At 40.1% G+C, this 56,746-nt stretch overlaps 5 protein-coding genes across 6 annotated transcripts in view; 2 read left to right on the top strand and 3 right to left on the bottom strand.

The window, feature by feature from the left end:
* tat (tyrosine aminotransferase) overlaps positions 1–5,013 on the bottom strand; it is a 10,809-nt gene extending 5,796 nt beyond the window's left edge. The window contains exons 1-7 of the mRNA XM_038294007.1: positions 4,888–5,013; positions 3,495–3,766; positions 3,126–3,230; positions 2,756–2,823; positions 2,498–2,656; positions 1,763–1,901; positions 1,625–1,677 (exon numbers count right to left, since the gene is read on the bottom strand). Of these exons, the coding sequence (XP_038149935.1) occupies positions 1,625–1,677; positions 1,763–1,901; positions 2,498–2,656; positions 2,756–2,823; positions 3,126–3,230; positions 3,495–3,766; positions 4,888–4,892 (801 nt within the window). The 5' untranslated portion in view covers positions 4,893–5,013. The remainder of the gene's footprint in view (positions 1–1,624; positions 1,678–1,762; positions 1,902–2,497; positions 2,657–2,755; positions 2,824–3,125; positions 3,231–3,494; positions 3,767–4,887) is intronic.
* A 7,904-nt stretch (positions 5,014–12,917) lies between these two features.
* Positions 12,918–19,711, bottom strand: LOC119789139. Its single transcript, XM_038293924.1, has 7 exons — positions 19,503–19,711; positions 19,083–19,306; positions 18,893–18,994; positions 17,461–17,562; positions 15,871–15,984; positions 14,616–14,712; positions 12,918–14,431 (listed from the first exon to the last, which is right to left on the bottom strand). The coding sequence occupies exons 1-7, from the start codon at positions 19,642–19,644 to the stop codon at positions 13,065–13,067; spliced, it is 2,148 nt and encodes a 715-aa protein (XP_038149852.1). The 5' UTR covers positions 19,645–19,711; the 3' UTR covers positions 12,918–13,064.
* Positions 19,712–20,253: 542 nt separating this feature from the next.
* pdf (peptide deformylase, mitochondrial) lies at positions 20,254–24,533 on the top strand. The gene is made up of 3 exons (XM_038293960.1): positions 20,254–20,350; positions 23,396–24,021; positions 24,272–24,533. The coding sequence occupies exons 2-3, from the start codon at positions 23,421–23,423 to the stop codon at positions 24,427–24,429; spliced, it is 759 nt and encodes a 252-aa protein (XP_038149888.1). The 5' UTR covers positions 20,254–20,350; positions 23,396–23,420; the 3' UTR covers positions 24,430–24,533.
* A 1,016-nt stretch (positions 24,534–25,549) lies between these two features.
* spata2l (spermatogenesis associated 2-like) lies at positions 25,550–33,682 on the bottom strand. Of its 2 annotated transcripts, none has more exons than XM_038294016.1 (4): positions 33,603–33,682; positions 29,148–29,509; positions 28,780–29,067; positions 25,550–26,659 (listed from the first exon to the last, which is right to left on the bottom strand). In XM_038294016.1, exons 2-4 carry the CDS (start codon positions 29,505–29,507, stop codon positions 25,808–25,810), a joined length of 1,500 nt encoding a protein of 499 aa, XP_038149944.1. In that variant the 5' UTR covers positions 29,508–29,509; positions 33,603–33,682; the 3' UTR covers positions 25,550–25,807. The 2 variants fall into 2 exon arrangements, with proteins under 2 accessions (XP_038149944.1, XP_038149945.1); XM_038294017.1 differs by lacking the exon at positions 33,603–33,682 and adding an exon at positions 31,791–31,898.
* Positions 33,683–39,095: 5,413 nt separating this feature from the next.
* Positions 39,096–49,869, top strand: si:dkey-238o13.4 (uncharacterized protein LOC560780 homolog). The gene is made up of 6 exons (XM_038293920.1): positions 39,096–39,250; positions 43,153–43,260; positions 45,445–45,584; positions 45,710–45,806; positions 48,935–49,059; positions 49,481–49,869. Exons 1-6 carry the CDS (start codon positions 39,109–39,111, stop codon positions 49,655–49,657), a joined length of 789 nt encoding a protein of 262 aa, XP_038149848.1. The 5' UTR covers positions 39,096–39,108; the 3' UTR covers positions 49,658–49,869.
* The last annotated feature ends 6,877 nt before the right edge of the window (positions 49,870–56,746 follow it).

The raw sequence follows: 56,746 nt of genomic DNA, 5'->3' as shown, positions 1-56,746 counted from the left end.
ATAGTGAGCGTGAGAAGGTCCACTTATCACATCAAGCTTCACCTCCAAACAACAAGCTGTTTCTCATTAAAGCCCTGCGCCGCACTCAGAGTGATGCAAAGCGAGATGCCGCCCCGCGCCTCATTGGCCAGAATCGGGCCAATGATGTAACGGCAAATCTAAAACCCGTTTACATCCTTCTGAAAAGAAGCTATGAAACAGAGACTCTCTGGACAGCTGGATGCAGATGTTGACATCTGTGAGACATCTGAGGCACCACAGAGGGCAGTTAAGTCCAGACTCCACAACCCTCCTCACAGTCTGGGGGCCCTTACCCCGCACACGCCCCCTTCGCTCCCCAATATACTCTGCCCCCCCCCAAAAAAACCATAGTCAAACAGATGCAGCTGAAAACTGCAAAGTCATCCTGGTCTGAAAAAAACAACAAATTGCTGGAAGATTCTAGAAACACGGATCGTCTTAGAGACTGGCGGAATTCTTCTTCTTCTTCTTCTTCTTCTTCTTCTTCTTCTTCTTCTTCTTCTTCTTCTTCTTCTTCTTCTTCTTCTTCTTCTTCTTCTTCTTCTTCTTCTTCTTCTTCTTCTTCTTCTTCTTCTTCTTCTTCTTCTTCTTCTTCTTCTTCTTCTTCTTCTTCTTCTTCTTCTTCTTCTTCTTCACAGAACCACCCCTGATGGGTCAGTCTGCAAAGCATAAAGGAACATGAACCAATTCAAAAGCTTTTTTTCTTCTGGTCTTCAGGGCCAGAGGATTCATAAACCCAAATTAGGTCAGTCCTACAGTGAGCATCACAGGTGGGCCTGAAGCACAGCTCAGAACCAGCAGACTGAGACCAAAACAACAGACATTGACCCTGAGACAGAATGACAAGGATGAGACAGGACTAGCAGATTTAGACAGCACCATCACACTGAGACAGAACCAGAACCCTCCTTACACCTTTGTAATGTGTTCAGAACCTCTATGTTTCATTATAGCATGGATGGGTTCTGGATTTTGGCTGCAGTTCAGAGCCAGGTCTTTCCCCATGAGGTTGACCCCTATAGGATCATCCTTAAAGTTTAGGAAATTGTTTCTGCCTCAAATAATTATTGGTTCCAACATCAAGGATATCATACCAAAACATTTTTTCTGAAAAATTCAGCTAAAAGCACCAAAAGCTCCAAGAACCATTGAACAGAACCGTTTTTAAAGGATAGCACATTCACTGATTTTACCAGAAGCTTTGCAGGATTTTTAATGTCATTCAGAACTTTTTGTTGCATCGATCAGTGGAAAACTACAGACCAACACATGCTGATTTCCACATCCTTATCTTCTGATTGTAATGACCCCAGATCATCCGACCCTCATAATGTCAGCGTCTGTCTCCACATGTTTGAACAACCTTCAGCTATTACATAATGAGAGAGGGTGACATTTATGCCAAAAATCAGACCATTTTCACAAGAACTTCATCTGCTAAAGAAAGTTAGATGAAAGGATGACATGTTCTGAATCTGCTGGCCCAGGCCTCTGATCCCCATTTCCATGTTATGGACTCACAATCCAGAAAAAAGGACTAAATCCAGAACTGCTACCAGTATGCACAGCTTGAAAACAGAAGGCAATTCTGAGACACACTCACCATGTCGCTGTAGATCTCATCAGCCAGGATGGGGACACACAGTTTGGAAGCCACTAGAAAACAGGATCAATCAAAGGGGTTTTGAGATGCAATGCAAGCTATTCTACCAGATCAAAGTAGCTGAGAAGCACAGCTAACCTTTGAGGATCTTCTGCAGATGATCCTTGCTGAACACAGACCCACAGGGGTTGGATGGGTTGGTAACGATCAGACAGGAAGTCCTCTCATCTATTAGGCTCTCCATGTGTTGCAGGTCGATCTCCCACGACTTCTCTGGCTGAAAGACCAAAACGTTTCCCTGGATTAGGCCTCAGAGATAAAATACCTCCACCTGATAGTTGGTTGAGAGACACCGGGTCTATCTACAGCTTCGGTTCTGAAGATGTTCAGCACACCTGATGATCAAATAACCTGCTCAGACAAAACAAGTCAGTCTGCTGGATCTATTCTGCATTAGAGAATAAGAAAACAACAGAAACATTCTTCCAGTAAAACTTGCAAAGCTTCTAGGATCAGGAGAAGTTGGCCCTAATATTTCATTACTATTATTGTTTGAATTAAAACCTGTGTGACTGAGATATATTGGACCCTGTCTCAAATCTTTGGACCTTCAGCGTTGTTAATAATCTGAGAAGCTCTTTGAAAATCATAAAGCTTTAAAGAAATTTATAAATCTTCCCTTTAATGTACTTTCCAAATGATCCTGGAGGGAAGCACCTTCTCCCGCAGCATCTGACAGCTCTAGCTCTAGAAACCTGGCTAACGCATCAACCCAAACACAACTTGCTTATCTTTCAGAACGCCAACAAAAGCAGCTAAAAGCAGCCTCAACTGGACTGAAAATAAAGTTTCTGACCCAGATATTCTTCTTACCAACAAGTTATAGAGTTTGACCTCAATGCCCATTGAGACAGCCAGAGTTTTATACAAGGAGAAGCCTGGACGAGGGACCAGGATGTTGTCCCCTGGGTTGCAGAGGACGTTGATGGCCAGCTCAATGGCCTGACTGCAGCCGCTGGTCAAAACCACATCCTGGAAGGACAACACTTTATTCTTAAGAGCATCTAACCTGGAGAATATGAAGCGTTTATGGATAAAACCAATTAAAATCAGAAGTAAAAGAGAAAGCACCTCTGCCTCTAGTGGAGCCTCAGGGCAGCTGTAAAAGTTGGCCACTGCCTGTCGACTCTTTAAGTAACCTGCAGACAAATGAAAGGCGGAAGGGAGAAACCCATCAATGCATCTCCAGCAAAAACTCATCTACCTGCATATCTGATACTATGAGGCAAGAGCTGGTAAAGATTCTCAGTCATCCAGGTCATAGTCATTCCAAAAAAGTAAAAAAAAAACAAAAACAATCTAATGAACTTAATTTCCAAGTTTGAAGATGCTCTGCTTCCTGGATGGGAAGCGAAACGTCTACAAACTTGGAAAGGTAGAACGAAAGACCTTCTCCCATATTCTGTCTGAGGTGGATCTGCTCCACTATTCAGTGACTCACCCACAGACGGGGCATAGCCGTTATATTTATGGGAGTCGATGGCGTCTTTCATGGCCTGAAGGACAGTAGCGTCTGTTGGCAGGTTTCCAAACACGGTGGGATCTCCTGCAGAAACAGGTTTAATACAAAAACATTACTTCAAATCAGAGGAAAGCAGCCTTAGGTTATTTACACTCAACATTTAAAGGTGTCAGATGTTTTCATTTTATGGAAATCCATTGAGGACCTAGTGTTAAAAACAAGACCAGTTATACCTATAAAGTAGGATTGTCCATAGTTCATAGTTATAATTGTTTAAAAGTTTTAAAAGCAACCTATTACAGTGTTTTTAAAAGTATGTTTTAAGAATTAAACAACATCCCAGCCCACCTATAGAAAGCGAGATCATTGGCTTCTCTGGGTTTGGGACGAGCTTCATCCCATCCACGATGGCTCTGATGGGGTTCAGCGTGTTCTTTGACATCTCTGAAGGCTTCACCTCCCATCTCTGCCTGTGGCTCTTGGTTTTGGTCGTGCACAGGCTGCCGTTCACACTCATGTAATGGATGTCATTGCCGGGAAGTCCCTTCGCATTCAGGGTTCTGGTCCGGCTGTGGACTCCGTTGCTTTTCATCTGAACCAGGTAAGCCTTGTTGTCCATTCTGGAAGTCATGAAGCATCAACAGTGAGTCTGAGGAAGCCCCTCACCACCGTAACCAGTAAACAGGTTCTCTGCTTCCATGGAGGTAATTAAATCACTCAAAACTTTGTTTTGATCTTAGCTTCAAAAATCTGACATTTATTTTAATATTCTCTTTTTTTAAATGTCCAGTTTAATATTTATGAGGATTATCAGTATAAAATTATATCCATTTATTTGCTGAAATTTGTAACAAAAAGATATACAAGCAAAATTAGATTTATATTACTAACAGAGTGATGGCAGGTGGAAGAAACACAAACTTAATTTAAAACAATAGTTTTTTAATCCAAAACAATACATTTATTTATCATAAAATCAAGTCTCAGAGAAAATGATCACAAATCCCCTTTTATCTATTATTAAAGTCTGTTTTAGATCATTTTTACAGCTTTATTCTGTAGCGTAAACCACTTTATCCATGTTTTTTGTTCCAAAGTATTAGTCAAGCTTTAGGAGGGTCACATTCCTGTACTTTTGTTTTATTAACAATTATGTTTTAAGGACATTTCAGTTTTTACATTTTTCAGACGGATTCTGTCTGTCTTGAGAAATATCTACCACCTTAGTTGTTTCACAATGTCTAATTTTGCATTTTTTTTTTCAAATAATAGGATCTTTTTTATTTTGCAATTTAATCTTAATCCATTGATGTTTGGTTATTTTGATCGTTGTAATTCTTATTGATAGGCTGTTCTTAATATTACTAATAATATGTTGTATCATCAGCAAATTGTTCCAATTATAATTTTTTATAAAATGGTAAAAGTTTAGGACCTTCAACGCAAGCAGTGACTGTATATAATTGTTTAATGTAGCTCTTACTATCAGTTAATATTTCTATAATTTTCACTGGCAGTCAGGCTAAAGACTTTAGATTTATATGATATTATCAAACCTTTGTATATTTTTTCTGTTTTTGGAAAAATGTTGAATAAAACTCCCTAAAAACTGAATAAATAATAAAAAAAAAATAAGAATGAAATAAACATAAAAAATAATATAAATTGAACACCATCAGGTAATTCCTTCCAAACAGTTTTGTAGTATAATATAAACATACAGAAAAAAGAAAGATTTTACCTCATAAAATATTCAGCTCTCCGAAATTGTAGTGCAGGTTATTATCAGTGTTGAACAGAAAGACACAGAAGCTGCTGCAGTTGCATTTATAGAGAAATTAAATAGGAAAATCCCCAAAACTGGGTGTTGAGCCCTGCCTAGGTTCCTATTGGTGGAGGTTGGGGGTTGTGCTATGTACACCCCTCTTACATCACTAACCAGAACCATTCCATCTTAAACGCACAACTGACCGCAGCAATGGGAGGTAGAGAGTGGAGGGTCAGATGGGTCCATGTAAACCAAAAAGAGTTATGAACGTCACAACAGTGTGTGAGATGCAAATACACAGAGTGACGTCTGTCCCCCAGAGATGAGAGCAACATGCTTCAAACGCAACAACAATGAGTTCAAATGATCATTAGTCATTAAATCTGCTCCAGAGCTACAGAGACGTCCACCTAAACCTGCACAACAAGGAGAGCCTCGAACAAAGAGACAGCCGAGATGGTCAGGGAGCTCTGGGGGAGCTGCATGCATCCACACCTCAGGTGGTCCATGGTCCATAAAACAGCAGCAAGAAAGCTGTATTTAAAAGAAGGCAATAATATCTCCTGTTTGCTACAGGTGATGCAGGTGATGTGGAAGGAGATGGTCTGCTTTGAATATAAGGCTTATAGCATGGTGGTAGCAGCACCATGCTGTGGGTCTGTGTAGTTGGAAGGACCAAGTTCAAGACCAAGTGAAAAAAAAAAAAACTATAAGAAGCTACAGAAGAACTGAAACCAGGTTGGAGGTCTGTGAACATCCACAACAGATCAAACGGATGGTTTAGATCAGAGCAGATTCACGTTAGAATTATCTAGGCAAAGCCTAGTCTTATAATGGGTGGTTAAATTGCAGTAAATTCACATTCTCCCAATAAAAACACATGTAATAATTTCTCTATTTATATTTACATATAGAGTGAAGATATTAGATTTTAAATAAATGTGTTTTTTTAAATGACCTTCAATTAATCACTTTAAATCTAATTTCATCCACTTAATATTGCATTGTATAATTAATTTAATGGCATATTTCACATTTAATAGCTCCTGGCCAAGAGTTTTTTTTTTTTCTAACAGGGGAATCTTCTCCCTGGATTTAGATTAGATTAGATTGAACTTTATTGTCATCACACAGGTACAGGTACAAGGCAACGAAATGCAGTTTAGGTCTAACCAGAAGTGCAATAGCAGCAAGTGCAGGATAAATAATGGTTCCATAAATACTTAACATGGGTTTCTACTGAATGAGTATAGAGATGAATACCATTATAAGTAATGAATATAATATATAGATCACTAGTGTTAGGAACTAAATTTACAGCTGGATATGTACCGAATATAATATGCAGGTGGATATTACTATAAAAAGGGTTTTTACAGTTATGTACAATGAGCCCCTCATCTCCCATCAATGTTAGACAGTAACAATACAGCAAAACACAACCACACATAATACATCACAACAAAAGTACCACACCAGACACAACATGTGAGAATGTGGTATCCTCAGCATGACCTGCTGTTTAGGACAGCTCACCAGAGCAAGCCAGTAGTCTCCTATATCTGCATCCTGAGAGAAAATACAACAGCTGTTCTTCAAATGGATGAGGGGAGTCTTGAGGTTGCAATGTGTGTGATGACCTTATTACTGAGTTTGGAAAAGTTGGAGGTACCGATTATTCTTTGACACTAAGCACATTATAGAAACATGAGGAGCAGTACCATAAGATGGACTGGATGATGCTTAGGCTTCAAAAGGAGAAGTGATGCAACATGAAATCTAAGTTTACAGATGAAACCGTTTTTGAAATCTGCGATACGCTAACTGAAGGTAACTTTAGTCCCCAAGACAATTGAAGTTGTCATAATTTTTACAGTCTGGTTGTTGGTGACAACGGGAAGAGCAGTTTGTCAATGCCTCTTAGTTACATGGAGATGAAGGTGATTGCTACAAGAGTGAGTCAAGCTACTGGGGTTGTCATCTTCCAGAACAGGAAGCTCATGTGTGAGGAGAGCAAGGATGGCTGTGTCATCAGAGCATGTGGAGCTAGTGGTTCTGTGAGGACGGCCTTGGTGTTATAGCACAGTAAAGGGGAACACAGCTTAGTGATGTGCTTGAGTCTATCAGAGCCTACCAGTTACCATAGTTATGAATAAGATGGTTCAACTAAGGATTATTGTTAAGATAATGTTGTGTCTGGATCATCAGGTGCCCAAAAGTGTTGAAAATCCATGTGTATTTTGGATCCGCTCCACAGAAACGTCCTACTTTGGGTTTAAAGGCAGAAAAACAGTTGGAGATGCAGATCAGAAGAGGTAAACATGGGTCAAAGAAGTCCTTATGTAACAAGAGTAAATAAGGACTGACGAATGATTGCACAGCTTTGGTCTGCATCCAGGTCTCACATCAGAACCACTCACGTTCTCAGGAAGGAAGGGATCAGGGATGAAGGAGCAGACACTATCATCCTGACTAAGGCTGACTTTAACGGTCAGAGCCTAATGCAAGCAGAACCTTTGCTATCTCAGTAATTAAAGGTTAGAATTGGACCATCTTGCTGAATGTGGAGCCATACCGGCCCCCCGGTGTTGTGAAATGTGTGACGCTGCTAGAGATGATTCTAGAACCAAAACAAACACCTCAATGTTTGAGGAGGGAAACCAAAACAAGAGGACAAGGTTTCAGGATGACAATTCTGTTCGACAGATAGGAGTGGGTTTGTTTCTTTGGAGTACGAATTTCTTTTCTTCCTCATATCAACATTTTGGGTCAGAATAATGATCAGAACCTGGTTCTGTATTGATCAGCTAATTCACGCATTTTAAAGGATTCTAATGTTTCTGGATATAAACCAAACAGCAGATTGTCAGGTGAATAGACTCCCTCTACCCGGTCCATCCACCAGAACTGCCAGTAGGAAATGAAGCAAATGATCCAGGTCTAATTCAGAAACGGGATCAAGTTTCCCTCACAAACCTTCACAGTCAAATCTGTGATGAATGCATGGAGTGAGTTTGGAAATGGAAATTGGGAGAAAAAAATGCAATATAGAAATGAAACTGAATAACTTCTAAATCAAAAAAAGGTTTTGAGTAACTTTACTGATTGCATTTAAAAGATCCAATTTTCTAAATTTCAAGCCCAGTACACACAATCACTCTTGACCAATAAAAATGTTGTTCCTAACATCCAGCAGACCGATAACAATGCGTCTTCTCTCCTCATTCCAGAGATTATCCCACCCCCAGAAGAAAAGAGACTGTGATCTGCAAAACGCCATGTGAAAAAAAAATTAAAAATAAAAAAAAAATTGTAAATGTAATTATCATCATAATTGCTTTATAATCCTTTTAAGAAATAACAATTCCAGGAAGAAGAAACACTTTTCCTAACATAAAACCAGTACCTCCAGTGAAAATATTTACCTTTTACTGCATCTCAGCTCAACATAAAAAAGAAACAATAAAAAATAGAAAGAGTGGGGACGATGTGGACATGCTGCACCTCTGATCCCAATGACAAAAATCTTTAAAATCCAAAGATTTCAGCAAAACCTGCAGAACCACTTGCTGTCTGTTACAAGTCTCCTTTATGAGTCGGATCTTCTCAGCCAATAAAGCCAATAAAGACCTCATGGTGTCAGGATGAGTTACTGGGCCGAGTTCTTGAAGAACATCAAAGCTGTTCCCTTCAGGATAGGTTTAGGATAAACCTCTGAGGCTTTTGGGGTCTCCAGCATAATGGTTCTTGGTGGAACAAACATTTAGTAAGAAAAATGTTCATTTGGTGCAAAGAGGGTGAATTCAAAGATGATCTGTTGGTGAGCAGATGCCTGCTGGATTCCTCATATGGCTACTCCAACATGTTTGGTGTGCAGAGTGCTGGGTGAATACATTTGATCCCATGACCTGCTTCACTGAAGGATTTAGGAAGTTTCAGAAAGCTCCAGGGATCAATCAACCACAATTTCAATGACTGTCTCATCCTACTGTCACCAATCAACTAAGCTGGTTGAAGCCAGTTTAGGGAGTTCTGTCCAGAATCTATAACTAGACCAGATTGTGAAGCAGCAGCCCTTAATGGCACCTTCTCTGTTATTTAGACAATAAGTGGTTTTCAGATGAATAATTGTCCTCCAACGCCATTTTATACATCAGGAACACACTAAGTTCATGTAAAATGGCAGCGTCCAAACTTAATGTGAGAACTCTGTTCCAGGAAAAAAGTTCTGTTGGATTTTTATTCCGTTTTTCCTTTTGAATCAGAATGTTTTCATTGTCTGAAGGCTGATTAAATGATGCAACAGTTTACTCAGAAAAACTTTGATCCCTTATGCTCACAGTTCAGGTTGACTTTTACAACAAGTAGGTCAACAAACACATTCAGAAAGTTCTGGTGGTTTCAGCAGAACCATAGGTGACCCCAAACTACTCAAAGTAAAGATAAGAGAAAGGTTTACTTAATTCTTTATTAGGCTGTTGTTTCCCTGTCAAGTCTTTCTCCATGTTTATAAATATATAAATTATACATTAATCCAAGGAACTGCAGGATCAAAAGTAATGAACTTGAGAATCAATTTAGAGCCTAAAGTTCTAGTATAAGAGGTATGAATATTTTAGTATCGATCCACACATGACCATATGTAAGGTTCTAAAGAACCATCCCTTAAGAGCAGGGGTCTCAAACTGTATTTACCCAGTGGCCTCTGGAGGTAGAGTCTGGGTGAGGCTGGGCCGCATCGGGTTTCCAACAAGAAAAGCTCTTAAAAAAACCTTCCAATGTTATCAAATGTCATGTTTATTTTAAAATGGTTTTGTAGACGAAAAGATCGTTCTCCTTTTGTATATTTTTTGGCCGAATTGAAGATATGTCCTCCAAGTATTAAATAAGCCCTTTGATTTTTATTAATTTTTCGTTTAAGGATACTTTTAGTTTCTTTTCATTGATTTTGTGAATGGCCAATAAAACTCTGGAATTGGTTAATTCCGTTGGAGTTGCACAACAAAATGAGAAACCAATTCAATGTTTCTTGAAACAGTATTTAAGTCAATTAAGTTTAATTGACTTTAAATTTTCAATTAAACTTGGATAGAACTTAAAAGTGCACTTTACTTTGATATCTGACTTTACTGAATCTGTAACTTTACTTGATCTGTAATATTAATGTGATTAACTTGAGTAATTCCTGAGAAATACTATATGGTGTCAGGATTCTGTTGGCAATGCTGTGCAGTTTTCTGCCTGCTCTCTTCTCTCCCCCTCTCACAGGTGATTGCAGTTTGACAGGTGGGCGTGGTGCGCTCCGTGCTGAGGCATTAATAAACGCCTCTGTCAGCTGGAGCGGACCGTTCTCTGAGCTAACTGATCTTCCTCTAATCAGCTCTTTATCCGCAGTGCGATCGGTCCCGCTCCTGTTTTTCTGTCAGCCTGTCCTCCATTCATTCCTAAATAAACATCTTAAGCTGTTTTCTCCCTCCTGAATGTGATCTGCATGTGGGTCAAACATTTGAAAGCCATGACATATGGAATATAGATATTCTTATTATGTTTAGTTGTTTTGAATAGCAGTTTAATCCTGTTTAAATGCTCGTTTCTGTTTTGATGTATGACATTATTTGGGTCAGGTTTTTTTCCCCCATGGCACAGGACTTAAAGGGGAGCTGCCATTTTTTTTTTTTACATTGGGCCCTTGATTTTACATTATTACATCATGTTCTACTAACCCATATGAGTTTTGTGTCATTTGGAGCTGTTCGGAAGATATTCCAAGTAACATCTTCCTATGGGCAACGACTTCAAGGCACAAACTAAACTGTTCATAATGTATTTTTTATGGTACGCCAGCATTCATAACATTTACGCAAATTGCTGTCCCCCAGACAACCGCGGTTATATCTTTTATATTTATATATTTTAAAAACGAAGCAGAGTTTGTATGACGTCATGAACTGCTGCTAGTTTTACTCATGCCTGGAAGATGTCTACTGCTACTACCACAGATGATCTCGCTCTCGAAATGGAATTGAATGATTCAGACTGACTATCCAAATAAATATAAGGGGTAGAGCGTAGCCGCCTGTGGCCCTGGCTGCCTGTCACAACTCCAGTCCGGTGATGTCATACACGCGCCGCTTTGTTTTTAAAAGATATAAATATAAAAAATATAACTGCAGATGTCTGGGGGACAGTGATTCGCCTACATGTTATGAAAGCTGGCGTACCATAAAGAATAAATTATGAACAGTTTAGTTTGTGCCTTCAAGTCGTTGCCCATAGGAAGACGTTACTTGGATACAACCTAACGCAATATCTTCAGAACAGCTCCAAATGACACAAAAATCATATGGGTGAGTAGAACATGATGTAATAACGTAAAATCAAGGGGCCACTGTATAAAAAATGGCGTTTCCCTTTAAGTGAACCAAACTTCTTGATTGATGAAACATTAATCACTCTGCGAAGATAAACAACGGACTTGAAGAAGAGAACAAAAATCTTGGGCGTTATCAGAGTTTATTTTTGTCTTCTTCCTGTTGTGTTTATTGTTTATAATTATAGAAAAATATAAATATTGAGTACCTTTCTAAATATATGCAAAAATATACGTTTGAATACAATAACTTAAACTTACTACCTGTCGGTGTTTTATTCACACACACGCGGGCTCCTCAGACGAAGCTTTCTGATTGCCTATTACCATATTTGGCTCTAGTCAGGCGTAGCCTTAACTACGTCACACTGAGCTGTAACTTCCGGGTCTATGCTGGACGGTGAAGCGCGAGCGGCCGCGGGAAATGAGAACATGCCGCATGCTAATAATGAGAAATAGATGTCCCGCCCCCGAGAGCAATATACTCCACCGTAATTGGTTACCGTAGTTCCTCACTGAAAAATGCCAATTATATCAAACTCGCGTGCCGCACTAACATTAAACTTCAAAATGCTACATAGGCACTGAAAAACCTTTTTGACAGGCAATGGAAAAGCCGTTTATGTCCTCCACCAGCCTAAGTCTAAAGCAGCATAATTATAGACAGGTGAGGATCAAATGAACCACTCAAACTATAACCTTCATTAATAAACAAAACTTTAAAAACTAGCTCTCCTTTATTCTCCCAGATTACAAAGAATTGTAATAGAATCTTTATTCTTAATGTACTAATACATTTAAGTCTTGCTCACCCTGCTTTACACACAAGCAGAACTTCCCCTCTGATTTGTCTACTGGGTTCCTTGACATTTATGATGTTGGTTGTTCTCCAGAAGCAGATCGTTTTCAGATTTTATCACCAAGATGGACTTTGATGAGATCTCTTGTTCTCTGAACTGAGTTATATTCATGGGAATTAGTTAAATGGGTAAAGGAAGTGTAAACCATTTAGATCTTTTTGTAAAAATGATTAAGCCTTATTGTTCCACTTTACAAATATAATCTACATTGATTTGTATAACCACGGAGGTATGTGTGTTTAACATAGTGCCCTGATAAAGCTTTATCTAAGTTCAAACTCCCGGATCCATATGGGTTAAAGAACCTCTGCCTGGTGTCCTGACTGGCCCTGCAGCTCAGAGGTCAGACCCATTTCCTGGTCCCTGTAGCAGCAGGTGCAGATAAGGAGGTCTAGGGGTCCTGTGGGGATATCATGGTGGATCTTCTTCTTCTTCTTCTCTCGATTAGTCCTCCAAATGTCACAGGTTCTCTGGCTGAGGTCAGATGAAGGCAAACCCTTGAATAATGTGTTACAGATGTGACCTGATTCATGCCTTAGCTGTTAGAACCTTTTGACCTGTAAATGTACACTGTAGATCCATAAACAAAGACCATCTGGTGCCACAGAACACGTGAGCTAAACCTTAGCCAAGTTTCATATGCTGTACTATTCTACCAACATCACTGCGATAAACTGGGTTTTATGATCCAAACAAACACAAAATAAAGAAGGATCAAGGAGAGGAAGGTGAACAATTTAGATCTGAAAAGTTGTCGATTTTTTTTTTTTTTTATAAATAAAACCCAACTGTATTTGTAGCTGGAACTGGACAGAATAAATTCTTACAATGCATTAGATTAGATTACGGGTTTGAACACATCAAGCAAGCTTAGCATCAAGGAGCAACTTGTTTAACTGGTCTGATGATGGTTCAGTTTCTCATTTTCTTAATGAATAAACCGCCTGGTTCTCTGAGAGGAACCTCCTCCTGTTAACGTGAGGTCGGTAGGTCGGGTCGCAGGTGCCCGAATCTTCACACTCGCTGCTCGAAGAGTCGCTGGAATAGAGAGCATTCACGTCGAAGAAGCAGTCTCCATCTTGGAGCACCTCCTTCGCCCTCTCCTCAGCAGCGCTGTGCTGCAGGCTGGGCTTGGCCCGCCTGGCTGAGGCTCTTCCCTCAGTCGCCTGCAGGATCTCCTTTGCACTCAGCCTAGTCAGGCCCACATATGTCTGCAGAAGTTCCAGTTGGGTTTGAGATGGAGGCCTTTGCTGGTGTTCCTGAAGGTAGGAGGTTCTGAACGATGAACCTGAGGGGAGTTTGGACTGAAAAGTTCTGCTATTTAAGGTTTGTGGATCAAGTTTGGAGTTCTGAATTTGCTGAGAGGATGGTGGAAAAGGACAGCGGTCCTCCCCAAACGGCTGTGATTGAGCCTTTCTCCGGGACTTCAATGAGAGTCTAGAGGCGGTGTGTTGACCTGGAATGCTGCAGGATCGCATAGATATGTGCTGGTTCCCTGGAGCTATTTGCAGGTCATGGGAAGAGTTCTGGTTTCCTGATGTCTGGAGAACCGAAGAAGTCCGAGGCCTGGAGCTACATGACGCTACTTCAAGCAATGTGGAGAAGTGGTCAGCTGATAACTGCTTTGACTCGGGTGTGACGTGGTTCCTGCAGAAAGAAGCAATGTCCACCAGCCGGACGACCGGAAACTGCATGGTAGGCAGAACAGAACCTTCTGATGCTTCAGATCCTAGCCTCTGTTTACCTGCAGTGTTTGCAGCTTCTGATATCTGGAGATGGGTAGAAGTGTGTGATGGAGGAGGGGGATCAGAGGAAGAGAAGACAAGGTGAGACGGTGTCAGGTCCTGTGAAGACGAAGGCGTTGATGAGGAAGACTGGAACAGCACTGGAGACGAGGAAGCGTTGAGCTGCTGCTGTAGCAGCTCCTCTGAGCAGTCATCAGGACAACCTCGGAGGATGCTCTTCACCCATCGCTGATGTTTGGAGCAGAACTGAGGAGAGGAGCTGCCATCTTCAGGACGTTCATTGGTTTCCTCCACACACTGCTCCTCATCCCCACCATCTCTTTTTCCGTCTTTCTGAGCTGCTTCCTCTCTCTCTGGATGCAGACGTTCTGAACGATCTGAGCTACTTACGCTCTTCAACAACTGAAGGTCCTCTGGACACAGACAGGGACCAACCTGCAGGTCTCCTCCATTGACATCAAGCAGAGGTTCTCCTTCAGACTGGACCTGGCTCTTTATGGGACATCCCAGCAGGGCGGTTGGAGAGCAGGAAGTAGAAGCACCTGATGAGCAAAATGGGACATTATACACACCTCTGGATGACCAGCTGACTGACTGAGATAAAACAATAAAAGCTTAGTATTTAAAATGATGCCGTGATGGTACCAGATACAGGTACTGTTGGGTACCGACAACAAATCCCATCCCTATTGATGGACAGATGTTTGCCTCGGTAGCGTTTCTTACCACAGCTCAGCAGCGTCCTCACAGCTGATGGATCTGAGCCCTTTCCTTCCAGAAGAACCTCATTGTCTCTGTTCTCAGCGCTCTGGTTGTTCATTATCTGAGTCAGGTTGGTCAAACAGGCAGTAATCAGAGGTGGTTCTACTCCATTTCACCAACCTAAAGGTAGCATTTTTTATCTAAAGCAGTAAATACACCAGATGCGTAACAGCGCGTAAGAGCATTAAAGTGGCATACGTGTGTATGTTTGAAAACAGAAATTTACACCAGACACTGAAGAGAAGGCTCCACAGCAATGGGTTCAGCATCGGGTCTATAAGAAAAGACTTTTGACCTGTTAAATAAACTAAACATTACTATGTATGACATTTATAAACTTTTAAGTAATAAATGATCACCTAAAAATCAGCATCTTGACCAATCTGATGAGAAACCAAATATGTATTGTGTTAGCATTTCAAAACTACTAACATCTGCTGATTGGGCGGTAATAACTGTAACCTCTCAAAACCCACCGGGTCGCAGGCGACCCGTTTTAAAGCGTTTACAATTAACTCAGAATGCATGAAAATTACACTGGTAAAATGTTTACCAATATAGACATGTTAGACATCGTTAGAAAGCTTAGATTCTTCATATTTCAACTACCTAGTTCATTATATGGACATAGTGAGCACCAAAGCATAATTATAGCAGCATGTCAAAATGTAGCATGACAAAGCAGCCACAACAAGTAAGCATGTCTTAATTACTGCTGTTCAAAAAAGACTTATTTATGAGAAAAATATATACAACTTTGAATCATGTTTGAATTGATGCAGCTTGGGTGTTTCACCCAATTTTCTTGTATATATTCAGAAACTAGAAGGAGTTCGCTTTCAAATAACGTATCACACATGTAATTGGGGCTTAAAGTTCCTAAGTTATTTGCTTTTCCATTTGGGTATGCAAAATGGGCAAACTTCCCAGAAATGAGGTGGATATTAACATGTTAAGCAGTTTCTCTTTTCTTCCTGGCCCAAATTGGAGCGTACACATGTCTGAAATTAGAAACTTATCCTAAATTAGGAACAGCGCCACATATCTAGAGGCCTATTACACATCCAGTGTAAATCATTTAACTGTTTAAATTGATAAACTGTCAGGCACATAACTTATGAAAACATGCATAAATGCTACTCTGCTGCGCTTATGCGCCGTAACGCACCCGGTGTATGCCCCCCTTAAAACTGAGTGAAACCCTGAGCAAAACCAGCACCTTGCAGATTAAGGACTCTTGAGGGGAAACCTTCTGCAGCTTCTGCAGGTAATCCAGAAGTCTCTCTTCCACCTTCTTGGCATAACGTTCTCCATACTGTTGCTCCAACTCATTCTAGGCGACAATAGGGGTCAATCAACAGCAGGTTAGACACTTATTTTACTTTATGTTCATTTAATTCCCTTTAACTTTGAGGGATCTAGAAATACATCCGATTGCAAAAATATTAAGAGCTTTGTGTTAAGTTAAACTTAAGAAAGAAATGGGTGATGTTTTGATGCATAGATTGAGATAATCAATTAATTTCTTCCTTTTCTGTTGGACTAAGTCCCAAATTAGTACAAATGAACTGTATCACATAACAAGATGGTCCTCAAAAAAACAAACAAAAAAAAGTCCTCAATACCTGATCCATTTAAAATGGCTGTTGGTCTAGAATCAGAACCTTTTCTGATTCTCCTTCAATTATTGAAAAAGAACAGATCAATTACTCCAGCAGCAGCACAAAAATCAGGAGTCTTTTAGAAGAATTACTTTCACACACAGTGATGCAGCCAGATAATTTTAGTGAGAGTGGCCTGACAGGGTCTGGTGTTCACTTAGGGGTGTCTGAAAACAAATAGGCACCAGAACCATTCAAGGTTGTTCTAAACCAAATCATACTTTACTGACAGGAAAATGAATGAGAAAAACATCTGTATTCTTCACGTGAGGACAGGCAGTACAGATGTATGAATATGTGCATATTAATATTATTCTAGGCTTTAGGATGATTCACCCTGAGTTAAATGTAAAGTGGACAATCCTCTTTAAGCCTTAAGTTCCAGGAGGATCATTTTATCTGCCGGCAGTGCTAACCTAACGCCAATGTGCGTCCTCTTCCTTAACATCTGTATTTCCAATGGTTAGCTTTGGTTTCAGCTCTTCATTGAGTTGAAAAAGCTAATGGTTTTGGAAGTTTATAAGAAGAAAAAGAAGAAGGCGGCCTCAGAAGAATGAAATAAGATCAGAATTGAGGGATTCTTTTCCACAACACAGGAAGAGCAGCTAGGATGGACATTCATAATTACATTTCCAGAAATATTCTCCACTTTAATAATCTTAATATTTAACCAAATAAGATTCTCATAGTTATTACACACAGTTGTTATTTATCTCTAAATACATAATGGAGTCCTATATAATATGCAAGCAACTTCTCCCCCATAAAACCCAAAAACAAGTTCTGAAAAGAAAAAAGCAGGAATCCTATATTTGCCAACTTCATTGTTAGTATATTAATGTAAAAGATTAACTCCTGTACCGTGATTGTCGGTTAATGGTTAAGATACCAACAATATTTACTTAGCTAAAATATTCCTTTTGTGAGAATCACTGCTGCCCCCCTGTGGTTTACAGATGAACTGCTTGTTAGAGAAGAGGTTAAACTGGTCCAGCTCTCATAATGGTGGCCAAGTTTAAGCAAGTAAACCAAAGATTAAACAGGTTTAACTCAGGTTTACACAGGACAGGTTTGAGAAGTTATAAGTAGAATAATCTAAATTTGAACAAATTAATGCAGATTTTAGAGGTTTTCCCATGCAGACTAACCTTGATATAATCTTTAAGCCTCTCCTTGTCTATGGCGAGGCTCTGTGCCAGACTCTTGAAGTCTGCGTGGTTCTTCCGCATGAGGAACATTTCACGCTGGCTCTGAGGAACAAAGACAACCAGTTAATATTGGACCATCTGGGATTTGCTTCAGCCATGAACCATGACAACAGCGACCAACTTCCATTTGGATGCTGCCTTTTAGTAGAAACATTTCTCCTGGCACTTTGTCTAGACGCCTTCACCTGATCACAGACTACCTCACACACATCCAGTGGACTCAGAAGAGGTCAGACAGAGATAATAAACCATGTCAAACTAATATGCCTCAAACTCTGCTAAATGTAGTTTATACAGCAAAGTGTTTACTGATTTTGCTGCCCCTTATTAACCCACGTATACACTTCATCGCTCATTTGGGTTTTTAGTACAAATACACCGATCAGAGATTCTGTGGCTCATTTACAACCTTTCTGCTCCAAAAAAGTTATATATGCAATCATAGTGTCTAAATTGTGGAGGAGCGGACAGATTGAACTGTCCAACAATAAAATGTTCACTTCTTTATTTCCATGAAAACAGAGAAACTCTCTGTTTTGGTCGTGGTGGGTTTTGATGGATCAGTAACAATATAGCTCTACTAAAACATATCCTTTAAGCCAGAGGTCTTCAGCAGGGGGTCCATGACCCCTAGGGGGTCCACGCAGGTACAGCATGGGGGTCGCAAAAGTTTTTAATTGATTAGACTTTTTTTTTTATATTCCCCCTGCAATTTTTTTCCCCTGAGACGTCTTTAAATACACATTAACATGAATTCAACACACTGTAGTAAGCAGATAAATGGAGGCAGAAGATGTCTTTCAGTCATCAATGCACACATTCAGCGACACACAGGAGCTCTTTTAAGCTGGGCGCCGTTTCATTCACAACACCTGTCCCATCTACGGAATATCAGGATAAGAAATACTTTAATAATCCCAGGGTGAAATTACTTTCATTACATGACACCATCTGTAATAGAGTGACTATAGGACCATTTTCATATAACACTATTTCATACAAGATATATATAATTAGGGGGTCCCCGCTCCATCTCGCCATCAGTTTGGGGGTCCTTGGCCTGGAAAACGTTGAAGACCCCTGATTTAAGCGATAATGAAAATGGTATCCTAAACAGTGCTTTCAGAATATATAGCAAACTTGTCCAGCTTAATATAAATGTTTGGCAGCAGTTCAGTAGTCCGAAAGAATTAACAGATATTGAAGGACTGGATCCGATTGGATCAGCTCAGAGAGAGAACTGGCAGTTCTAGTTCTAGTCGGTGTAACCCAAGAATCTTCCCCAGGAAAGTGTCTGCTATCATAATGTCATTAAGCTGAAGGCTAGCTGACCTAAATGGGTCCCTCTGGGTTTAGTGGCTCAGATACCTACACACTGATCTTCATACTGGGGCAGCTTGCTCGGGAAGAACTGGATGATTTTGGACATGATGTGGACCATCCCTCTGCCCTCTTTCAGCATCCACATGATTATCTGTAAAACAAAGACAGCAGAATCAGGAGGGCATCCATCTTCAGCCACAGTTTGGGTCTGAGTATGTGAGCTCCATCTGTTCTCCTACCATGGTCTTCAGACCAAACAGGATCTTCATATGTTTGATAGCAGGAACCAGTCTGGGTAGAAGTCTGTGTGTGGTGTCCAGGAACTGCACCACGCTTTCGAATTTCTCCATTTCTCTGTTCTTCACGATGAAGCAGATCTTAGCAGAGAGGATCCGCAGCCTGCAGGGATCCTCTGGGCTCAGAGGCTGGAGATCCAGGTCAGACCAGCTGGAGACATAAAGATCTGCAGAGACACAAAGCTCTTCCTGCTTAATGAACTCAAGCTCCAGGACACATCCCTGCAGGTTTATAGCATTCTATGGCTGCCTGACGTCATCTAGGATTGCAGAAATATTAAGGAATAAGAGAAACTTCTGGAGATGGTTTAGTTGGGACCTTGAGTCAACACAGTAAACCCAAAGACAGGTCCTGAAGCTCACCCTGTTGGACATCCATGGCTTTGTGCAGTCTGGGTGAGCTTGGATGGAGCCAGCTGGTAGTTCTCCTCTGTCCATCAGATGCTTTATGCCGGCAGCAGGTCTCCCTGCAGTCCGGCTGCCCCCTCTGCCTCCGCTCGGACATGTGGAGACATGCTGCAGTTCCTCTTCAAACTAAATTCAAAACCTTGCGAATTACTTCCGCTTCAAATACACCGCTCAATTTCAAAATAAAAGCTCGTTAATTTAAACCTACTTCTTTTTATTATTTGCAGCTCTTATTTGCAAACCGCCATCTACTGGACAAGTGTGTTAAATCATTAACATCTAAATTCGGATGGGTTTTTCTAAGATACACACTGTAACAATACATATAAACACTACAGTAAACATATATACGTCTGTGAAAAGGCAAAACATGTCACCAAATTTTAAAATTGTGCTTCTTGTTAACTGGTTTAATTATTTTAACCCTGCATGGTTCAGTTGGTGCTTCACTTTGCTGCAGGGACAGATGAATCGACAGTAATGTTATTTCTATTTAATTATATTCTATTCAGCATATATCCTTGCGTTAGGACCATTCATGTTTATGTCTGTTAGTATATTGCTTCCATGTTCCTAATGTTTTTTTTCTCTCTAAATAACTTGTAAATGCAGTTAGGTGACATTTCCTTGGACTAAAGGACAGTACCAGGGTCTTGTCCAATTCGGGCTTTTATTGTGAAGTTCAACTTTCTCCTCGTGTGTGGAGGACCCGGAAGTGATGGTTGGGAGCTTGCCCTAGCGGTCCCAGCTTCTCGAGTTATTCTTAATCAGTCCAGCTTGTCCCTGCATCTTTGGACCTAAAGGTACCATGAACATTATCGTCTGACCGGAAATACTTAATTTCTTTAAAGCTTATGCGGTTCGGTGACTGAATGTAGGGCCCGTTTTTTATTGTAGCTGACAGCCATAAGTACGGTGGCCCTGGACCTATTTAAGGGTGGCTTCAGTCACCCTTTCTTTGGCATTAGCCACCCTATAATTATTTTGCGATTTAAAAAAATTTTTTTTTTTTTTCTGTATTTATTTTTTCCTCATATTTTCCCAAAACAAATGCAGTAAAGCACCGAATAAAAGCCATAAAGAAGACAAGTTAATCTGAACAATCATAGGCGTAACTTCCTTAAGGACTGGTAGGGGGACTGTCCCCACCAATATTTTGTACACGTATTTTGCTTTCGGTGCTGTGTATATCTGATTAAAACCCCATTCATGCCGCTCCTCAGAAAGAAAATAAAAAAGTTCTCCCCGCTGCTCACCGTCCACAAACCCCGACAAAAAACTCAGAAAAAAGAATCTGTTGCCTCTCGCTTTCTCCCCATCACCCCCCTCCAACCTCTCCCCATATGAGTTGAAGATATCCGCGGGTGACGGGTCGGGTTCGGTCGTCATCCTAACGGGTTCGGGCGGGTGCGGGTTGGTAAAACTCGACCCATGCAGGTCTCTAAGCTACACTACATTCAGTATCGTTGCCATAGAAACAGACAACAGCGCCAATATATCAGAATTATACTAAAACACACGCAAATAATTTCCCACATAAAAAACAGGAATTTCAGTCCATTACAGTTTTCCGTTTTTAGAGGGTTGTTTATTTTGCGTTTATTAAGTGATGGCTGTGGTATATTAGCTTTCACTGCTATAAGCTTTCGCAGCAGTGATTGATTAATTTAAACACCTGCTCTACTGATGGTCTATCGGAGTTGGTGTTTAGGTCGAACATAAAGAACACCTTTTATTTGAAGCTTCTTGTAGCTACTGTTTTAATCCCGGCTTTACTTAAAACTTTTTCCTGACTTTGATAGTGTTGCCATTCAGTAGCAAGCACTGCGCCCCTTTTTCTTTTATATGTACACGTACATTTAAGATTTAGCGTGTTATGTTGACAACTCATGAGCAAGCTGCTTTTTGCAATCTAGCAGGAAGGTAAGGATAGGATCTTGCAGGTGTGACGTCACTCTGCAGGGGGTCCAAAGATAAAAGATTTAAACAATTTTGGCATTGGGATTTCAGATTTAAGGGAGTTAGAAAGTTCACTTAGTAAAAGTGCAAATAATAAATCTGATTACCGATTACTTTTAAGCTGGTTGAACATACTGCGACAGACTGGTGACCTGTCCAGGGTGATCCAACCTCTCACCCAGAACGTGCATGGCTAGAGATATGCACCAGCACCTATTGATCCCACTGAGGGATAAGGTTAAAGAAAATGGATGGTTGAACATAGTCCGCTCTCCCAGATTCTATCAAATCAGTATTGATATCCTCAGGGGCGGATTTAGGAAATTTGGGGCCCTAGGCAAAGACAGGCAGGGGGCCCCCTGAGAAGAAAACCTATAAAACAGACCCATTCTACGGATAGAGAAATGTTAATAGAATAGACATCCATTATTTGTTCTAGGTTTTGTCCCTCTCTTCTTGTCCCTTTTTCCTCTCTATTTATCAGCGTTCTGATGGCATTTTAGCCAAAGGATTTTTATCAAAAACATAATTAATGTGCACAAATAAGGAATAGTTGTATTAACCATACATGGAAACAGAGTTTTATGGGGCCCCCAGAACTTGGGGCCCTGGGCAACTGCCTAGTATTGCCTAATGGTAAATCCCCCCCTGGATACCCTGCTGGTGGATGTTCTTGACAGAAAGACGGAGTTGCTTAATCATATTCTTCTTAAGGCCCCATAAGATCTTGTCCGAGTCCTGGTTTAAAAGTAAATTAATTTTAAAATAAATCAATAAATGTCAATAAATGTTCTACAAAATTGATATATTTATTTGATTTCTTTGATTTGTACTATCTGTTTAGATTTATGTGATATTTTTTGCACAAAATATATAACTGAATATTGTAACAGTTATGTTTTCAACTGTAAGCATTAAATTGATAAATGTTATTCGCATTTTTTTGGCTTTATCCTTTCCAACAACAAAAAAAAAGGCGTCGCGCAGGTAGCTCCCTTTCCTTATGAGCCGTCCCCACCAACTTTCAACACAAAGTTACACCCTTGTCTTAGACAACGCCTTAGCAGGTGCACTGATCTTCTAGGGGCTGAGCCACCCTTGTCTCTTAAACCTAGAGACGCCCCTGCTGACAGCCCCGGTGAGCGGGGTTGGATGTTGAGTTGTAGTTGGCTAAAGTGGCGTTTAATGAATAATAATCTGAAATAAATACATCTATCGGACATAGTATTATGAACACTGGCAGGTGAAGTGAACAGCACTGATTATCTCTTAATTTGCTCCTCTTAGCAGGTCTGATGCAGCTGAAAAGACCAACAGAATTCATAGAACACATTAAAGGTCGATGTCTAGACAAGCAATTAGAATATGGATGTGCTCTCTTCATCCCCTGACATGGGAGTTGGCTCAGAGCTCGGCTCCTTTTTACAGTTGCTTTTTGTATTTCTGCTTCTGTCTCCTTGAACCCCAGTCTGAGCCTGGTTCTGCCGGAGTTTTCTTCCTGCTAAAAGGGAGTTTTTCCTCTCCACTGTTGCTACAAGCATGCTTAGTGTGAGGAATTGCATCCGAGTTAATGACTTGATGCAATCAACTGGTTTTCCTTAGATAGAAAACTGAATCAATTTGACTGCATTATCTGGTGAAATGTAAAGTGCCTTGAGATGACATGTGTTGTGAATGGGCGCTCTATAAATAAACTGAATTGAATACGTGCTCTCTTGGTATAAAGCCAATTATATAAAAGTGTATAAACTATACTCCTAAACAATGAACTCTGTACATTAAACCTCTATCAAATATGAAGAGATGGAAAGCCTGATTCTGGTTCTGCAGAACATCCTAAAAGGAGAGTGTGAATCATTTCTTCTCCTCTCCCTTTCCCCCCCCTACAGCCTCACTGCCTGCTTCGGCTGCAACATGACCACCAAGCCATGTGTGTCCCTGCTCCTGCTCCCCTGGACCAGAATCAGGTTCTGTGCATCCAGAGCCCCCTGCTGCACATCCAGAACATTGCTCCAAACAACTGCTGCCCCTCACCTCTCAGTTTTCAAACGCTCTTTGTCTACCAACATCAAAGTGCGCTCCTACCTTCAGTACGTCAAACGTAAGATCAAGTCCCCCCCAACCCCCCCTTACAACCATGTGTGCCAAGTAGGAGACCCCGTCCTGCGCTCTCATGCCGCTGCAGTCGACCCTGCAACCATAACGGGCCCAGAGATCCAGAAGGTGATTGGAACCATGGTAAAAGTGATGAGGAAGCTAGAGTGCGTGGGGCTGAGCGCCCCTCAGATTGGGGTACCACTCCGTATCCTGATGATGGAGTATTCATGGAAGCTGTTTGAGGAGGTTTCTCCTGCAGCCAGGGAGGCCCGCGGACTGTCTGTGCAGCCCCTCAGGATCTTTGTGAACCCTGAGCTCCGGGTTCTGGACAGTCGAACAGTGCTGTTTCAGGAGGCCTGTGAGAGCATCTCTGGTTTTTCTGCCACGGTGCCCCGATACCGATCGGTGGAGGTGTCTGGTAAGTTGGTTTATTAAAACACATCCTGGTCAAATTTGGCTTTATCAGTACAGATGCTTTCATTGAAGTTCCTTCTGATTTTTAATTGTTTCTTCAGGACAGTTAGTCTAAGAAATGAGCTCTTCATGGGTCGAGTAGCAGAGTTGTTTGCATTGCTCTCGTTAAAAAGCTGCTAAATCCTTTCAACCTTTCTGTTTTCTCAGGTCTTCTGTTGTTAGACTGTAATCTGCTGTAAATCTGTCCATCTCAGGTCTCAATGAACGTGGTGAGGCGGTCACATGGCAGGCCAGTGGCTGGTCGGCTCGGGTCCTTCAGCACGAGATGGACCACCTGGACGGGGTCCTTTACATAGACCGCATGGACACCAAGACCTTCATCAACATCAGCTGGCAGGAGCTTAATGAATGACAGACTTTAATCCTTTAATGAGAGACTTTAATCCCTGTATGATGGACCAAACAGGTCATATGTGAATATATAATAAAATGAGTTTGATGAATCTTACGTCTAAATGAGGCCAGAACGTGTTTTGGATCCGTTAGGCTCAACCCAGTGAAAAAGTTGATTTTTATTAATTCCGCTGGTGAAGAGGAGTGAAAACCATAAAGTAAATTCACCTTCTTTTACCAAATTCATTGAATTCTAGAAAATATCCGACATTAAAATGTGAATTATATAATTTTTTTTTTTTAATAAAGCACTTTAAATGCCGCGATAATCACATTTAAAGAATTTTAATGCCAATTAAGGCCTTAATTTAAAAAATAATAATTTAATGATTTTTAATGACCTGCGGAAACCCTGTAACAGGTGTGTTGGAAAAGAAGATGCACTTCTGGTTGGTTTAGAGTCTTTTCCTTAAATAAAATAATTGATAAAACATTTTTCCTCAGATTCTTACATTTTTAAAGCAGTTCTACAGAACTTTCAGTTTGGTAGATTTTGTCTCCCTTCAGTGGATAAAAGCTGTATTGTTTTGTGAGAATTAGCATTCCTGAGGCTCAACATGGTGAAGACCATAGCGTGGTGAAATCCTGATCCCGTTAACCTGCAGGTGGATTGAACTACATTTCTGTTTCCTGTGGCTGTGGAATAGAAGTTGAGGTTATGAATCTTGTGGCGAAACAACGTGATATGACGATGTTAAAAATAAGAAATATTTATGATTTTTACATTGTTTCTTTTACAGTATTCCTGTCCCCTAACACCCACCTCACCTGACCCATCAGATTCTGAATATCAGCCCTGCACAATTTGTGCAAATATACAATCTAAGGGAAATTTAGTTGCATGGACTTTAGTCTTTAAAACGAACGGCAAAGGGGGAAGTGATGTATGCCATAAAACAGTCTGAAGTTCTTTTGCGTGGCAGAGATACTGCCACCCTCAAAGTTATAAGTCGACATATATTCACAAAAGTCATGAAAATATTTTATGAAGGTTGTAAGTCACTAAGTGAGGGTTTAACAATTGTTTTAGGATTAGAAGCATCTAATAGTTGTGAAACAGAAAGATAAAACACGCCCCAAACAGTGAGAGCACCCTTTTTACTCCACACGATGTGCAAACAACAAACAGAAGCACAGACGGTTGTGCCTTAAGCTACAGTGGAGTGACCCAGGAGTCTGCTGCTGCCCCCGACATCCCCCATCCTTCCAAAAAGAGGAATTACGATTAGTACATGGCAACATCTAGGTAACAGTGAAACAAAAAGAGGCAACATTCACATTTAAGGCACTGATTCAGTTGAATGTGTCTCATTAGTGCAAAACTTCTCAGAAAGTAATCAAACAGATGTGGATAGGTCGAAGGTTTGGCCGCAGCTGCATGTAACAGGATTTTTGTACCAACACTGGCTGCAGTACTCATTTCCACAGTAATGGCACAGAACCAAGGGCTTCCTGTTGCAGAACTTCCCACAGGAGCAAGTCCCCAGCGGGATGGTATTATGCGATGTTCGGCAGAGTTTCCCTTGGACGCACTGGCTGCCGTGGAAAACCTTACAGGTGTGACACAGGAGCCGGGGGTCCACCTTAGCTGAGTCGCAGTGGTAGCTGATTGGTTCCACCTTTGGGCTTTCTGAGGCGGCACTGTGGTGGCCAATGGTGGAAACTGCTGGAACTCCGCTGCTGAGACCATCAGGAACTTTGAGGTGTCTGCTCTGGGTGGGGTCGTCAGCCGACTCCTCCACAGTTTGTATCCTGTGGCCTTGCACTCTGCATTCAGCCAGCAAGAGACAAGTTATATCGTGGAAGGCGTTGCAGTCAAAGCAGCGATGAAGACGAAGAGGACGATCCCCAACGCAGTCGCAGAGGGAGCCGACATCAGTTTTAACCCTGTCCCTCCCTGGAACTCCCATCTCCTTCGAGCCCAAATGATCAAATCGGGGGTCTTCATATGAAGGTTTGCTTCTACTTCCTGGTGAAATTGGCCCGTTTCTGGGTCTGTGGGCACCAGGGGGAGTCAGATTGTCTTGATAGTCTCTGGTAGATGTCGGCGGGTCTTCATCATCACTCATAAAGTCCTCCTGCCCACCGTTAATCTGCTCATCTCTGTACATATCCACTTCTACATCAATCTGCTCCATCCCAGCTGGCTGCTTGACTGAAAGCTGCATCTCAGTGTTGTCAACGGCGACCTGCCCAGAGACAAAAAAACAACGTTGGATATTTGTATTCAAAATGTTAAAAGGAGAAGAAAAACTGGGCTAGTTAAACCAAAGATGTCAACAGAGGAGAGCAGCTGTGTGGGTCTTGGAGTTTCCTATGTCCCAAATATATTTCAGAATGGTGGGATGCAATTTGAATTTTTAATCAAGTTAATTGCAGGGTCTGTAACTAACTAAATGGCATTTTAAATAAAAACCATATAGTGGAAATAATAAACCAACTTTTCGATTCAAAAAAACAATTTTCTCCTCAGTTATGGAATAAATAATGATATTAGCACAACATATATTTATTGTTTTTAAAGGGCTCATAGAATGATTATATAGGGTATTTGGTGCTGGTCCTTTGGTCCCAACATTGGTTGGGCTGAAAGTGGCATATATGCTGTTCTATGAGCCCTAATGCTGAAACGACAGGTTTTCTTCCTTTTATGGTATGCTCATGAATATTTAGATGAGCTGTTTGCTGATTGGTTGGTTTACAAGGAGCGAAGCAGCTGAGCAAAGAAGCATCATAGCAATAACTCACTCACTTAAACATCTAAATTGTTGATATGGTAGGGTGACTGGACGTCTTTTTCACAGACATCTCTTTTCATACCTAAGAAAATGTCCGGGGGAAATTTCAAAATTGTCCAGGATTTTTGTCGACTACAGTGCAGCACAAGGTTGAAACACACCGGGCATTCGAACTGAGCCGTCAGCTCAGTTCAACCCTTAGACGTCACACAGAGGAACCAGCTGCTGGAAAGCTGTGATGTAAGCAAGCCAGCCCTCCCACATGCCTTTTTAAAACCTAGCATGTTGAACTAAACGTCCTCCTCCACCTCATGGATGTCCGCCTGCAAGGGATAAAGTCTACCTTCACGTGAAGTCCTTTGCAAGTGACGGTGTTAGCAGGCGAACCCAGCTACTCTTCCTGCAATCCGGACCTCTGATTACAGTGCACGTAACGAAATTCTTGCCTGCTATGAAGCAGACGAGAAAACTGGAGTTTTAGGCCTTGGTTGACCAAAACTATCCTGCAGTTGCTAAGGACACGGGACCACCCCTGCTGTGTGGACCCTCCTGACACCGCCGCAAGTTATCAAATTGATTAAAGCCCCTCAAATTCCCTTGTTATTTGCATCAGACTGATTCAAATCTCCCCGAGAGCTGACCCGGCTTTGGAAACAGACTGATCAGAACCATAAACTCCCCCCTCCTCCCATCCAGAGTCAACGCACAGTAAAAACTACTTCCATTTCTTCCCATCTGATGCTAGATTAGGGGGCTTTAGCTAGTTAGGTTTTGCATGTGTTCTATTGCTACTCTTGATTATTAAAGCTGATGGTTCAAATGAAAGATTTCTAAATGGAAAACTGGATTCATTAAGGGTGTGTGACTGAGAGTAAATGGCTGTGTTTTAACTGTTTCTTTTGTTTATTCTTTCTCTCTATTGTCCTGGAATGAATGTGCTAAAGGTGAACTGACAACCTTGTGTCCCCTTATTGATCCCTCGTTGCAGTTACGTTGTCTGGGGGCAGCCATATTAATTTGTTTTACGACCCATTGTGCTCCTTAGTACTGTTAACTCCACCTCCTTTGACCATACGGTGAAGGCTACCATTTAAGCTCCACCCCCTAGCTGACTCTTAAGTATTATCTAAGCTAACCATCTTGCTGCAGCGCTGTATTGCTTAATGTAGGGCTGAAACAATTAATCACATTAATTGAGATTAATCGATTATTGAAATAGGCGTCAACTAATTTAGTACTCGATTAATCGTTAACTGGAGTGTAGAGACTCTGAAACATGCCTTTAGCTGACAGAGCAACCCGAAATTGAGGAGTAATTGTACCAAAATTGTGGGGGGAAAAATGTGTAAACATTTTGCATTTAAGATAGATTTCTTTAATCTGTCAATATGTTCTATCCTCAAGTGGAAAGTTTAAGTTTCACCTGGTTTCATTTCGCAAAAAGTCTTCTTTAAGCAATCTTTTGCTATCCAATTATTTATCGACTAATTAAAAAATAATTGACAGATTAATCAATTTGCAAAATGATCATTAGTGGCAGTCCTCCCCGACTCCATCATTAGCACACATACCTGCAGGACGTGTCCTCTCTGCCTCTCCTTCACCACGGCCAGTTCATACTGGGTGTCTCCGACACGTTTCCCCAGAGCGCCCAGAAGGAGGCGACACTCGCAGCGAGCAACGAAGAAGGCGCAAGACATGCGTAGGAGGTCTTCCAGTGAAGCAGGGCTAACTCTGGGCGACTGGAGGCAGAGCTGCTGGGCCGGGCTGGGCCGATAACCCAACAGTCCAAACAGGGTCTCCGTCTGAGGCATTGAAAGCACCGGGCTGATGCAGTGGGTGAAGGTACCGGAGTACATCTGACACAGGTAGGAAAAATTGGAATTATTTCATTTCTGTGAAGAGATAAAATAACTGCTTTATTCATTTTTTAGACTACCTTAATGACTTTGTACTCATTCCTCCAGGGACCCAGGTACAGGTTCAACGCTGCCTGCTCCAGGACCTCGAAGGCTATAGCCAGGCCCTGAAGGCCTCTTCTGGATTTCCTGCTCCTGCCGTAGGCTCCAGACGGAGCTGCCGCTGCCCCTACCTTCAGCGACTCCTCCATCACCCGGAGAGGATCCAGACCAAGACAGTGAACCTCGCGAGGATCTGAGTCCTTCAGCAGCCCCTCCACCTCCTGACACAGAGTCTCATCCTTGCAGGCCAGACTGGAGCCACGCCCCAGAATCTGCTGCTCTAACATCTGATCGTAGGCTCTCACCAGATCAGCGGCTCTCTGTCGAAGGGCGCACATCTCTGAGAAAAACAAAAGGGTCACATGATCTGCCCCCATGAAGTGTCAAAACAACACAAAGCAGAGCATCATTAGAAAGTGTCAGGAGTTCCTTACTTTTCATCATTTCTTTCCCAACATAACCTGAAAACTGTTTCAGGCATTTATATTAAGGCTCTCAGTCAACCTCCTCTGACTGGATGTGCAGGGTGGTTATTCTACTGGAAGGTTAACCTCTCAAGTCTTCTGCAGACAGGTTTATTTCCTTGGTGGTCATGGATTTAGCTCCAACCAGCTTCTCACAGCATTGATCAACTGGGAGCAGATCTGGTGGCGCCGACACCATTGTTTGGCTTTCCATCTCAAATAGAGCACCATGACTCGCTCTCAACCACAGTAAACCGAGCAAGAACTGGTGGGCTGGTTTGGAAACACGGTGAAGCAAGCTGCGTGAATGTTTACTGCATTGCCTCCCTGTATGTCGAGCTCATTTAATATATAAATCACTTGATTTGATAAACATCTACAAAATATTTTATCTGGTCAAACCTCAATTACATATATCTAAAACTTCAGCTTTGACTTATCAGAACATTACGGTAATCTATGATGGTAATTACAGATAGTTAAACTTACAGAATTTTTTTTTAGCTTCCAATACCTGCAGATTATTTGAGACAGGGAAATGAAATGTAAAACTACAAAATGCCAAGCGAACCATGTAAAACATTAATTTCATTGCCATTTGTTTTTTTAATTCTCTGCGTGTTTGTAGTGATTTCTATATAGATTTAAAGAAACTATGATTTGGCTTCTTTCTTCCCACACTCTCATTTTGAACCATAGCTGTGAAGGCCATGACTAATACTGAGCTGCAGATCTCTGTAGCTCCTCCAGAGCCCCATGGTCATCTTTTGTGCTTCTCTGATCAAAGCTCTCCTTGTTTAGCATGTCCATTTAGTTGGAAATCTACATAGCATGTCCTTGGAAAGTCAACAAACAGGGACAATTTAAAACCGCACTCCACTTAAACCTGAACAAACACCTTCTTCTTCATCTAACTGCCAGGTTCCTCAGTTCTCCTAACTGTTGCTGGTTGTGGAACTGATTCAATGACACATCTGGACTGCTGTTATCGATTAAATGACCTCTGTAGAGGGGTTTTCTAGAGGCATCAGAGTAAATAGAAAAGAATAGAATAGAAAACCCTTTTAGAAAAATGTCTTAGAATAACATAATAGTGAAGAGTTAAAAGATAAACAATAAAATACTGTACTGAAAAGGGGTTTAACGATATAAAACTGTGCATCTGGAGAATAAATAACCAATATACAGCTATGGACATTTGAAAATAGCAGCAACATCCAAGATGTGCAAAATGTCTGCAGCATGTTATTTAAGGGCCTAAGACAGAAACTGTGCAAAAATCAGCATGAATGTAACAACTTATTGAAATTGTTGGGAACAGTGGTGGTTATAAAGTCTTGCAGCTGATGGGAGGAAGGATCAGTGCTAATGCTTCCTGGTGCATTTAGGGTGCAGCAGTCCTTTCCCTTAAGGAGCTCTCCAGCTCTGCAACAACTTCATGCATGGGGTGGGAGACATTATCCAACAGGGATGTTAATATAGTTAGGATTCTTTTCTTTCCCACCTCCTGCACCGAGTCCAGTCATAGAGCTGGTCTTACTGATGAACTTATCAATCTGCTTTCTCTCAGCTACAGATTAGCCACTGCTCCAACAGACAGCTCCATAGAGGATAGCTGATGCCACAACAGAGTCAAAGAAGGACTTTAGGAGCGCCCCTGCACTCCAAAAGAGTCTGCTCTGATCAAATAAGGTTAAATACAAATGAACACTGCACCTTTCACATTTTGTTCTGTCTCTTCACCAGTTTTGCTTTACTTTGTTTAGCTAAATTGACAGAGTTTCACAATTTTAACAGAATTACAGTAAAAAAGCATTTATGGGTTATTTTTCATGACATCAACACCCTCATTATCTTCATAAAATTAGATTGGCTTCAGAGATTAAAAGTAAAATCAGTCCAGAACAACAGCAAGATAGGCCAATAACAGCTGCCCGCTGTCAGATCCATTAAGTCAGTCCCAGAAGTGAAAGCGATAGTTTCAATCTGTTGGGGAACAACTTAACTCTGAGCTGTCAGTTCAAACAGCCTCGAGTTAGCATTAGCTTAGCCACAGTTACACCAACAGCCGTTAAAGTTCGTCTTTAAGGCGTTACCGGGGATAAATCACACATTTCTCCCCCTTTGACTCGAGCGTTTCTGTCCCGAAATGTTTACCTGGTTCTTAGTGACAAGAGTCGAAATAAAGTGTCTTTTGAATCACGGTGTTTTCAAGCCGAGGAAAAACAGGAAGCTGAAGTTGGATTCTGAGTGAGAGCTAGAGTAAAGGAATGTTCCCTGTTTTAAGAACTTACTTTCATATGAACTTAGGTTTATAATTTAATCAAACATGGTCAAACACTTATTGACCTTGACATTTGGGATTTGGGAATAAAATGAAAATATAGCCGAATGATAGAAATGATTTTGGCATCATTATCACATTAGTAAATAAACACGATTTATCATTAAATGTTTTTTTTTTTCCTTCAGGTAAAATTGCTCCTTGTGATCAACAGTTACTTTATCAGTCAAAACTGGTCTTTTAATGAGAAATTCATTAAATTTCTCATTCATTAAATAATACAGCTCTGAATACAGAGCAGTAAGGACCGTGTGATGAACTGTTCTCTCTTTGCAAAGATACGAAAATAAAGTGCAGACTGAGTGAAATCCATCAATCTCTGTTTAATCAACTGGGGAGAATCGTTGAATATTTTTTCCCACTACACTGACTAAACTTTTGCATAAAATCCTGATAATGTCCTAAACAGGGATTTAAAGATAACTATGGAAGAGGATTAGGGCCACTGAAAAAAAAAAGTTAACTGATTTTTTAATTTCTCAGAATTCTGACTTTAATCTCAGAATTCTGACAGCTAACAAACATGTTAGCATCAAGCCATAGCCATGTCTGTTTTAATGACCTTCTGCTCTTCTATTAATGAGGGGACCCCTCGGGCACATCAAAAGTTGCCTAATTCCGTCATTTTCCACCAATGTGTCACTGGCCCTCTCAAACACCTCACATCTTTGTCAGTGAAGCTGAGTGCTCCCACATCTCTTCCTTCATGGTGCCCATCTACATTAAAATCCAAAATTCTGAGATTAAAGTCAGCATTCTAAGAAAAAAGTCAGAAGTCTGATTTTTTCCCCATACTAAATTGAAATAAAAATGTAAAATCAGTAAACTTTTTGTTTTTTTTCCAGTGGCCCTAATCCTCTTCCATAGATAACAGACATAGTATTATTGGGTGTTTTTCTCTGCTTGAAACTGCAGGCAGGAGTCGATAGACTTAGAGGTATCAGACCAGCTTACATTCTGGGTCCTGGCCTTTCAAACCAACATCCTGTTCTGTTGTGTTTTGGAGTTATCACCTAAGCATAATCAATGTTCCCAGTGCCAATAAAGATTACAATTATTCCTGTTCCGATGTAGATCCACCTCCTAGAGCTAGAACCCTATCTATGGATGAAAATCTTTTTTATCTATATCTATTACCAATTAATCAGTTTAAAATTAATAAATATAATTAAGATATTAAAACCAGCTGTGTTTAAAATAATTTTTTGGTGCTATTAAATGATTTAATGTAGATTTGGGAAGATTTTAGACCACAGCGAAGCAAAAGTAGACTGAACCCCATAGAACTGTCAAACAACGCTACACCGAATCGGAGGCTAACTTCAGCGCCGATGAAAGTTTTAAGGTCGATCCAAAAGGAAAGTTAGTTCATCTCTTGGACCCTCTATGCATTAAAGGTTTGGTTCCTGCTTGTTCACACGGGGATCTCAAGACAGATTATTTTTTCCTTTTTCTCAAAAATCCTCGGTTCATCTGAAAGCTAACAGCACCATTAACAATAAACAGTTCGGTTATGAGTCCAAATGAACACTAGACTCTAAAAACATAACAGAACCTTACCTTTTCTTGCCTAATGGGCCGTTTTCATATGTTTAGTTGATACAAAAAATAATAAACTACATTTCCTGGAGTCACTGTCAGCTCTACCGTGGAGGAGGAGGTTAGCGACCCACCGACTCCTCTGATTGGCTGGGAGGGTCACGTGCTTCGGTTATTTCCCAGCATAAAGCGCGTGCTATTTTTACCAAAGTATCCCGGCTCAGAACACTGGGTGTACCTGAAATACTAAAGGAAGCAGTTGTTGTTTTAAACTTTTTAAAACAATTTTTGTAATGCAAACTCTTGCAGAGGATATATGGCGACAAGTCCTCACAAAAAAAAAAAAAAAAGGAGGAAGCAACATGAATTTCACAATTTGAAAACTAAATGCAGCGTACCAAGCATGGGAGTGTGGGTTTAATGAGGACTAAATTATAACAGTGAATGAAAATAAGGAAATATAAATATTTACAGTCAAGTTCAATTTCTGGGTATAAGTTAAGGAATTGTGGCAAGTACCAGGGGCCCAGGGTAAGGCCAGTGTTTTTTAAATGAGGGCACTGGACAAAATAACAAACACACACACACACAAGGTGTGACACTATCCCTGTGGGGACTTTCCATTGACTTCTGTTCATTTCCCATTCATGCCTATGGCATAACCTTAACCCTTACTCTAAGCCTAACCATTACCTACATACCTAACCCTAAACGTAACCCAAACTCAATTCACAACTTACTGATAAACCTGCCCCAACAGGAGGTGCGTATTTCACCCCACTGGATCAAGAGATTTTAATGCAGAATTAGAAAAGGAAGTTAGATAAATTAGAGTGACAAAGTGTTAAGCTACAAAGCAGAGGGAGATGTTGTAGGAGAAGATTGCTGCTAAAGTTAATATGTATGTTTATATGAAGTCCTCAGTAGCAGTATGTCGCAACATGTAAAAGGTAGGCACTCGCCTCACTGTTGTTCCATTTGAAGATCACTAAAAGAGGATTCTTCTTGGTCAAAATCACATTCCTGGTCAAATTTTAATAACAAATTTGTCAAATTACATTTTTGGAGCAGAAAATCAATTCAAAATCTGAAATAAATAAAAAAAATTACTAGTAAGATGTGAGTTTTATATACCTAGAATTCTTTATACACTTTAGGTTACCGTTTGGAAATTAATCTGCTTGATTGAATATGTATTGAATATGTACTTCATAGTCAAAATGATACAAATGCTGACCAGTAACAGTAGGAATGTGGAGATCTGATATTCATTTCTAGACATCCAGTTTTTTTATTTTAGATATAAAAAATGTAATTTTGACATGGTAAATGTATTTTGGATATCAGAAATACATTTTCAGACAAACTAATACATATTAAAACTGCCTGCCATACTCTGTTGTAACCAAGATGAAATTACAGGGAAAGCTATTTTATTGCTTGAATGGTAGTTGAACAATCTAATATATTTAGCTGCAGTCCTCTGTCAGTAGGCAAAGAGGAAGAATAAAAACGTTCTAAGGTAGGTCCTATGCACCATCTCGTAGGGATCCTCCTCATCCTTATTCTGTCTTCCGATGCAATAATTCTATCCAATTGTACAATAAATACTAAGTGGCTTTTTGCAGCCACTTCAGATGTTATCACCCCGTTAAATGGCCAGTATTAGCAGTTATCATACCCATAATATGGCTTCAGATTGTGCCTCCTACCTACCAGTGGGCTCAGTAGGTTATTCTCACAGAATTAATCCTAAGCCTAAAATAATTCAACAGTGCTCAATGGACCATTCAGAAGTTTAGAAATCCTTCTGTAACAAATGCCATCATTAGATTTGCAACAATTAAGTTGCAAAGGTCTTGAGAAAGCTCTTTACTTTTACACATGAGATGTTTCTTGTGTGATACCAGAGACACCTTTTTATAGGCCATTATTTGGGATTCTAACAGACAAGGGGCAGGATTGCTTCCTAATTACTGAGAGATGTTGGCTGGTGTCTTTGGTTATCCATGCCTTTTTGCAACTCCCTTCCTTTACCTGTTCAATAGTTTTTCCCTTTCCCTTCTCACATAATTAAACATAACTTAATATCTGGACATCTATGGTTTGGTCTCTTTGTATGTGTGTATTGAATGGATTTTCACCAACATTTTGGTGTAAATGTCATGCCAATAGCACCTCTAGAAGTATATTGACTTAGAAAAATGGTTGACGTGTTTAATACTTATTTCACCCTCTGTATGCAGACCTGATTGTGTCATTGATTTGGGCTTGGAAAGATAGGAGGCTTTTGAGGATGACACCCAGACTCTTAACCTTAGAAGGGATTAATGAATTGTCAATTAATCAATTCAAGGAACTGTTAGTTTTGGAGAGAGTTCAAGGTGCACTAACAAGAATGAACATATTGCTTTTGAGTTCGAGGAAATTGGAGGCCAACCAGGACTTAATATCATCTAAGCAGCTGGAAAGGAAGGGAGGTGAAAAGAAGGAGTTAGGTTTACCAAAGAAGTAGAGCTAGGTGTCATCTGCATAGCAGTAAAATCAGGTTATGTTTCCGGAAAATCTTGCCAAGGGGTAGGAAATAGATGGTGAAAAGAAGGGGGCTGAGGTATTAGACCTGGGGGACACCTACAGTGAGAGGAGAGGGCTGGGAGAAAAATGATTTAAGCTGAATGAGCTGAGTGCGGCCAGACATGTATGACTTAAACCAGTCGAGTGGGGTAATGTCAAGAGAGTATAATCTATTGAGGAGGATGGAGTAGGATATGGTTTCAGGGGCTGCACTGAGATCAAAGAGGTGAGGAGGAGAGAGACCAGAATCTGCTGCCGAGAGGAAGGAATTTGAAAATTTTTAGGAGTACCGATTAAGTGCTGTGAAAAGGGCAGAAACCAGACTAGTTGTTCATATAGTTTATTGTGGGTTAGGTCAGTGGGAAGTTGAGAGGCAACTACAATCTCCAGAATTTTAGAAATAAAGGGCAGATTTGAGATGGAACAAAGAATCACAGATTAGAGAATTTTGGCTGGATTAAGAAAAGTGTGTCATGATTATGAAACTTAACTAAATAAGATGTATTTTCACACAGTATCAACATTTTTTAACTTTCCTTCTCTATATTGATAGATATATTGGCTCCCTGCCCTGCCTCAGTGACATGTAATTCTTAATACATTAGGTCCAATATGACATTGGTTCACCCTTTGCAATTCAATTCAGTTCATTTATATAGCACCAATTGCACAGACCATTCAACCAGATTATACAGTCAGATTGGTTCACATTGTTCTATCTAAAGAAAACCAGCTGATTGCATCGACTCATTGACTCTAAAGCGATCCCTCACCCCAAACATGCTTGTAGCGACAGTGGAGAGGAAAACTCCCTTTTAACAGGAAGAAACCTCCACCAGAACCAGGTTCAGTGTAAGCGGCCAACTGCCCAGGCTGACAGGGGTTCAAGGACATAGACACATTAAGAAGCAGAGATACAAAAAGTAACCGCCAACCAATTATGTCTAGACCCAATTATGTTCACAGGTGGACCCGTCCACCTGTGAACATAATTGCTACGCAGCCAGGCAGACGAGCTTCAAGCCAGCTCTCAAGTCAAAGGATGAAAGAGAGCCCATACAGTTAGTCACAGTAAGAGAAACGGGACTACACTGAAAAACAGGCCAAGCTCCAACATCTATAAACAAAGGTATTTTTTGGAAGCAGCACAGCTGACATTTCTCTTTGGAATGGTGTCACAACAAACAGGAGCAGACCAGATGAAGCTATTATGAGAAAAAGCAGAGAGAACATAAAGTTAGAGATTGAACAAACAAATACTGCTAAATGGGAGAACGGAGATAGAATGCATCAGAATGATGAAAAGGGGTCCCTATGTCCTCCAGCACTTTAAGCCTATAGCAGCATAACTAGAGAGACAGGTCAGGATAACCTGAGCCACTCTAACCATAAGCTTTATCAAAAAGTAAAGTTTTAAGCCTTGCCTTAAAAGTAGACAGGGTGTCTGCCTCACAGATTAAAACTAGTAGTTGGTTCCACAGGAGAAGAGCCTGATAAATAAAAGATCTGCCTCCCATTCTACATTTAGACATTCTAGCCACCACTAATAAACCTGCAAATTGAGAGTTAAATGCTCTCTTAGGAACATAACGTATAATCAGATCCATGAAATAATATGGAGTTTATCTATTTAAGGCTTTATATGTGAGAAGGAGGATTTTAAATTTTATTCTGGATTTAACAGGAATAAAATGGAGAGAAGATAAAATGGGAAAAATATGATTTTTCTTTTAAAATTTTAATGTTTTTTTTAAGCAAAAAACTACAGCTATCACTTCAACTCCTCTTAGAGGAAACAAGGTTTAAGAGTATTTATGGGAATCTTCCAGAAGCACATTTGTGAGTTCAGACACTAATGCTGGAGAAGAAGGCCTGGCTCTCGGTATCTGCTCTTAGTCAGGTCAGGACTCAACTTTATGATATTTTAACAATGAATCGGCTTTCCTCTTTATTTACACACAGTTATTACCTGCAGGATCAGGTGTTTATAAATTCTGAAAGCAAAAGGACTAAACGTCCCTTCCTAATTATGATTAAAATTAAGAAAAAAACAACAACATATGAACGGGGATTTCAAAGAGGATGTGTTAGGTATGTTCTTATATGATGTTTGTACCACTGATGGTGGAAGGGGGCTGATATAAAAGCGGTTCTGTGGGAGGAGGCTGACAGCGCCGCTCCTTCTCAGGTTGAAGGATGGGGCCTGCTGGATGGACCATGTTCCTTTGTTCTTGCCTTCTGCACCTTTTGCGTGCAGAAGACCACGTTTTGTTTACCCATGGATGTTCTGCGTTACAAAGACATAACATATCACTTATAGAAACAATTCAACCTCTCCTGGCAACTAAACTAATGTGCAGATCATATTTACAATATTATCAGTTTTTCATCAAGTCAGCTAATCATCAATAATAAACAGACTGATAGTTAACAGAAGAAATGTTGCATTAACCACAGGCTCAGATTCAGCAGAAAAGAACTATTTATTTCAAAGATAGGCTCTCTCCACTAGATGGCACCGTTAAACCCTCTGTAACCTCTGCAGGAATCTATAATCTCTTATTTTCTATTTTAGAGATTTATCATGATTTATTTAACTCTAAATTATGCACAAGTGGGCCAAGTCGAGTCGAACTGGTCCAACGTGAGCTGGGAGCATCATCACAGTATCAAAATGTTCATATTTCTCAAAATAATTAAATGTTTTATGTGAATGAAAGGAGTTTAAATCTACCTGCAGGATTAAATGCATGATCATTATCATTTATAAATTAGGGAAAAATCTGATATAAAATAATTTGACAACAGAAAATTGTCTGGAATGCAATTATTATTGCATCCATATATTTTCTAAAATCTTTAGATCCTAAAAAGGAGTCTGAATATTCAGCATGTGAAAGTAAAAATATGATTCATTTTCTGTGGAGCTGCTGGGACCCACGGGCGTGGCTTCCGTGGGCTCTGAGGGGCGGAACGTGGCCCTCGGGTCCCTTCTAAAAGAACTCTGGTTTGGCTGAGATGCTGCACAGAAACATCTCAGCCAAACCGTCCAGGTCCGGTGGAGATAAAGCGATCATGTCGAAGTCCAACAGGGTTGTGTTGGTTCTGGGGGGAGCGGGGACGGTGGGCTCAGGGATAGTGAAAGGCCTGCTGGATAAAGGTAATCTCAACCTATTATTATTATTATTATTATTATTATTATTATTATTATTACTTTTACAGATGGCTCATTCAGTTCAATGTTTCTGTCTCTGCGCCTCTGCGCTCCACAGACAGCTTTGCGTTTCTTCAATCGTTTCCACGGAGCTTTCCTCTTTTGAGTCCCACCAGAATTAAAACTTTGACCAGCTGCTCGTGGATTTAAATTCTGTCTGTTGTGATCTTAGATTTATTTCCTCCTTTTAGGACTAAAAGCTTAAAAGAGGCTAAAGTATGAAGGTAGATTTGTTTCTTTATCATTCAATCAAAAAAAAGGTTGCTTAAACCAAAAAATATATTTTCAATAAAAAAAAAAACTTCTCAAAGAAAGAAAAAAATATTTGAATGTAAAAACATATTTAAACACTGCTTTTCTTCTATTTAAAATGTTTTATTTGATAGGAGTCCAGTCTTTTTTGTTTAAAGAAACTTTTTTTTAAATTGAAGTAACATTGTTTTTTTGATTGGACCATATAATGAGTAGGATTTGTGTATTTATTGTTCAATCAAAAAAAGAAGTTGCTTCAAACAAATAAACAACAGAATCAATAAAAAAGTTACTTCAATGAAAAGATTAACGTTTTCAATCATAGAAAATCGTTTTTGAATGCAAATAAAAAATTTGAGACTCAAAAATTTGCGTTTGAACACTTTTTTTTATTGTTGAAAATGTTCTCTTTGGTTGAAGGGATCTATTTTGTGCTTGGGCCATACATGGGTAGGAGTATGACATTTGTGTCTTAATCATTCAATTCCCAAAAAGTTGTTTCAATCAATCAAAAAAAAATAAAAAATGTGTTCATTCAAGTGAAGATTTGTTTTAATAGAAAATATATTTGTTTTGATTAAATGGTAAAGAAAATCTACCTTCATACTACAGTGGCTAACTCAGTGGTTCTCAAACTTTTTCTGTCATTCCCCACTTTGGACAAGGGGGAATTTTCAAGCCCCGCCTGTCCCCATCGCCCCAACACAATGCTAATGAAATATGCAACAATCTTAAAATGTTCCAATTTTACTGAAGTAACAAGTAGTATCTAAATACAAACTATCTACATCAAATAACAGCAAGCTAAAAAATAAAGAAAATAAAAATGCAGCTGTGTCAAAATTTGTATCAAGCTCAAAGATAGAAAAAATTAAAGTGCCACTCTGCAATCTGTTAATAAAAGAAAAGAAGTGAAATCCATCTGGCAAGACAGTTCTATTTATCCCTGCATTAGTGGCTGCAATGAGCCTGTTTTGCATTGCACAGTTTCTCAAAACGGGGTTGCAGGCTTGATACTGCCACTCTCAAGTCATGCTCAATGTTCAGCTGAGATCTGTATTTTGTTTTCATTGAAGCAACAGCTGAAAAGCCCATCTCACAGAGATATGATGTGGCAAAGGGAAGAAGAATGCACACAGCTCTCTGCCCGATGAGTGGATACTCCCTCTCCACTCCTAACCAGAATTCACTATTAGTCTGAGCATTAAACCTGAGCTTCAGGGTGGAGTCAGACATCATGTCAATAAACTGGTCCTCCTCAGCAGACCTAAAATCAGCAGGTGCTGCAGACAGAATAGGAAAAAATAGACTTACTTTATTTTTCATTGCATAATAAACTAATAAAATATTTCAAATTCAGTTATTTATGATCAACCTGCGCCGTCAATCCCGGCGCATGTGCGCTTTATTTGCAGTCTGGACGCTAAAGTTAAACATGCTGTGTCTCTGCTCTGACTGCAGCGCTGAGAGGGACTCCTGCGATAGCGGGGGAGAACGGGGTTGGGACGGAGGAGGCGCCCCACGGCAGCACCTGCCGCTGGAGGACAAGAAAAGGAACGATACGTGCTTTCACGTAAGAGTCTCCAAAAGTCGCTAGATTTGTCGCTAGTCGCTTTTTTGAAAAAGAGTCGCTGGAGGGGTCTGAAATATAGCGACAAAGTCGCTGAGTTGGCAACACTGGGGCGCGAAAGTTTATTCCGTTACAAATAATATGCCGACGTCACGTCAATAATTATTTTGGCACTTCAGTTCCAGGTGAAATGTTTCTCATATCTAATGTTCTTTTAATTAGACTGCATGTAGGCTAGTAATGATTACTTTGTGGGTTTGATTGGTCTAAAAAGCGGCAACATACAGCTATAAGGACAGTTTGCTCTCACACGTTCTACATTTATAGTCACACACACACACACACACACACACACCGGAACTTGGCGCGCCCCACCTGTCACGTCTCAATTCCCCACCAGTGGGTCGCGCCACACACTTTGAGAACCGCGGGGCTAACTGAACAACGCGCTGCGCATTACGCACCTGCCTGCCCGCTGCGAGGAAGAGGAGGGAGGATTACGCTTCACATTTCTCTTGAGATGGTTCAACATCTAGATCCAATTATGTCAAATAATATCAACAAGCCTCCAACCCTGTTTAATTTCTTAGACTCTCTTTTGAATCATTGTGAGTCATTTGGATTAAATCTCCTGTTTCTCTTTCCAAAAGGTTTTAAAAAATCTGTCCAATGAGTTCGGTCAGGTTTTTACGCTTACAGCACTCTGCATCCTCGGCTTATTTACACATATCTCCGGCTTTTTCTGAAATTTGAACTAGTGCCAAAAATAGTTCAGCATCTGTCTCTATGATGTGCAGATGACAGTATTCCTCCAGACTGGCAGAGCAGGTTCTCTGCGGTTTATGGTTAGGTGGTTTTGTTAACACCTCTGTTCTATTGGATTGTGCCCCAGCTGTTTCTTACGGAAGAGGATTAGGGCCACTAAAAAAATAAAAAAAAAGGTTAACTGATTTTAAATTTTTAATTCAGTATAATATGGGAAAAAAAGTGAGAATTTTGAAATTAAAGTCAGAATTCTGAGAAAAAAGTTAGAATTCTGAGAAAAAAGTCATTATTCCGAGATTAAAGTCAAAATTCCGACTTTTTTCACATATTAAACTGAAATAAAATGTAAAAATCAGTTAACTTTTTTTTCCCCCACTGGCCCTAATCCTCTTCCATAGTTTTTAAACAATGCCGCCTCTTTAAAAAGAGCACCATGGAGTCTAATGTTGTCTGATACTTAATTCCAAACATAGATCTGAAACAACTCAGGTTTTACTATGATTTCTTGACTCTGGTGCAGATCTATTTCTTCTTGATCTCACTGCTACCTTTTGACACTGGGTTTTATTTTCCTGTGTCAAAGAAGCTGTTGGTGAGAAGCACATCACTCATATAGTTTGAGTCCTTCCTGAGTTATTGGAGTTTTGCTCTCCAACTTTGAGAGATTATTCTGAATTCTGCAAAGGCACCATTTAAACATGGGATACCTCAAGGCTCTGTGTTAAGTCCCCTTTTATTTTCTCTCTGTTCCACTCTGGATCAAGCTAATCTCTTCACTTAACAAAAAAATCCATACATTTATACAGAGAAAACATGATCAGTTCAGTCAGACAGACAGATCCCAGGTCTTGGGATCTGTTAGATCCAGTTTTGAAATAATACTGTCAGGTTTACTCAATTAGTGTGGATGTTTCCCATCTAAGGAAGCTTATCTGTCTGTCCAACAGGTCAGTGGATAGAGTTGGACACAGTCTCATTTCATTGTCTACAGCAAAATCAGAAAATCCCATCACTGCCACCAGCATCTAATCACAGTCGATAGTGTGTGTCGATGGGATGATTTCGGTTTTTAGTTTTGTGTTTATTACTGTTTGTGGTCTCCCAGTCTGAATCCACTATTATTTACCATGCTTCACTAGTGTGGAGATGAGAGTTTACAGAGTACACATTTAAAGCTTTGGTTTGCTTTTAAATCGGGCAGACGGGTGCTGCTCTGTCCGTGGCTCAGATTCATGTGAATACCTGCTCTGTTTGTCTGCAGGTTTTAAAGTTGCTGTGATCTCCAGAGATAGCGGCAGACTGGAGAAACTGCGGACCTCCGTCTCTCCCAACACCAAGGACAACCTCATCACTGTGTTGGGAAATGTTGGTAAGTTACACCACCTGGGATCGTTTGGTCTGTACAACATAACACACAACCTCTAAATCTCTTTCTGAGGGCGTTAAACTTAAAACCCAATGAAAGTACAGATAGTTTGATCCAGCATAAAGTTATGAACTCTGAAAAACTGTCCCCTTCTTAATGTTTGAACAGTATGGACTCCACATGAACCCTGGAGGTGTGGAAGGGGTTACGGCACCGGCAAGCAGCACATCCTTCTGATCATAGGGTGGAGCTTCCATGGGTTAGCATAGAATAGAATGGAAAATCCATTTATTGTCCCAAAATGCAAAAATTCTGGTGTTACAGGAGCAAAAAGAAAATAGAAAAAGATGGTCACACAAATGTGGACCTTAGAAGAGTGTACAAAAATAACATAATAGTAAAGAGTTAAAACATAAAAACGTACTGTACTGTAAATTGTTTATCAATATAAATATGGTGCACCTGGAAAATAAATAACCAATATACAGCTGTGGACATTTTTACAGTAATGGACATTTTAAAATTTAATCAAAAGAAGGGGGTTCTGCTAGCACCAGACCACAAAGTTCTGGGTCTCTCTAGACTGTCATTAATATCCCACAGATTCACATCTGGACACCTATTAAATATTGAAACTCACATGGTGAATCTTTAGTACAGGATGGTGTTGACATGGCAACCAGGACAGCTCTGTAGTCTCACGCAAAGCAAATTTCAATGTTCTTTCCATTTGCACTAGAGGTTCCCATTGTTAATAAGGCAAAGCTCATTACCATCTAGGTAATAGCAACCTCTACTATTCATTACTGTTATGTAAAGAATCAGACACTAAATGCATAACAGACATTTACACCCTGGCTCAATCAAGCAAATCAGTAAGGACGGAGGTAGGAGAAAGAAGCTTGATGCTCCCTATTATTAAATTCTTTTAGCATTGGGACCTTAAAGCAGCTAAGGAGCTATAAACAATCTCACATTACTTTGTGTTACATTTAAGCACAGCCCACGTCACCAAAAGAAGAAAAATGCATTATTTCTTTAGTTGTACTGAGTATGACACATGCTGATGTATGCACTTTCATATGTTTTGAGTTTTATAAGTGCATTTCTGCTTTTCACCTGCACTTGTTTGACTTGTGTTGTTCTTTTTTAGAAAGCAGTAGTTCAGATTTGACAAGCATCATCCATGTGCTTTTCCATTATGTAATGACGTCCCAAAGGCTAAAGGCTATTCAGATTTCCCGAATTTTTTTCCTACCCACAGTAAATTAGTGCCGTTGACCCTAAGAAAAGTAAAGAAACAAGAACAGAGAGCCATGGTTATGCTTCTATTCACAAAAGGCTTGGCAAAACAGATACTAAGCTCAATAAGTACACATGCTAACTAACACTTTTTATTGGGACAACCTGAGGTTAGCCTCTCAGCATGACTAGCTACTGCAAGCAGTTGGAAAAACAGTGGATTTAGTCTTCCATGACACATGACTTGAAATTCAACTCCAGTCCTCCAAAGCCGGTGTGCTGCATTCCTATTGATGGCTGATAAACAGCCTTATGCTGAACTGCATTGATCTAAATAAAGAGTGTCAAAGCAGGGAAGCATCTAAAACCTGCAGGACACCAGCCCATCAGGACTGACTTTGGGCACCCTTGCAATGTGAGCTGGTAAAATATGGCAAACAAACCAAAATCAGAATCAGAAATACTTTAATAATCCAACAGGGAAATTGCTATACAATAATAATGAAAGTTCTTTTTTAATTCAGTCATTTGGTCGCTTAAGACCCTTTATAAATTATTACATCGAACTGGTGAATAATATGCGTTTGAATGCTAGGTTCCTCTTAAAGTCTCTAGAAGTTTTGAAGGAGATACGTGTGAAAAAATAGAAAAATTGTAACAACCTGCAATGATTAGTCATTTTCTCGCTGAGACACAAAGTGAACATTTATTAGCCAGCAAATGGCCCCAGCAAGTAGTCATTTCCTAAGAAGGTAATGACTAACAGGTAAGGGGTGGTCACCATGGTTTAGCTGGAGTTTACTTCCTACCTGACTTTATTTACTGGTAAGTGTTGAGTAACACTCAAGATTTCTGCAAAGCTGTGTGCAAACATTAAATCTGTGTCATCAGGGAAGATTAAATCTGGAACATGTTGAAGCTCTTTTCTTCTGCATCTGTTTCCAGGCTCAGAGGACGGTGCTGAACAGGCAAAGGAGGCCCTGTTGAAGCAGGTGGGGAAGGTGACCGATATAATTTCTTCCCTGGGCTTCAGCTGGTGGCAGGGCGGTCCCCCACATACCCAGTCCCTAAAAGACCTGCACTGGGTCAGCAAACACACAGTCTACACAAGAGGCAGAAAAACAGACTGATTATCCATTAGTTTCAGATTTTATCCATGTTCTGAATGGTGTTTTCTACAGATGGTTTGATAAATGTTCCCTCTATGCAGGTAATGGAGACGTTACTGTTCAGCACATTTGTCTCCTGGAAGGCTTTCTTCCCCCTGGTGAGGGACAACTCGGACTCCAGCTACACCTTCATCACGGGTATGTTTTCCATGTTGCACAATCTCGGAGGAAATATTAGAAACTCAGGGATTATCTGGCAATATTTTGCATTTTTTTTTAGAATCAAACAGAACAAAATAAGGTTAAACTTACAACAAAGGAGAAACATACAATGCCATTCTCAGATTTAATGAAATGGGTAGTAGGATTTTAATATACAACATAAGATGTTAATATTGTTTGACGTTTAAAGAATCAGATTTACTGTGATTGAAATGAGCTTTAATTATTTTAGAAACTGAGATCATAAACTGGAGAACACAGACTGTAAACAGCTGCATTTTTAAAATACGATAAGTGTTTCAAGGTTAGCTAAGAGACGATGTCCCTCTGACGTGTCCTGGAATCAACCGTGAGGCATCCAGAACAACAGGGAGTGGCTGGCCACCCTGCAGAGGAAGCTCATTTCATCCAGTTGTATCTGGGATCACCTTTTTCGGTCATGATCCAGAATTCCTGATCATATAGCTGAGGGTAGGGATGTAGACTGATTGGGAATTTGAGAGCTTCTCATTTTGCCTCAGCTCTTCTTTACTTCGACAGCCCGGTGCAGGCAGCGTCCGAATTACAGCAGCACCAATTGCTTTCCACTCACCTCTCAACATTAACAAGACTGTGAGAAACTTGAACTCCTTCACTTGAGACATCAACTCCCATTCAAACTGAAGAGGGCAAACAACCCTTTTCTGGTTAAAGAACTATGGATTTGGGCTTGAAGGGACAGATCTTGTTTAAGCTGTGTAGACGAAATATGCTGTTCCCCAAACCAGAACGTTTCCAGTCCTTGGCTGCTTTCTTGTCCATGAAAGTTATGAACAGGAACAACATCCAACATGGACCAGAACCAGGTCTGACTCAATGACACCAAACCAGCTTACTATTGTTAAACAGTTTTTATTAAAGAATCAGTGACTCCTGTAGTACCACCCAAAGGGTTCCCTTTAAAGACAGTGTAGAATCCGTTCTCCAGGTCCATGAAACACACATGGACCTGGGCAAAGTGTCCATCTGGTTGGGTCACCAAGTTTCTGAACGCTGACTGCCTCGCGATCAATTCTAGCACTATTTTCTCCTGCAGGTTGTTGGCCCTCTAGGGGAATGGCCTCACGTTACTCATTTAGGCTTTGCCCAATCTGTTCCCATTGGGAGTAACAGCCCCCAGGCACTCGCCGACAAGCCCCAAACCTAGGCCTGACTCAAGGGTGAGGCCCCAGCTATGCTTAATTGAGTCCCATCACCAGCCTCCATCTTGTCGTCTTCATACAGTGTTTTCGCCCGATCTTTGTCTGACCCGCCAGCCAAGCCTGTTTGCCATGACCCTATCAGGGGCCTTTAGACCCAAGGCGACATAACCTCTGGCATCAGCTGATCCTTGGAATCCCTTCACTGCATCAAGGTGATGTTTCTTAAAGCAGATTTGCTTCACTGAAAAACATATAGACATACCAGAACTTTCCATCCTACTGTGCAGCTGGGGGAGAGCTTGGTTCTGGTTCTGATTTTGGGGATGTTTGCTGTTTTTTCTTTTAATATGTAAAATATTTTACATGCAATTATAAATAATTCCATGAAATATCTGTAGAGTATGCCATTTTTTAAATCCATTTACATGATTCATCATTACAATAATAAATTGAATGCTAAATTGCCGAAATAATCATTAGCTGTGGACTTAGTAGTGTTACTTCAGGACAGTGTATTGTTCTGGTGAAAGACCCAGGTACTTAGGAGGGTCCACCATGTGAACTAAAGCTCCCTCGATGTTTGAAACTGTCAGTGCGGTGAGTCTATGCCTGAAGAAGTCCACCAACAATTATTGTTTTCCAGCATTTATCAAATGAATACACTGAAATTATAATCAGCACTATACCGAAGTATTCACACCCCTTGGACTTTTTCCACATTTTGTCATAATAATTTTTGCGATAATCCAAAACATACTAAAGCATCACCTCATCCTTGTGAGGTGGAAGGAAGATCATTCATACCGTTGAGTCTTAGCCTCCACTGGAACAGAGACTTTCTGTTGCTAAAATGTTACTCCATGGAGCTAAACGTATCCCCACAGAGGCAGCACTTCTAGAAAGCTTTCTTCACCTGTGGATATCCTATCCTGGCTCCTGAGGAGATCCAACAGAAGGAAACAAGCAAAGAACCAACAAAGATACTGGAACACATTTGATAAGCATTCTGACGCATATCAGACTAGGGCTGCCTGCAACTTACGACTGTTTTGCAAATTGATTAACCTGCAATATGTTTTTGAATAATCAGAACGATGTGAAACTAAAACTGTGCCACTTAGCATATTCACAGACTAAAACAATTTTTAAAATCTTGAATAGAAAATGTTTTTTCTTTTCTTACAATTTTGGCCAAATTAGTGCTCTGAGTGGGTTGCTCTTTTCATTGATGGCACATGTCTGTATATTCCTCTAGGCACTTAATCGGATACTAAATTAGTTTACAATTATTTCAATAATCGAATAATCCAATTTATTCAGATTAACTATTTCAGCCCTCCATTAGACCACACCAAACTCTCAGACAGAGCTGGATTTATCCTCAGAACAGAATCCCCAATCTGATACTGTTGCAAATTGTCAGATTTAGCTAGATCTGGACTTTAACTAGGCTGTAAGTATTGATCAACACCATCCATCATTTCTCTATATTGAAGTTGAAGGTGTATTTCTCCATCCCAGTCTTGGGTCGTTCAAGACTGTCCTACATTTAGTTCCATCCATTTTCATCTCGAACCAGCATCCTTATTCCAATTGGTGAAAACATTTTCCACAGCATCATGCTTCCAACTTTGTGTTTTTGCATCTGGGGTAGTTTGCAGTGAGTCTTGTAGTCTGTTGTGTTCCATGAACTTCTTGATACTGAAACCTCTAAGAAAACAAAAATGAAAAAACAAAACAAAAAACTCTGCAAACCATGCATCTGTCTCCTTCCACCTCACAAGGATGCTCTGTTATGTGTTGGTCTATTTGTGGATCCTGTGAAGGTTTAAGACTTGCAGATATCTTCACAGCCTCCTGCTGATTGAACGACTCTTCTCGATGTGTGCTCATTTTGTTGAATGCTGGTGCTGTGTGTCTCAGGAGGAGCTGGAGAGAAGCTGCTGATGCCAGGGACTGGCTTCCTGACGGTGGGGGCTGCCAGCGCTCTAGCTTTCTGCCAGGTGCTGAGAGAGGAATACCCCGAGGTGTCCTGTAAATTCAACCAGGTGAGACTCTGCAATCTAAGATGTTACATAATCAGGTCAGTTTTCAGCGGCAATCAGCCCACCCCGAGAAACAGCAGCAGGACATGTCGTCTTTACATGTCAGGCTTAGATAAGCACTTTTGCAGCATCTGTTCATGTCTCCTGATTGACGTCTTCAGTGATAAAGAAAACACTTCATGGAAGTATTTACACCCCATAGCTTTTTTTCTTTTCTCCTGTTTTAATCTCAACCCATTCCTGGTAGGAGGTCCTTTTCTTAACTCTGCTACCCCTAAGGTCAGGTGCCTCCCAAGGGAGTCAGACATCTCTGACCTCGGACTGAGAAGAGCTGACTTGTTGATCAAACCTACATCACTAAACAGCCAGGAGCCTACATCGGCAACCTTCTCTCCCATTAATCTCATCTCTTCTTCGCTTGCAGGTGAAAATCAACACAGGTGTAGGGACTCCAGAGCGCATGGCCCCCGGCTACCTGAACCACCTGGACCTGGGCGAGGTGATCGCAGCCCTGGTTGAAATAAGAAGCCCCTCCCACGCTGTGTTCACCATCAGCAGCCCTGCAGACTTAAAAACTGTTCTTCTGGAGGGGAACCCTTAGAAGACCCCCTTCCTTCAGAACACGATCTGCAGCTGCTTCCGGGTTCTTGTTGCTTCTCTTTGCTTGTTTCAATGGTTCTGTAACGTCCAACAGGGCATATTTTTGCATGTGTTGTTTTATCTGTAAAATATGCAAACACTCCTAAATGTTCTTGCACCACGAAGATCCCTTTTAGCACCTTGGCAGAAACATCTTGGATTTGAGCAGATTTCCTAAGACCCAATTAAACTCCAAACTTTTAAACTGTGGGTTTGCTCCGGGGTCAAAATTATACATAAAGCCTCTGTTTCTACTTTGCTTTTTGAAAAAAATCAAACATTTACGAATATGTTTCATAAAACCCTGTATATGAAAATATCCCATTTCCTGAGGTAATTCTTTTTAAATCTGACACGTTTCCTCATGATATTGATCCATTTGTCTTTTGCTAGATGATTCCGGGTCTAATCCTCTAGCAGCCACTGACTTTATTTTACTTTAGTATACTATAACCTAGCTGGACACCTGCAGGATAGATGAATAAATAATTATATTTAATTAATGGCTTATTCTGAGTGACTATCTAATAAGGCTGGAGATCCAATCCACTGTAGAGGTTTTACACTCTCAGCCAACGGCCCCAAACCTAAGGGACATTTTGGTTTTATTTCAGGAGGAATAATATTTTTCCATATTTAGTCTGTTTTCATCAGTTTAACTGTGAGTCCAACTCTCAGTTTCTACAATGATAATTTGCTAGATCCTAGCAGTTAGTTCTCTATGAACTCTGGATTATTATGAATCACCCAGAATATCTAGATCCGACTTGAACTCTCCTGTTTAATTATACCTTCATAATGTGTCTAAACCAGAAGGCATCCGAGGTCTTCCTCCCTAAGCTGCTGAAAATGTCCTTACCATCCTGTGATCCGTTTTAGTTATTAATCTGCTCATCCAACAGAGCAAGAATTTCCCCTTAGCTGCTAAATATGGTTTAACGTTTATTAAACCAGATATTGAGGCATTTTAATATTACAGATGAGATGTTCTTTTTGTTCTTCAGTCATGTTTAGAAGTTTACTCAGTTAATACATCAGTTTGATCTATAAATCCAATAGTCCTGGGATCACATAGGTCCAAATGAAGGAACCTGATCGAGTTCTGTTCTAGTCCAGTACAAGTCCAATAAAGCTGTGCAGTTATTGACTGTAGTTGTTTTAAATGTGACATCAGAATTGGACCTTTGGTTTCAGAAATAGAAATCCAGCTTTATTCTCCAAGATAGTGACTATTAAGCTTTATCCTTTAGTTTTCAGTTTCTTCTGCAGCATCATAAAGTTGATTTCTCTTACCTGATTGCATCTATTGTAATAAAGAATCGTTATCTTCCAAGTTTTTTTTTTGATCATTTATGCTCCTGTTAATTTTTTTTTTGTTTTTTTTTTACAATTTACATATTTTTTAAAAGCGTTTGCTGCATATTTATTCGTATCTTTATATTCTATGAATAATAAACTTGATAAATGAGTTTTGTCTCTCCCCCCCCCCCAAGTAGCTAAAAGGTCACTTCTACTCAGGAACTGAGAATAAATAATCTCAGATCCAGCTTTATTTGACAAGTACACATTGGATTACAATTTTCACAATGTACTCATTTATACAATAACAATCCAGTAATGGAAATAACTATAGCTTATGGAATGGAGAACAGATATACACATATTTAGTTTAAAACAATGGAGCAGTAACCAGGAAATGGTCTGAATAAAGGTAGATTTACTGAGAGAAAAGGCTTGAAGAGAAACTCTGCCTGAATCTGTTGGTTTGGGTGTACATTGATCTGTAGGTCCTATCAAAGAACAAGAGCTGGAACATTTTTAATAACGTAGTCCTTAATGGAGGGTTTTCTTTAGACCCGATTGTCGGTTTGTGTCCTGCTTGGTGTGAGAGCTGAATCAAAAAGTGGAGGATATACTGGGGGAATGCTGTGTAGAACTGGATGAGCAGCAGCTCCTTCGACAGGTCGAGTTTCCTGACTTGAAGCAGGAAGAACATCCTCAGCTGAGCCTTCTTCATGATGGTCTAAGTGTTTTGCTCAGACTTTATGGTTTGAGATGATTCGAAGGACAACCAAGCCCCAAACTGGCTTCTGGAGAAAAACTGATAGGAGCTGTCTGAAGCTGCCCCACCACAGATTCAGGAGCTCTCAGCCTCTGACGAGGAACAAAGTTTGAAGCTTTAGTTTGCATCTTTTTGAATTTATTCACAAATGAAAAGAATTCAATGTGTGTTTGGGGGAGTTTCCTCTAAACATGTGACATGAACAGAATAAATGGCTGATGACAGCTGAGACAGGGGCGGCCCAAGACTGACACATTTTCATCCAGAATCGCGTGCCGGTCTGACCCTTTCACACACACACCACCTCCGACCACTGAAAGCCTAGATCCTGTCTGGTTTGGGGGGCAGCATGGCCCTTTAATAATGAGATGTCTGAAGTTTCACCGAGCTGGAGCAGACAGGAGGGCGTGGGGGGTTTGTTGGGTCAGAATTAGGACAAATTATAATAAATGTGTAACACAGACCCCTCTGACAGACCCCTCAACATTCTCTGCTTGTTAACCGGCTTTGCTGTTCTGATTCCACTGATATCATTAAAGCAGTCCAATTGTTTCAGAACCTGATTTCTTCTAAGAACTCACATAATTCTGTGGGTCCCCTAAGTTTTTAAATAATGGGGATCAGAGAAAGTAGGAAGACAAGCAAAGAACACTGCAGAAACATGTCTGCTCAGACTCTTGGTAAAAACATTGCTCCACAGGCAAACATTAAAACTGTGAGACGTCTGTGGAGAGAGGACACAGAAGGAAGATACTTCATGTTTTCATATACACTCACCGGCCACTTCATTAGGTACACCTGTCCAACTGCTCGTTAACACTTAATTTCTAAGCAGCCAATCACATGGCGGCAACTCAGTGCATTTAGGCATGTAGACATGGTCAAGACAATCTCCTGCACTTCAAACCGAGCATCAGTATGGGGAAGAAAGGTGATTTGAGTGACTTTCCCTGCTGAAAAATAAATGTGCTAAGTGTACTAAAATTTAGCATACTTTTGTGTACTTGAAGGCACACTAATCATTACTATACTTTAAGTGTGTTTATGATTAGTTAACTTGAAGGATGCTATTTTGGAACAACTAATTTTGTACTAAATATATTTTAATTGTAATTAAATTGTGGACAAGCTCAACTTGAAGTGTATTTAGTGTACTTTGATGTGCTAAAGTGGAACAACTTAAAGTATATTTTGTATACTTTAAGTATATGAGTTTATATGTACTAATATATGCTTAATTAGTCAAATTAAAGTGCACTATGGTTGTATTATAACTACATTAAAAATGATTTGTTAGTGTCTTAAAAATATATAAGCTTTATACTTTTAATATACTCTTACTGTGGTAATAATATGCTTAATTATACTGTTGGCTTATTCCAATTACTAAAAAAGCATACTTTGCAGTTAATAGTAAATATACTTTATCATTACATTGCTATACTACTTTCTACCTTGCACATTCTTGCAAATGTATTAACAGTATACTAAATGCTGAAAGACTTGTGGATATACTTCCGTGCAGATGAAAAAATATACTTTAATGTATTTGAAACATGTCCAAATTATAGTACATTACAAATAATATAACTTGTACTATCTCAGAATGTATAAACATTTACATATCGACGTTAACCATTTTCATTATAAAACTTACAACACATTTTCAAATATTGGTACTTTAGTACACTTTGTAGAAATATGTCAATTTCAGGCAGCAGACCTAAACATTACAAATAAACTTTAAAGAACGCAGAGGAATACTGAACAATGAAAAACAACATTCCTTATTATTGCACCCCTAAACCCTCGCACCATACAAAAACACGCCCACCACACATTATTTTCCTTTTTTTGGCTGAACTGCTCATTGTTACATTTTCGTTGATGGCCGTGCGCACATCAGAGACACTTGTTACGGAAACCCAGAAGAACAGCGTCTGTTAACCAAACAGAGAGATACTGAAAATTCATAGTATTTTTGAGCAGTACATCAAAAAAAAGTCGCAAATTGTATCGTATATATCCCAGGCCCCATAAGTCACCAGAAAAAAAAATTGTCCATTTCTTAATTTAAAAAAATCTGATGCATCAATGGTTTTAAGATTGATCAAAAAATTTTAAAAAAGTAACAACAAAAATTGCAAGATCTCAGAAAAGAAAAAATTATGAATCCGCAGAGAAAGGAAAGAAAACTTAGTTTACTTTTTTTACTACGATAACCTGGCTGTCACACCTGGCAGATATGATAAATAATTATATTTAATTAAGCTTATCCTAGTGACATCTAATAAGGTGAGATCCGCATCCACTGTAAAGTTTTAACTCTCATCCAACGCCCAAACTAAGGGACATTTTGGTTTTATTCAGGAGGAATAATATTTTTCCATATTTAGTCTGTTTTCATCAGTTTAACTGTGAGTCCAACTCTCAGTTTCTACAATGATAATTTGCTAGATCCTAGCAGTTAGTTCTCTATGAACTCTGGATTATTATGAATCACCCAGAATATCTAGATCCGACTTGAACTCTCCTGTTTAATTATACCTTCATAATGTGTCTAAACCAGAAGGCATCCGAGGTCTTCCTCCCTAAGCTGCTGAAAATGTCCTTACCATCCTGTGATCCGTTTTAGTTATTAATCTGCTCATCCAACAGAGCAAGAATTTCCCCTTAGCTGCTAAATATGGTTTAACGTTTATTAAACCAGATATTGAGGCATTTTAATATTACAGATGAGATGTTCTTTTTGTTCTTCAGTCATGTTTAGAAGTTTACTCAGTTAATACATCAGTTTGATCTATAAATCCAATAGTCCTGGGATCACATAGGTCCAAATGAAGGAACCTGATCGAGTTCTGTTCTAGTCCAGTACAAGTCCAATAAAGCTGTGCAGTTATTGACTGTAGTTGTTTTAAATGTGACATCAGAATTGGACCTTTGGTTTCAGAAATAGAAATCCAGCTTTATTCTCCAAGATAGTGACTATTAAGCTTTATCCTTTAGTTTTCAGTTTCTTCTGCAGCATCATAAAGTTGATTTCTCTTACCTGATTGCATCTATTGTAATAAAGAATCGTTATCTTCCAAGTTTTTTTTTTGATCATTTATGCTCCTGTTAATTTTTTTTTTGTTTTTTTTTTTACAATTTACATATTTTTTAAAAGCGTTTGCTGCATATTTATTCGTATCTTTATATTCTATGAATAATAAACTTGATAAATGAGTTTTGTCTCTCCCCCCCCCCCCAAGTAGCTAAAAGGTCACTTCTACTCAGGAACTGAGAATAAATAATCTCAGATCCAGCTTTATTTGACAAGTACACATTGGATTACAATTTTCACAATGTACTCATTTATACAATAACAATCCAGTAATGGAAATAACTATAGCTTATGGAATGGAGAACAGATATACACATATTTAGTTTAAAACAATGGAGCAGTAACCAGGAAATGGTCTGAATAAAGGTAGATTTACTGAGAGAAAAGGCTTGAAGAGAAACTCTGCCTGAATCTGTTGGTTTGGGTGTACATTGATCTGTAGGTCCTATCAAAGAACAAGAGCTGGAACATTTTTAATAACGTAGTCCTTAATGGAGGGTTTTCTTTAGACCCGATTGTCGGTTTGTGTCCTGCTTGGTGTGAGAGCTGAATCAAAAAGTGGAGGATATACTGGGGGAATGCTGTGTAGAACTGGATGAGCAGCAGCTCCTTCGACAGGTCGAGTTTCCTGACTTGAAGCAGGAAGAACATCCTCAGCTGAGCCTTCTTCATGATGGTCTAAGTGTTTTGCTCAGACTTTATGGTTTGAGATGATTCGAAGGACAACCAAGCCCCAAACTGGCTTCTGGAGAAAAACTGATAGGAGCTGTCTGAAGCTGCCCCACCACAGATTCAGGAGCTCTCAGCCTCTGACGAGGAACAAAGTTTGAAGCTTTAGTTTGCATCTTTTTGAATTTATTCACAAATGAAAAGAATTCAATGTGTGTTTGGGGGAGTTTCCTCTAAACATGTGACATGAACAGAATAAATGGCTGATGACAGCTGAGACAGGGGCGGCCCAAGACTGACACATTTTCATCCAGAATCGCGTGCCGGTCTGACCCTTTCACACACACACCACCTCCGACCACTGAAAGCCTAGATCCTGTCTGGTTTGGGGGGCAGCATGGCCCTTTAATAATGAGATGTCTGAAGTTTCACCGAGCTGGAGCAGACAGGAGGGCGTGGGGGGTTTGTTGGGTCAGAATTAGGACAAATTATAATAAATGTGTAACACAGACCCCTCTGACAGACCCCTCAACATTCTCTGCTTGTTAACCGGCTTTGCTGTTCTGATTCCACTGATATCATTAAAGCAGTCCAATTGTTTCAGAACCTGATTTCTTCTAAGAACTCACATAATTCTGTGGGTCCCCTAAGTTTTTAAATAATGGGGATCAGAGAAAGTAGGAAGACAAGCAAAGAACACTGCAGAAACATGTCTGCTCAGACTCTTGGTAAAAACATTGCTCCACAGGCAAACATTAAAACTGTGAGACGTCTGTGGAGAGAGGACACAGAAGGAAGATACTTCATGTTTTCATATACACTCACCGGCCACTTCATTAGGTACACCTGTCCAACTGCTCGTTAACACTTAATTTCTAAGCAGCCAATCACATGGCGGCAACTCAGTGCATTTAGGCATGTAGACATGGTCAAGACAATCTCCTGCACTTCAAACCGAGCATCAGTATGGGGAAGAAAGGTGATTTGAGTGACTTTGAACCAGACATGGGCAATGTGGAGTCAACAAGTCATCTCCATGTCATGTATTTAATCTACCCAGCCAATTAACCAGGTGAGTCCAATCTGCACAGGTTAATTCATGGTGAAGATTGGACTCACCTGCTTCAGTGGCTGGGTAGAACAAATACATGACATGGAGATGACTTGTTGACTCCACATTGCCCATGTCTGCTTTGAACGTGGCATGATTGTTGGTG

The sequence above is a fragment of the Cyprinodon tularosa genome, unplaced genomic scaffold, assembly GCF_016077235.1.
Source record: "Cyprinodon tularosa strain WSP-4 unplaced genomic scaffold, ASM1607723v1 ctg332, whole genome shotgun sequence".
Classification (NCBI taxonomy): domain Eukaryota; kingdom Metazoa; phylum Chordata; class Actinopteri; order Cyprinodontiformes; family Cyprinodontidae; genus Cyprinodon; species Cyprinodon tularosa.
Note: the sequence above shows the minus strand (reverse complement) of the source record. Positions and strands in the feature narration are given on the sequence as shown.

Bases quoted from the DNA above. Each gene is read 5' to 3' on its own strand.
- LOC119789139 (XM_038293924.1), bottom strand. From the start codon at position 19,644: ATGTCCGAGCGGAGGCAGAGGGGGCAGCCGGACTGCAGGGAGACCTGC. The intron at 15,985-17,460 runs GTTAGTCTGCAT...ATTGTCGCCTAG, and splicing joins GGCTTAAAGATTATATCAAG to AATGAGTTGGAGCAACAGTA. The intron at 14,713-15,870 runs GTGCTGGTTTTG...AACCTGACTCAG, and splicing joins AAGAGTCCTTAATCTGCAAG to ATAATGAACAACCAGAGCGC.
- pdf (XM_038293960.1), top strand. From the start codon at position 23,421: ATGACCACCAAGCCATGTGTGTCCCTGCTCCTGCTCCCCTGGACCAGA. The intron at 24,022-24,271 runs GTAAGTTGGTTT...TGTCCATCTCAG, and splicing joins CCGATCGGTGGAGGTGTCTG to GTCTCAATGAACGTGGTGAG.
- spata2l (XM_038294016.1), bottom strand. From the start codon at position 29,507: ATGTGCGCCCTTCGACAGAGAGCCGCTGATCTGGTGAGAGCCTACGAT. The intron at 29,068-29,147 runs GTAGTCTAAAAA...TACCTGTGTCAG, and splicing joins ATGAGTACAAAGTCATTAAG to ATGTACTCCGGTACCTTCAC. The intron at 26,660-28,779 runs GTATGTGTGCTA...GTCTCTGGGCAG, and splicing joins AGAGAGGACACGTCCTGCAG to GTCGCCGTTGACAACACTGA.
- si:dkey-238o13.4 (XM_038293920.1), top strand. From the start codon at position 39,109: ATGCTGCACAGAAACATCTCAGCCAAACCGTCCAGGTCCGGTGGAGAT. The intron at 45,585-45,709 runs GTCAGCAAACAC...CCCTCTATGCAG, and splicing joins CCCTAAAAGACCTGCACTGG to GTAATGGAGACGTTACTGTT. The intron at 45,807-48,934 runs GTATGTTTTCCA...TGTGTGTCTCAG, and splicing joins CAGCTACACCTTCATCACGG to GAGGAGCTGGAGAGAAGCTG.